This window comes from Vicia villosa, linkage group LG4, assembly GCF_029867415.1.
Source record: "Vicia villosa cultivar HV-30 ecotype Madison, WI linkage group LG4, Vvil1.0, whole genome shotgun sequence".
Lineage (NCBI taxonomy): Eukaryota > Viridiplantae > Streptophyta > Magnoliopsida > Fabales > Fabaceae > Vicia > Vicia villosa.
In genome coordinates this window covers 160,319,278-160,391,366 of record NC_081183.1, presented here as the reverse complement: position 1 = coordinate 160,391,366, position 72,089 = coordinate 160,319,278, and the positions used below count along the sequence as shown (strand labels likewise).

The window sequence follows — 72,089 nt, the reverse complement described above, 5'->3', positions numbered from 1 at the left end:
ATTTTAATTTAAAATAAACAAATAATTAAAATAAATTAGGTTTATTAAGGTTTTGGTTCAGTGTGGTTGTTAATAGAGCATATGGTATGGGGACTCAACCAAGGGCGTCAGATCTGAGGTTAGTGGAATCCTATGGCCAGATCTGGAAGGTGTATGGTGAGGTTTACAGCTGTAGACACATGGGATTACATGGAAACAAGGTTTTAAAAAAATATGACGGAGGGAGGGCTCGAACCTGCGACCCTCCACTCCCAAGCGCACCTCACAACCAACCCAACCAAACAACACATCTGTCTAATATATGCGCTCAAAACATTAAATAAAAGATATGCCCCCTAACGAAAACAAACGCGCGCGAATTTCAAATGGACGAGTCAGATGGAGACAGCTCATCATCGTCCCCATTATACCTGTTATTTTCTGCAGAAATAGCTGCGATTTAGCTACGATTCTGTTCGTAGCAAATGGACCTGGAAAATAGCGATTAAGGCATACTCATGCATAAACGTTTCGCGACCCCCCTATCTTGTTCGTATCAGCCTTGCGAACCTAGCTATGCCCTTGATATAACCCAATTTTACCCCTAAAGCAAAACCCTAAATTAAACCCTAAAAAACCTTCAACCGAACGTCAATGGCAACACGCGATTAAGACACATAAACTCCAAACAATTTATTCAGGAACGATCAGAGCAACAAGACAAACCTAAACATGCAATCAATTTCCAAAATAAATGCATGAATCATTCAGATCGACCAAGTTTTCAGAATCACCTACCTGAGTTAAACGGAGAAATTTCTGGGGGTGTTGATGCTATGCTAGTATCCAGACACGTTCAGAATCTTCCCAGGAATCTTTTGCAACCGCTGGTTCTTGTTGAAACCTCCTAGAACTCCAAAACCGAATTCAATTTTTGAAGCTCTTTTCTTGTTCTTGCTCGGGCCTCTTTTCTCCAGAAATTCGTCCCCTAACCCTATGGCTCGTGTTTAGTACTTATAGGAGAACAAAATTAGGTTAACAAATAATGCCCAAGGTCTTTGAATCAAATCTTGCCATATTTGAATATTTGATTTGGTTTCTTGAATCTTAAGCTACTATTTTGGTCCAAATATTGATTTTTTCTTCCTTAATCCAATTACCACGAAATTATCAATATATTTTGTCATTAACCTTGATTGGAAATCAACAAAATATATTTTGTAACAAAATATTTAATTTTCTTACTTATTTAATTCATAAAATCAACTTTTAATGAAATAAATACAAAAAAAATCAAATAATATGTTTAAATTTCGTGGCATCTTATTTTGAGCACACTAGTAACTTGTGGATCAAGTTTGCATAAGAAAACCATAAGCCCATTTGCAAAATTCCTTAATTTGAACCCTCCCTTTTCACATTTGGTCCCTCAAAATCTCCTAACTTTGATCAAGCATATCTCCTTCAATTTTTAAGCTATGAGGGGGTTCTAATACTTTTTAGAAACCTCAAGAGGTCCTCTACCAGCCACTTTGGAACATATTTCTCATTTGAAGCTTTTATCTTGATCATATCTTCTTTGGGAAAAAACTGCTTTTGAAGAATGCCTGGAAATGACCCGTAATCTTTTGCTTTGTATCTTTTAAATGAAGCATTTCTAGCTCTGGCTTGTGAGACACAAAGTTGTAGAGAATCCAATTTCCTTCAAAATAGGCTTTGAGTGGGGAATTTCTGATGTTCCATGTGAATGTTATGCCCAGTCAAAGTTGGGTTGACTTTCTCCTAAGAAACCCTAATTTGAACCTTTTTGCATTTGTTCATCTCTGAGTTTCTATTAATGGAATCATGATCAATCTTTGATCAAATGGTGGTTATGCATCCCTACACTTGATGTTTGCCCAATGATTATGGTTTGGATCATGCTTTGATTGCAGTTGACCTTTAAGTTTGCATCAGTTGACTGGATCATTTGAGTGAGCAAGGTTTTGGAGTTTGTTCTTAAACCTTGTTATGAGAGAAGTGTGGAAGGTAAATTTTGGGGTATGACACACAGGGCTAGTCCAAAGTCCAAATGACAATTAAAAGTACAATATAAGGTCTCTATAATAATAATGGTAACATCCCCCTTAATCTATGTGGTACGAGATTATGCAGATTAGACAAGTTAACATTATTCCGGAAAAAATCAAACTGCATGATTAAAACTGAATAAAATTCAAATAGCGACTCCTATAGAAAATATAATCAAACTTACGACCAAAATAGATATTTAAAGCAACTTTAAAATATTGCACTTACCAATTGTAGTGACAAAGTAGTATGCTAGAATTAACAGTTGCAACTCTACTGATGTCATCTTCTTGTCTTACATGGATATCGGAATCCTTCAAGATGGTAAAATTCTGCTGAAATCCAACCAGAGTAATCAGCCACAATAAAATTTGTATAATATTGCAGAAACAAATGCACAAACAACAATAATAAAGACATAATCTAACCATTGAAACCAACATCCTATCTCAATATATCAAAGCAATAATTACTGCAATAAACCTCATCCGACAAACATTAATCACTACAACAATTTTTTAAGGAAAAATAAAACAAGATTTTCGTTGGTTTCAGAAAACATTATCAGAAAATATGTTCCCAAATCAAAACTTTATCATTTTTATGTAAACTTCATATTTAATTTTAAAAGAAAATTTATTAAATAAAATACCAATTAAATAATACAAATGGCTCATTTTAATTGGTCCACTTCACTTGGATACTGGTACCCATTGAAACAAGCACTGTCGATCGCAGTTGCGAGGGATCAAACCGTGGTTCGACCTACCAAGTCCAGCGCCAATCACCACTGGACCAACTAACGATCAGTAGTGAAGACACATTTCGGTCCTTAAAATCATATTCTATGTCTTTATCATAGAGTAATATACATTAATGATAAATAATTTTCAATATTTATAGTAATATTAAATAATTCTAAATTTAAAACAAATAATACAAAATTTGTATTCATAGTCAAGTTCCTTCAAGTTAAATAGTCGCCACTTTACAATAAGACAAATTATTGTTAATATTTTTAAAATGGAATTACACTCACCTCCTCTTGGTCTATTAGAATGATACTGAAATCCTTTTAGTTTTAGAATAAGCAGTGACCTCTCGTAAGATTTATTTGAATGACACTGACACCCGCTATAGTTTTTAGTGACGACTAATAACGTAAGTATAAATAACATTTATCTATGATTTTTGGTTTGTCTTTAAAAAATTTCGTTGGTAAATGTTTGCTTAGGGGAAGTTAGTGTATATTTTAAATTTTGAAATGGTGTATGCGTCATTTTAATCAACCTTAGGTAGGTTAGTTTAATTTTCCCTATTTTTAATAATGGATACTCAACTTAATAATTCAGAATGAACATTTACTTATTTATTTTAAATAGACTTAATTACAATTTTGGTTCCTATTTTATTTGATTCACGAAATTGGCCCCTATTTTAAATTTAAATAGTTTTGGTCACTCTAACGATATTTTTGTTTTTTTAAATGACAAGTTATTTGTAAAACATGACAAATATATATATATATATATATATATATATATATATATATATATATATATATATATATATATATATATATATATATATACATGGAACCTATCCTAAATAAGGATGTTGATCAAATAATTCAATCTAGTGAAGGAGATCTAGAGATAAATTTTAACTCTAAAAGAATTATTAGAATACCTAGATCGATGTCTGGAAGACATTCAGTGAATTCTATAAATGAATTTTATCCTGCTCCTAGTCTATTAGCTAGACCCTCAACTTCTCAATTGAGAGAAGAAATTGAAGTCGTTGAAAACATAAGACTTAGCGAAAACAAAATTCCCCATGGTATATATCAAAAACCAAATCCTCCTAGAGTAGAATCACCTACTCCCTCAGATATGGATTTCCCGTTATAATGTTAGATTATTCTCCAGGTAGTAATCTAAGAAACCTTGTCAATGACGAGTTTCAACATGCAAGATACACCCAATTTAGAGAATGGTTTTTTAAAACTTTTTCGGCTCTTGTGTTAGCAAGTTTTAAAGAGGAGTACTATACTCAAATGTCTATGAACCAAGATTCCATTCCCTTTGTCAAATGGTTCATTAGTTACTTTATAAGTAAGCAAAAAGAAGAATTGGTTTCCATGAAACATGACGAGCTGTTAGTCCTACAAAAGCCTTGGGAAAGTATCCAAGGAGAAAAAATGGAATCTCCTTTTCCCCCAGAACAAACAATAAGTTTGGGTTCTCATACTGAAGCTACACCTTATCTTACTCTTCAATTACAAAAGATTGAACAGAATCAGATTACTCTAAAGGAGTTAAATTCCATAAGTAGATCAAACAATTATACTAATGCCTACCTTATCTGTCTAGGAGAACAGTTTATTTCTCTAGAAAATGAACTTTTATCCATTAAAGACCTTTTAAACAAACAAATAGCGCGTCAAAAAATTATTATTAACCTTATTAATAAACCTTATCCTTAGGAACAAGCTTCTACATCTAATGTATTAGATGTTCCTATAATTCAACCTCCTATTCCTATAGAAGGATTTAAAATGGAAGCCAATGGTGATGAATTTGTCCGTATTCTTGAGAAAAAGCTTAAAGATTTACATTTAACTGTTATGTCTAATCAAGACTCTTCCAATGAAGAAGACATTAATGATTTAGCAAATATGTTTGCTGATTTAGACATTAGTAATCAAAATACTAGTGAGATAAACCCTGTTTATAACTCTAAACCCTTAGAAAAATACTATTATAAGCGTCCCTCTCCTCAAGACGTACTTTTTGAGGAACCTGAACCCTACCAAAATTCATATTCTGAAAAAGCCATTTATGAATGGAATATTGATGGATTAAATGACAAGCAAATCGTTGATACAATACATAAAATAATTATGTATTCAACTGTTTGTAAACAACACGGAAATTCTGACAGTGATATTGCCTCATTCATATCAACTGGATTTGTTGGTCAATTAAGAGGCTGGTGGGACCATTATCTCACTAAAAGTCAGAAAAAAGATATTCTTCACCATAAGAAATTATTTAAGTTCGAAACTCCTGGAATCGGAGCAAGTGGTATTGCCACCACGGGTATTGCCACCACAGGTGAAGAATACGCGGTTTATACACTGTGTCTCTCTATCCTTCAACATTTTGTTGGAACCAATGTCCCTATTGGAGGAAAAACTTCAAACTCTACTTCAGAATCTAAGATGTCCTTCTCTTACACATTTTAGATGGTATAAAGATACCTTTTTGTCTAGAGTTTACCAATTAAAAACCCCTAATTCTATTCATTGGAAAGCCAAATTTATTGATGGTTTACCCCATTTCTTTTCTAAAAAGGTTAGAAATTCTTTAAGAAGTAAAAATGATGGGATAAATATTAATTACCATGATCTTACTTATGGTCAAATTATTAGCACTTGTGTTAATGAAGGATTAACCTTATGTAATGATATTAAGCTTAGAAATCAGCTTAAGAAACATAAACTTTTTGAAAAACACCAAATGGGTGAATTCTGTGATCAATTTGCCTTTGATCTTGGAAGATCTTCGGAGAATAAGAAAAAGAAAGGCAAAATATTCAGAAATAAACCTCATAAAAATAATAAGGATATTTATAAAAATTCTTATAGAAAGAATAAGAAAAGGAGTCACTTTAATAAAAGTTAACCAAAAGATAAGCCTTTTAATTATAAAGGCAAAAGAAAAGCTAAGATGCTTGATGTATCTTGCCACAAATGTGGTAAAGATGGTCATTATGCAAACCAATGTTGGACTAAAAAAGCTCTCAATGAAATTGAGGATGAACAATTGCGCTCTCAGCTTGAGAAAGTTTGTTTAATTAAGTCTGAATCAGAGATTAATTCTTCTAATGAAGATATTGATATGATCTATGAATCATCATCAGATTATTCCTCTGATAACTCTGACAATAATAATTGTCAATGTAATCAAATTGATTACTGGAAGTCTATTGTTGACATGAATGGTCTTAATGTCCTTACTATAGAACAAGATGAAGCCATAAAGGCTATTGAGTCTATCTCTGATAATAAGCTTAAAAGAAAAATGCTTGAAGTTTTAATTCAAGAAAATTCTAAAAAATAATCTCCTATTATTATTGAAGCCCCTTACCAATTAAGTGAGGTTTTATCCAGATTCCAACAATCCAATACTCGTGAAACTCCTGTTTCCCTCTATGATTTACATAGAGAAATTAATCTTTTGAAATCTGAAATTACTCAGATAAAAAATGATAATCAAAGATTATCTCAAAGGGTCTCCTTACTTGAAACAGGTAACCTTAAAGTTGAAGAAATATCTTCTACTAGCAGTCCTTCTACTAATGATAGATTTCTTACTCTTATTGATAGTGTAATTTCACAAAAATGGTTTGTTAAAATAACTTTAGTTAATAACAGAACATTTATTTTAGAAAATGAAGTTTCCCTTATTGATAGTGGCGCTGACCTTAATTGTCTTCAGGAAGAAATTGTTCCTACCAAGTATTATACCAAAACCACTCAAACCCTTGCTCAGACTAGTGGTGACAATTTAATGGTTAATTATAAATTACCTAATACATATGTTTGTAATCAAGATATTTGTTTACCTACCCATTTTATCTTAGTCAAAAATATGACTCATAGAGTTATTTTTGGAACTCCTTTTTTAAATAGCATTATTCCTTTAATTAATATTGACACCAAAGGCATCACTACCATGATTAATGGTAAAACGGTCACTTTTGAATTTATTACTGACCCCCATATTAAAATGCTTAATGAAGTTAAAAGTATTCTTTTAAATAAAGAAAAACAATTAAGTTTTCTTAAAGAAGAAATTAGTTTATTAAATATTAATGAACAAATTAATAAAAATGAGATAAAAGAACAAATCAAATTGATTGAGCAGCAGTTTAAAAAAGAAGTATGTAATGATTTACCAAATACTTTTTGGGATAGAAAGAAACATGTTATTTCTTTACCTTATCTTGATGAATTTAATGAAAGTCAGATTCCCACCAAAGTTAGGCCAGCTCAAATGAACCATGAGTATTTGGATCTATGCAAAAAGGAGATAGAATCTCTTTTAGAGAAAAAGTTAATAAGAAAATCCAAATCTCATTGGAGTTGCACAACTTTTTATGTCAATAATGCTGCTGAAAAGGAACGTGGGGTCCCTAGACTTGTTATTAATCACAAGCCTCTTAATAAGGTGTTAAGATGGATTAGGTATCCTATTCCTAATAAAAAAGACCTTTTAGATAGATTAAACAATACTTTAATCTTCTCTAAGTTTGATATGAAATCTGGTTATTGACAAATTCAGATTAATGAATCTGATAAGTATAAAATAGCCTTTACTGTATCCTTTGGACATTATGAATGGAATGTCCTTCCTTTGGCCTTAAAAATGCCCCTTTTGAATTTCAAAATACTATGAATGATATTTTTAATCCTTATACATAATTTATAATTGTTTATATTGATGATGTTTTAGTTTTTTCTAAAACTATAGATCAACATATTAAACATTTGAAAATATTTAAAGGATTAATTAAACATAATGGATTAGTTATATTTGCTCCTAAAATGAAATTTTTTTCAAACAAAGGTTAGATTTTTAGGTCATGAAATTGACCAAGGAACAATAATTCCTATACAAAGAAGTATTGCATTTGCTTCAAAATTCCCCAATATTATTACAGATAAAAAACAATTACAAAGATTTCTTGGTAGTCTTAATTATATAGCAGATTATTATGAAAATCTTGCTAAAGATACTGCCATATTACATGCTAGGCTTAGAAAAAATCATGGCCCTTGGACTAATGAACATTCTCAAGCAGTCCAAAGAATTAAAAATAAGGTTAAATGTTTGCCTTGTTTATCTCTTGCTAATCCTAAGTATTTCAAAATTGTTGAAACTGATGCTTTAGACTTAGGCTATGGAGGAATCCTTAAACAGGTTATACCTGAAACATCAAAAGAAGTTTTAGTTAGATTTACTTCTGGAAAATGGAATCCTACTTAATCTAAATATTCTACTATCAAGAAAGAAATGCTTTCTATTATAAAATGTATTTCAAAATTTCAAGATGATCCTCTTAATAAAAAATTCTTATTAAAAATTGATTGCAGCTCAGCTAAATCAATTATTGAAAAAGACGTTAAGAATCTTGTTGCTAAGAAAATTTTTGCTAGCCGGCAATCTCAATTATCTATGTTTGAATTTGATATTCAACATATTAAAGGTGAAAATAATTCGCTTGCTGACTACCTAACTCGTGAATTTTTGCAAGGAAAAAATGATGACCCCATATAGGGGAAGAGGCTGCGGCTATGATCGTGGTGGAAGAGGGAGTAACAATATGTTACCCCAACCTGAATCAAACATTCCTCTAATAGGGGATTGAACTACCATTTACAAAGGGAGAAAAATGCAGCAATTACCTGCATCTTCATCAAAAAGGAAGATATTGCTTCCTCCTCTAATAAAAATACATCCTACAAGGAAGTTGCGGTTAATAACCCATCTCAAGAACAACTGGATTATTTTGAAAATCCAGTAAATGAAAAAATCATGTATGTAGATGAAGAAGATATTAAGATAAATCCAAACGATAGATGGTCTATCAAAACGAGATACCTCGAATCACGAGGATATCCAGGTCTTCATGGAAAATCTAGGCCTCACCTAGAAATTCTTTTGACCGTTACCGAATCGGTAACAATTACTCACCACTACCAAAATAATAATCATGAAAGTTTTATAAACTTCAATAAATGCCACATTAATAAAATCTTGTTACCAAGAGAATGAGGTCTCAACCCAAATGGTGAAAAAGAAATAAGAATTGCTGAAGGAAAGTATATTTACTTTAATTATTGGGACTATGTCCAAGCTTTTACTCAAGCTTTTTATTATCAAAATCCTAAGAATAAGCATTCTTGGTTCTTCTCTATTAATTCAGAAATGATTAATAGACCCATACCAAATTGGTTTTACGAATGGTGAACTAAATTTGGTCCGTCTTTGGAAATTTTACCCAAAGAATCACTTGATTTGTACAATCCCTGGTGTGATAATAGTCCACTTATCATAAATATTTTATCTGATAATTTAATCACAGGACAATGTCCATTTTTGTTCTTTGCCAAATTTCAGATTCCTTGGATATGGAGATGATCTATCATCATATCTCAAGACAAATTCAACATTCCATTTTAGAAAGAAATTTCTTCTATAAATGGTGGAACAAGATGAGTTCTGAAGAAATCCAGAATAAAATTATTCTGATTCAAGCAGCTATAGCGGAAGATAAAAATAATAAAATCAAAGAACAAAGTTTCCAACAAATGTCTATGGGAAATTTGAAGAACTTCTTCCAGAAAAAATATCCAAATGAAATAGAAGAAGAAATTATGGTTAGAACCTTGGATTATATGAAGAATCAATTCTTCTCCACCTTTCCAACCAAGACATCAAAAGATGAAAGTTCATCTATGAAGACTAGCTCTTCTATGGGATCTATGGATTCCAACAATTTTGATTGCTTTGCACGAGAAGCTCAAGCAGAGGACCCTATTGCTGAAGATTTTTGGGATGCAATGATTCAATCTATGACCCAAAAAGTAAAAGACAAAGCAAAGAGATAAGAGAATCTCGAGACAAAGAGAAATGGACAAGAGAGAATCTTATCTTGTCTACCATTTCAAAAAACAATAAATAATTCCAAAGCTAAGAATTTTATCTTATGGAAAAAAAAGATTGCTAAAGACAAACGTATAGATAAGAAAGAATCTTATCTTGAAAGAATGCCCATGCAAGCATCTTTTCTTGGACCATGCAAACATCTTTTCTTGGACCATGCAAGCATCTTTTCTTGAATAGTGAAAGAATATTTTATGCTTTTTGTAAGAAAGTTTGTTTTTTATGAATTATTATTGTATCGATGAGGCCCACTGTGTACCCGACATTAATAATTCATCTGTGTTTGTTGTAACCGGCTATCATAGGAAGCTTTTACCGGCTTAAATAGTAAGCCTTTGTATCCCTATAAAAAGGGAATTTCTTCTCTTTTGTAAGCACGCAATTTTCAATAATATAACAAAGTTTTTATATAGTCTGTCTTTTATCTACCCAATTCCATTAAAATACAAAATACTTCAATCCTGCTTCCGCTGTATCTTTAATATATTAAAACAGAATACATGTTTAGGCGCCAACTTTAGACCAAAATCCCGCCTAAACACGTGCATCGCACGAGTAAAGTACTAGTTACACTTCTGGTATATATATATATATATATATATATATATATATATATATATATATATATATATATATATATATATATATATATATAAGGTACTGACTTTAATATTACTACAAATAATGAGAGTTATCTAACACTAAAGTATATTGGTCTAGTGGTAAAGACATATGATGTGGCTAAAAGATTTTGGATTCTATTTTTTAAGGAATCAATTTTGACTTTTTTTTTTATATTTTTAAATCTAAATTGTTTAAAAATAAAATTAAAATAAATATCAATTTAGTATTTAAAAAATAAAATCCAATGTGGCAGTCGAGTCGCGGTTTAAAAGTAGGAATAGAAAGATCCGTTGAAGGGTGAATATAGAATACCACAATTTTTTAAATGTATCCTTGCAAAATGGTCATCAGAAATTTGGAGACAAAATGGTACAATAATACTGTCATTTCTCCACAAAATCAGTGTAGTGGAAGGAGTATTTGATCTTGTACCATGTATTATTTTCTCAAGTAAAACCTTTTTGATTTTATCTTCTAATTTTCATAGTCTTCAGAATGTATGTTGATGAAGCATGTTTAGCTGAAAGAGAGTCTTCAGAATCTTGTTTTGAGAGTCTTCAAAATTTAATCTTTAGAATCTTTATAGCTTGTGCTGTGCAGAATGTCAGAGCTTGAAAATTTCATAAACTCCTTTATTAGAGTCAGAACATTAATTAAAAAAGATAAAAGTTACGTGGACAGTCAACACTAAAATCACTAAAATTTTACTAAATAAATCACCGACTCTCTCGATTTTTAATCTAATAATAATTTTTATATTTAATTGACTGCACTAGGAGTGTATTTGTTTAAATGATCTTAAGAATATTATTCTCAAAAATTCTTTTATAAGAAATTTTATTTTTAAGTGTTCGATAAATAATTTAATTTCACAAGAATATTAATATAACATATTTTATTTTAAAAATAAAATAACAATAAATAATTATAACTAAAAAGTTATTAGTGATTACCTCCCAATTAGGGGTGGCAAAACGGGCCGCCCGCCCCGCCTTATGCTCGCCAAAAAACGAGCGGGGCGGGCATGCCCGCCAAGTAAAATGGGCATAAAAGTCATGTCCGCCCCGCCAAGATGGCGGGTTTGCGGACGGCGTGCTTACCCGCCTATTTTTATTTATATTTTTTTAATAGATTAATAGGCTTTTTTTCACCTTTTAATTAAACTTTTTACTTATTTTTTAAAACAATTTTTTATAAAAGTAATTTTTTAACAAATTTACTCAAAAAATATTACATATATTTATAAATAAATGTATAAAATAAATCATCAAGAATTGCAATTACTAGAGTTAACTAAAAAAAGAATGAGTTTTGGAGGAGGAGCGGGCTTTGGCGAGCGGCGGACTTTGGCGGGGCAGGTATGGCGGGCGGCGGGTTTTGGCGGGGCGAGCTTTGGCGAGCGGCGGACTTTGGCGGGGCAGGTATGGCGGGTGGCGGGTTTTGGCGGGGCGAGCTTTGGCGAGCGGCGAGCCTAAAATCCCAACCCAACCCGCCATTTTTTTGACAGGTGCGCGGGCGTCCCGACGGACCCTGCCCCGTTTTACCACCCCTACTCTCAATCCTCTGCCAATACAAACTTCCTACATGAGAATGAAAATGTAAAGTGGAAAAAAAAATTAAACTTCCTAAACTTAAGATGAGTTTGGAGATCCTTTTGCAGCCTCTTTCTTGAGGTTGTATGAAATGCAACATTGATCTTTTTATAATTTGATTTTTGGATTTAAATTATACTCTCTCCTTCTCATAAAAAATAATAGTACTCTAGTTGTAATTTTTATGTATCTCAAAATAGTTGTACATTTACAATTTCAATCTTATTTAGAATTGTATTATTTTTTCACTATTATACTTCTATTCATTAACTTTTATTTTACTCAACTACTTCATTAACTACAATTAATAAACGTGTGCTAATAAATAATATTAATTTTTTTATTTAAATGAACATATTTAATCATATTTTTAATAACTACACCTTGTTAAAATAGAACAATTTTTATGAGATGGAGAAAGTATATGTTGTAAACCTACACCGTACGACATAAAACTCTTCAGTTTACCACTAGTTGTCCTAAAATAGAGTTCGAATAGAAATCGACCCTGTTTGTATTCATGTTTAGGGTGCGTTTGATTTGCAAAATATGAAGTACTGGACAAAACAATACTAGATAATACAGAATAGTACAAGACAACTTTTTGTATTGTACTGTGTTTGATGGTTACTGGACTGGACAACTATTTTCTCAATTTTGCTTGATATGTCTATGCACCAGACAAAATAATATAATTTCTAATATAATATAATTTATTGATATATAAAATATAATATTTATGAATCAAAATATTAAATAATGAGGAAAAAAGATGAGGAAATAGTTTTTTTTACTCTACTTTGTTTAATATGTTTATGCAGCAGACAAAATAATATAATTTCTTATATAATATTTTTTATTAATATTTTTGAATCAAAATATTAAATAATGAGAAGAGAAGAAAAATAATAAATTGAGTTTTTTTCTCTACTTGAATTGATATATCAATGAACCGAATAAAAACAGTATAATTTTTATTAAAATATTTTTTTGATATATAAAATATTAATATTATGTTTATGAATTAAAATATTAAATAATAAGAGAGAGGGTAAAAAAATAATGTTTTGATATTTTTTTTATAATTAGTGTTTGGGACAAAAAGTTGTGCCATAGTTTAGTGGGGGACAAGAAATGATAGTTTTGTCCACTTACCAATCAACTAGTACTTGTACCCGTGCGATGCACGAGACATCGCACGGGACAAAAAATTATAGATAGATATTGCTTTTTTATTAAACAAAATATATAAATATAAAAATAACAACATTTTTATTTAACAAATAGAAAAAATTAAAATTAATTAGTTAAATTAGTGAAAGATAAATTTTCCAAATACAAATTGTATGTTTAAAAGTCTATCTTTAACAATATATGTTTTTAAAAAAATAATATTTAAACTATGAAGTATAAAAATTATAAAATATTAACTTTAAGTATTTTTTACGTTGATAATATAATAAAATATTCAATAATAAATAATTTGAGAAGAGGAAAACTGACCATCAATTTTTACTTTTTTATATATTTAAATATATTATATGATATCAAATTTTAATTAGAGAGTAGAATTAAAAGTTTATTTGGTTAGACGATCCTATTGAGATTTAAAATTAAAATATAGGATTAAAATTTATATCTGGGATTATGAATGAAAATATAACATTAAAATATTTTGATTAGAATATCAATATGAAATGAAAATATTAAATATAACATTAGAAAATTCATAATATTTTTATAAAATTGTCTTGTATTGATGATATAAAAAAATTCATATTATTTTTTTATTTAAAAAAATAATATTTAAACTATGAAGTATAAAAATTATAAAATATTAACTTTAAGTATTTTCTACGTTGATAATATAATAAAATATTCAATAATAAATAATTTGAGAAGAGGAAAACTGACCATCAATTTTTACTTTTTTATATATTTAAATATATTATATGATATCAAATTTTAATTAGAGAGTAGAATTAAAAGTTTATTTGGTTAGACGATCCTATTGAGATTTAAAATTAAAATATAGGATTAAAATTTATATCTGGGATTATGAATGAAAATATAACATTAAAATATTTTGATTAGAATATCAATATGAAATGAAAATATTAAATATAACATTAGAAAATTCATAATATTTTTATAAAATTGTCTTGTATTGATGATATAAAAAAATAAATTTAAAAAATTGAAAGAATAGTGGATAATAAAAATTTGAGAATATAATAAAATTATTATAGCGACTAATTAGGCACACTCGAAGAGGCAAAATAAAATAAATTATATTTATTTTTATCTTTTTGTTCTTTTCTTTATTTTCGGAAGAGCATTTATTTTTTTATTTAAAGAATAAAAGAATTATTGCACAATTAGTAACATATCAGATAGTATAAGTGAAAAGTAGTTATATTTAACTTTTATTATTCTTTATTCACCGATCAATTCTTACTACTTATTAAATCACTGACAAAAACATATAAATTTTATTATTTGTTTCAAAAGTATATACTATTTACAATATCATGTGTCATTTCGGAAAAATATGAATGCGGAAATGTTATCAATGTTATTTAGATTTAGTAATTATTTGCATTTAATCCATTCCTTTTTAGTAGTAGTAGTTAAAAATCGTTTACATAAAATTAGTGGAAAATAATTTTAAGACAATTACACTAAATAAAAAATTATTCCAAAACACAAAATTAATAATATGGACCTATAAATTCTTTCCAAATTAAAAATGAATTTTTTAAAAATAAAAAATAAAGAATGAAAATAATATTTTATTAAAATTTATTAAAAATATGAGGGTCTACGGTAGGATAAGTCAATATTAAACGGCTATTATTAGTATAAAATATAAATTGTTTAATTTTTTAAAGAAAAAAATTGTTTAAAAATTCAAAAATAATGTTATAAATATAGAAAAATAATTATCTGTTAGACCAAAGTTTTGAATAAAATTATAAACAGACATATCAATATTAATGGAATGTATATAAGCAAATCAGTATTATTGTACATAAAAGGTAATTTATTTATAAAAAATTAAAAAAGGAAAACTTGCAAGTGATTGGTGGTGGTAATTGGGCAAATAATGAGTGGAATGAAATTAAAGACCAATTAATAATATGAACATTTTTTGTATGAAAAAAATTGAAGAATTTGAAGAATTAAATGCACTTGGGCGGGATATTAATGATGTTAATGAAAAATTGGGAGGGAAATCTTGTTAACATAGTATTTTATTTTAATATATTAAGGATTATTCCAAAACACAAAATTAATAATATGGACCTATAAATTCTTTCCAAATTAAAAATGAATTTTATAAAAATAAAAAATAAAGAATGAAAATAATATTTTATTAAAATTTATTAAAAATATGAGGGTCTACGGTAGGATAAGTCAATATTAAACGGCTATTATTAGTATAAAATATAAATTGTTTAATTTTTTAAAGAAAAAAATTGTTTAAAAATTCAAAAATAATGTTATAAATATAGAAAAATAATTATCTGTTAAACCAAAGTTTTGAATAAAATTATAAACAGACATATCAATATTAATGGAATGTATATAAGCAAATCAGTATTATTGTACATAAAAGGTAATTTATTTATAAAAAATTAAAAAAGGAAAACTTGCAAGTGATTGGTGGTGGTAATTGGGCAAATAATGAGTGGAATGAAATTAAAGACCAATTAATAATATGAACATTTTTTGTATGAAAAAAATTGAAGAATTTGAAGAATTAAATGCACTTGGGCGGAATATTAATGATGTTAATGAAAAATTGGGAGGGAAATTTTGTTAACATAGTATTTTGTTTTAATATATTAAGGATAAATATTAATCAAATTTTATTTATTTATTTCAATGAGTGAATTTAATCAAAAATAATTATTAATCTAATAAACATATCAGACTATAAAATCTGAAGAACATTATCCCCATCAGTAACCAAAAAAGCCTCTACTCTTCTTCTACTTACACCTCTCTCCCATTTCTTCCTCTGCAACTTCCTCTCTCACATGGAACCTCTCAACTGCATACTCCTCTTTCTCATCACCTTCATCTTCCTCAAATTCCTCCACTCCCTTGTCACAAAACAACACAACCTCCCACCAGGTCCACAAGGTCTCCCCATCATAGGCAACCTCCATCAACTAGGCCAAAAGCCTCATCAAACCCTAGCCACACTCTCCAAAACTCATGGTCCAATAATGACCCTAAAACTAGGCCAAATAACCACCATAGTTATGTCCTCGTCACAAACCGCTAAGTCAGTCCTTCAAATCAACGACCAACATCTCTCTAACAGAACTGTCCGTGATGCAATGAGAGGTGCTAACCACCATAACTACAGTTTACCGTTCCTCCCTCTAAGTCAACGCTGGAAAGACCTAAGAAAAATCTGTAACAACTTATTATTCTCTAACAAAAACCTTGACTCCAATCAAACACTCAGACACAACAAGCTTCTAGAACTATCAAACGATATATACGAAAGTGCAGCGAAATTCGAAGCTGTTAATATCGGAAGATTAGCTTTTAAAACTACCATAAACATGTTGTCGAATACGATTTACTCAGTTGATTTGATTCCGTCGAGTGATAAAGCTGGTGAGTTTAAGGAGATAGTTACTAATATTATGAAGGAAGTTGGAAGAGCTAATGTTGCTGATTGTTTTCCTGTGTTGAAGATTTTGGATCCTGTTGGTATTAGAAGAAGAACCGGTGAGTATTTTGGGAAGTTGTTGGATGATTTTAGAGGGTTGGTTGATGAAAGGTTGAAGATGAGAGAGTTGAAGGGCTATTATGGTAAAAGTGATATGTTGGATACTATGCTTAATGATGAGAATAAAAATGGTGATAAGTACGAAGATAAGATTGAACGTTTATCAGTGGTAAGTTTCATTTAAGAGTTTAATTTTCTTTTCATAAACTTCCACGGTAAATTCTACTAATATAATAGATATAGATAGATAAATAAAGTTCAAATACGAGTACAGTGTTAGTGTTCTATACTTTTGATATTATTTAGTGTTAGAGAGTATCTGTATATCTGTGTCGTAACGTGTCAGTGTTCTATATTTTTGATATTATTTAGTGTTAGAGAGTATCTGTATATCTGTGTCGTAACGTGTCAGTGTTCTATATTTTTGATATTATTTAGTGTTAGAGAGTATCTGTATATCTGTGTCGTAACGTGTCAGTGTTCTATATTTTTGATATTATTTAGTGTTAGAGAGTATCTTTATATCTGTGTCGTGTTTTAGTATCCGTGTCTGATAGAGCCGAAACAGATAAAATACGAAAATGACAGGTGACTGGTGTAGCTTTAACTAAATGACATCTAATAATTTGATTTTATTTCCATATTGTTTTTTTGGTAGGACTTATTTGTGGCAGGAACTGACACAGTGACTTCAACAGTAGAATGGGCAATGGCTGAATTACTTCACAACCCAAATGTTATGTCAAAAGCAAAATCAGAGATAAACCAACTTATTGGCAAAGGAAACTTAGTTCAAGAATCAGACATAGCAAATCTCCCTTACTTACAAGCAATAGTAAAAGAAACATTCAGATTACACCCAGCAGTTCCACTTTTACTACCAAGAAAAGCTGAAATTGATTTAGAGATAAATGGCTATAAAGTCCCAAAAGGTGCACAAGTGTTGGTGAATGTTTGGGCTATTGGGAGGGATCCAAGTTTATGGGACAATCCAAATGAGTTTTTACCTGAGAGATTTTTAGGGTCAGATATTGATTTTAAAGGTAGAAATTTTGAGTTGATACCTTTTGGTAGTGGGAGAAGAATTTGTCCTGGTTTACCTTTGGCTATAAGGGTGATGTTTTTGATGTTGGGTTTGTTTATTAATTGTTTTGATTGGGAACTTGAGGGTGGAATCAAACCTCAGGATATGAATATGGATGATAAATTTGGACTTACTTTGGAGAAAGCTCAACCTTTGCTAGCTGTTCCAATTAAAGTAAGCAATAGTTGAAAAATTCATGTGGTGAAATAATCTACAGTTTGAGTGAGTACTTCAATGATATCTTAAGGTGCTAAAGACTTTTTTGAATAAATATTGTATTTGAGTTTGTTTTGTTATGTAATGCATCATGTTTATTTTGTCAATGTTGATGTTGTAATGTAGTGAAAATGTCAATGCCATCATGGGCAGGCCAGTGAGGAAATCAATTTGAATATTTCATGTGACGATTGAAGCTAGCTTATTAATAAATTTTGTGACCTAAGCTGTGGCTAGTAATTTATTCATGCATTTAATAATATACTCCAATTTGTATTTATTTATATAACAAAAGTTAATTCACGTTTAAATATCACTTATACAAAAATCCATCACGGTGGTTACTTTATTTATTAAGGACTACTCTTTAGTAGGTAGTTTATGGAAGAAAAAAAACTAAAGGAGATTACTATAAGATGGGGTAATGGTACGAGCTACCCCTCTTATTATTATTTTTTTATTATGAATTTCACTTATGCGTTGCACCCATCAATTATGCATTAATAACAAAGGTGGAGCCCATGTTTTCAACAAATCCACCAAGAAAAGCAGCATGTTTTATTATCTAATGCATCACGTTTATTTTGTTAATATTATTGTTGTAATGTAGTGCAGTGAGAAACTCAATGCCATCTTGAAACAGAGGTAGTGTCAATCCTTAAAAAATGGATCGGAAGAAAGTTGCTTTCGAACTTCACTGAGAGTTTGTAAAAGTTTCATAAAATGAGTGAAGAAGGAGAAGAAGGTCTGTCTGCGTGTGTTATATATAAATTAAACGCGTTTTAAGATGCATTTTTGAAAAAACTCCATGGATTTGAAAATAAGGATTAATTTAAATATGCATATGCGAACACACGTAAAATACATACAGAGATGCATTTCTGAATTAAATGTTAGAAGAATGAGAGACGCTCACCCATTTGCGTTTATTTTGTGGGAAAATGATGCGTCCGCAAATAAATCTAAAAAAAGTGAAGACAATTTTTACTTTTTACCAAGGGTTAAGGAGAACCTATAGAGATGGAAAAATAAATTCCTGAATGCTTTAAGGACCTTAAAACCTCTAATTTATTTGAAGATGCGAGCTTTGTGTGATTACCCATTAAGGAGGTACTTGAAATGATTAATATTGAAAAAATAAGTGCAAATGGTTTTCACACAAGACTTTGATGCATGATCTTTCGATGATGACAACGATGATGACAATTGTAAAAGCATATATAAATGTCAATCTTAAAGTCAACCATTAATATAAGTGATGTTAAGTCAAACATAACGCTTAAACGATTAAGGATACAAACTCAAGATATATAATTTTGATGAATTTAAGATGGAAAACAAGTGCTCTATCTAAAGCCTCAAGAGATCTCAAGCAGCGTCAACATAGAAGATAATATCTAACAAAGGACTTGTAGAAGGAGTTAATCTCCTTAGTTAGTAAGTGAATGACCTTTTGTAAAAGCAAATGATTTTTTCGTAAAAGTATATGGCTATAAGCGCGCACACACACTAAAACCTTTTTTCAAATACCTTAACCAATAGAAAACATTTTCAAAAGTATCTTTAAGTTGTGCCAGATGACTTAGGAATAGTGGAAATAACTAATGGAAAATATTTGGTCAATCTAATCGATATATCAATTCAAACTTAAGCCCCGAGCTATTTAGACAGCGGCTTAATGATGTGCAACGGCTAGCAATATCTCCTTTCCTTATTGAATGACCAACAACGACTATTTTTATGATCTAATCGATTAGGCCAAAGTGATAATCAATTAGACAACTGTCAAAATAATTAAATCAGAATTTTGTTTTGGGCATTCCTCTTGGATATAAATAGAGGTCTCATTTCTCATTTCAAATCATCCATAAACGTGTTTTGACATTCCCTCTCTCACACTCTCTCACTCTCTCTAAAGTTTTATTTAACTTTCTCTCACTAGATGTTATATCCAAATCCTTTTGTGAAACAGTTATGTGATAAATGTATTTTTGGAAGGGTAGAATTTAAAAATTCACCAAGAAAATGTTGTTTATACACCTTGGTTAAATACAATCCATTTAGGGATAAAATATGTGGTTCGAAGCTAAACCCAATAAGAACTTTGGTTGGGGCCGAGTTGTGTGATCAGTTCCTATATAGGTTGAAGATTATCTAGTTTTATAATCTTCCTTTGGTTATTGGTTAGCTGGTAAAACCAAGATTGATTAAAGATTAGCTAATATTAAAAATCTTCCCAGGTTTGAGATCAACCTGGTTAAAATCTCAGAAGTTATTTAGTTATCCTGTTAAAAAAATTGAGCTCGGATATTTGAAACTTGAAGACTAACCGCTACAAGGTCCGTGTTCATGGAAAAGAGACTAACTGTTTTAATCTGTAGTTGGAGGGGAGAATGGTCACTTCACTCTCAGTAATTTATTAGAGAAAACAAGAAAACCCCCATATCCATTGTCTGATAATATTTGGTTAAAGATCATCCATCATTTCCTTGTATAAGGGGGTTTGTGAGCCTTTCCTATTAAAATCTCTCAAGTATTATTGGAAACTCTCAAGACCAACTCTAGGGGAGAGGAGTAGGTCCTTTAGATTTGGCTGAATCTCTTTAACTCTCTGTGTCCTCCTTCTTCCTTTATCTTTTACTTTATGCTATTTATTTTCTGCTGCTTAATATTTGAAAATGATTTTAAAACTCTGACGCTACTACCAAAAGTACCTTTTGTAACGCCACCAAATTTTATTTCACCATGACCAAAGAATCCACCGTGGTAGAATCTATTCGACTAGACCCTGTTCTTTATTTTCATTTTTAAGCCCACTTTTCACCACGGTTAGAATTTCCAATCGTGGTGAAAAGTGGCGCCAAGTCATGAATTTGAATCCTAGCACCTACAATTTGTTTTTTATTTATTTTAAGCCAATTTTCACCACGGTTGGAAGTTCCAACCGTGGTAAAAAGTGGCGCATGGTCATGAGTTCGAATCTTGCCGTTGTTGTTGTTGTTCAAGTGTTTCATTTTTTGTATTTTTTAAAAGACATACAACAATGGTTATTTAATACAATCGTCGTTGAATGTAACACGCTTACTGGGTTTCTTCACTGTTCTTTAACAAACCTTGGTCATCTATTTAATGTTTATCAACGCTCAAGACACTACTATTAGTGATCCGCGTGAAACTTAGAATTTAGACGAAATTCCAACTTAGAGGAACTTCATCTTCTACCTCCAAACCTAATCTTTCATTTACGACACTCTTTTTCTCCACTAAACCAAACTCAAAAACATCATTTATTTCATAAACAAAACTAAAAAACATCATTTCTTTCATTAACAAAATTTTTCAGAACTCTATCACCTCTTCTCCAACTTGAATGAGATAAAGAAAGTATGGATTCGAGTTAGCAATGTTAGTTATTGTTGTTCTTGTGTTCTTTTTTTGTTATTGGTTTCTCTTGTTGTTATTATTTTTGTTCTTGTTGTTGTTTTGTTGTTGTTCTTGTTCTTGTTCTTGTTCTTCTTCTTGTTATTGTTATTGTTGTTTTTGTGGTTACTCTTATTGTTCTTGCTGTTGTTGTTCTTGTTATTCTACTGCTGCATTTTTTATTTTATTTTATTAAAAGTGTTAGATCCATGGTTTTGTGTTTGATATTAATTTTTCTAAAACATGGTTCTTATCTGATGTTGAGCAAGATGTTGTAATATTTTGACCAACTGTCATGACAGGTTCTGCTGTCATGAGTTTTGACAGACGTTTTTCCAGATGTTGTGACAATTGCGTTTGGTTCTCTACTCAAACATGTGCTTAATCTCACTGCTGAAATCAGTCAATTTTTTTAGAGATATTTATGTGTCAACTTGAAGAATGGATGCCTAGAAAGCGTTGGAAACTTCTGGGCATCCATTCCAATAGGATAGACAAAGAAATATTTGGGTATCTTCTTAAATATTGAGAAACAGATAAATTTAAGGCTAAATATGAAAATGCAAAGAAGATGAGAGCATTTGAAAAAGGGGTTGTCTTAATGCTGTTGGAAAGTACTGTTGAGCATCTTCGACGCATAATAATTACTAGGGGTGTTCGCGGTGCGGTTTGGTTCGGTTTTGAGCATAAAAGTCATCCTAACCGCGAGATAAAAATGCCTGCGGTTCGGTTTGGTTCGGTTAATTTTTAAAAAGTCATCCAAACCAAACCAATGCGGTTAGGATCGGTTCGGTGGACTGCGGTTTACACCATAAAATAAAAATATACTGAAATTAAAAAAAAAAAAGAAAAATAATTCATTCTTCCATACATATATTACATATATTACAGTACCATAAAAAAGAAGTTTTTCATACTAATTACACCAAAATAATTCATTCTTCCATACATGTATTTTACACCAAAATTACTACCATATAAGTGTATCATGTATTTTACAGTACCATACCATGTATTTTACATATACAACATACTAAAGTACTAATATAACTTCAGTTTTTCATACTACATACTATTTACAATTTTTCATACTAATAAACTACATACTACATATTCAAGTATCAGATAACTTCATTTCTAAATATTATTACAACATTACAACTTTAGGACTAAATATTATCAGTACTACATATACACCAAATGCTTCTCTAGAATGAGTGAGAGAGATATCAGAGAATAAAGTTGAAATGTTGAATAGAAAGAAAGAATGAAAGAATAGTGAGTCACGTGACGTGAGTGTACAATATTGCAATTGGATTGGAAATATAATAAATTAATTATAGAAATTCAAAAGTTTAGTTAAATATGCGGTTTAGTTCGGTTTGGTTCGGTTTTGTGAAATGAAAACCGCAAACCAAACCGAACCGTGCGGTTCAGCCCAAAAATCATCCAAAACCATCCAAACCAAACGCGGTTTTTGCGGTTTTCGGTTTGCATTGGTTCGGTTTGCGGTTTTTCTTTTGGATTGGTTCGGATACGATCACCCTTAATAATTACTACCACTTTTTAAACTTATAATTTGATTTATAATATATATTATTAATTAAAGTTAATTTTATTATTTAGACTAAGCTTTTAAATAGACCACCACTGTTGATCCAGCTGGTATAAAGACTCGGACAAAGAAAACATGGGGTTTTATTGACGATCATACACAAAAACCTAAGGTAAGTTATTTAATTTACATTGTTCATTTTTTTTAATTTATTGGCAACTTTGTGGCGTAATTTTCATGTGGCAAGCGAGATGTTGTGGCGTGAAAATCATTTGGCAACTGAGAAGTTGTGGCGTGAAAATCATGTGGCAACTGATACGTTGTGGCGTGAAAATCATGTGGCTATATTTCATATATTATTTAATTTTATTTAATTTAATTTAAATTAATTTTTTTTAGTGAAGACCCATTTTGGTCCCTTACAAAATTTACACAATTCAAATCGAATTAACTAACAATCTAATAAATTGTTATTAAAAAATATGATGAATACTTAACTTAATAAATTGTTATTTATTTCTATATGATGAATACTTAACTTCATAATCACTTTACAACTAGACAATTCGTTTTCTATTTTTAATATCTTTAATGATGAATACTTAACTTAATAATTTAGGACAAACATTTACTTATTTCAAATAATACTCAAATAAATATTTACTAATTTAAAATAATGCACAAATTCAAATATAAAATTAATAAAATATAAATCCTCAATATATTTAATCAAATAGAAATAAATTAAATAATATTTAATTGAAATTAAATAACACAAAAATAAATATTTACTTAATTCAAACTAATTGAATTTAAATAATTATTAATTAATCAGTAGTAATTTAATTAATTGTTAAAATATTTAATCCATTTAAATTAAATAATCAATTAATTTTTAATAATATTTAATCCATTTAATTAATTGTTAAAATATTTAATCCATTTAAATTAAATAATCAATTATTATTTTAAACTAAATAATAATTAATTAGTTTAATAATAATTCAATTAAATATTAGTTTATTTATTTTAATTGATTGAATATATTTTATATTTATATTAACAATAGAAATTGTTCTATCTAGTTGTAAAGTGATTATTATTTAACAGACTTAGGTTCGAGATCTTATCAGTACAAATTTTATATTTTATATATTGAATTCAGAATTATTTGATACAACTAGAAATTAAGGGAATTATTTGTCATGAATATACATTATGCTAGTGATAAAGATTTAAGATGTTGTTTAAATATGTTGGGTTCGATTCCTTGTAAAAAATAGTTTTGTTTTTTTTTTATTTTACTAATTTAGAATTGTTTAAAAATGAAATTAAAATTAAAAATTTAATTTAGTATTTAAAAAATAAATAAAATAAAATAAAATAAAATCCAACGTGGCAGTTCAATTACGGTTTAAAATTAGAAAAAAATTGCTTTAAAAAAATATAACAAAAGAACTAATAATGTCCGATTAAATTTTATAAGGGATTAAATCGAGTTTTTTTTGTGAGGGACTAACTTTGGATTGTGTAATTTTTGTGAGGGAACAAAATGAGTCTTCACTCATTTTTTTTATTGTATGTGGATGATTATCTGACCTTGCTTGCAAAATTTCTGACTAATAATTCTCAATATACTCCGAGACCGAGAGAGCCGCTTCATCTATATGTGGATTTTTATATTTGGAGTCAAGTCAATGGCAAAAAGGATCTAACGAGTATTTTTTTTGTGGTGGAAATTTGGCATGCACCTTGAGAACTGAGGATAGAACTCTATATCAAAGAGTTATGGATGGGGACTGAGGGTCACGTCAACTAAATTTGACACCGAAACAACGAGAAACAATAAGACAATTGGTGTTAAATGAGACGAGACACAAGACGGCGCAACGTGATGCGGCTTTGAAGGACAAAATTTAGGCGACAATGAAGGCCCAAATGAATGCAATGATTAAAGATAGTTTGGAGATAGTTAATCTACAATATTTAGATGATGCCTTTAGTGCCTTCAGGTTTTTTAAATACAAGATACATTATTATTAATATAAAAATTACGATATCATCGAAGTACTCAATCAAACTATAGATTATTTTTAATAATAATAGATTAAAAATAGGGATAAAAAATTACCACAATACAACAAATATATAGTTACAAGACACTTGAAGAAAACCAACAAATTCAACCTGGATTTGTGCTTAAAAGGACTCAAACTACTGAAATCAGTTGATAGCATGTAAGATATCAAACCACCAAATTTAACATCAACAAGGAATAACTATCCCCTTGTTGATCCTGAGTTCGAATTCTGCTGTGGTGCAAACACGTGCATTTCGGGCCAGTACTCACGAAGCTTGCTTCGGAGTAAACCAGGGCTCTTACATGTAGACGGGTGGACCTCTATTGAATTAATCAGCCACTAAGTGGTTGGATACCAATACTTTAAAAAAAAAAAATTTACCACATACTTTTTTGAAAATTTCTTTGCCAACCTCCCAACCTTCTAGTTAACCTCTGGTGAAAAACCCAAACTACCCCTGACTTCGGAAATAAACTTCCGAAATGCATGAAAAAGGTGTTTTCGGAAGTTCATCTCCGAAAGCGCCTTTTTTTTAAAAAAAAATTGTCTTATTTCGGAAGTTCATTTCCGAAAACAGCATTTCGGAAATGAACTTCCGAAACAATGCGCGTTCTGCAGATTAAGCAGAACACTCCCCCTCCCCCATTCATTTACCCTAATCCAACATCAAACAACACCAAAGGCGAAATTTTGTTAAAAGACTTCCAAGGCAACATCAAAGGATCCAACAAGCTTCCTATACTACATTAAAAAGCACTCCAACCTCTTCAATCGGTAAGCATTATGAGTTTTAGATCTATGCTTAAAATTGATATTAGGGTGTTTACAAATAGGAAAATATGTATTAGGTTAGGTTGGTACTGGTATTTAGGATGTTTAGAATGTGTAGACATAGGTTTAAAGTTTGATTTTGGGGTCTGCCATTGTAGGTTGCAGAAAAGCTCTGCGCAGGGGTGTTTCGGAAGTTCATTTCCGAAAACACCTCCATCCCAGTTTCGGAAATGAACTTCCGAACTGTATCAGAAGTGCATTTTTTTTGTTTTTTCATTTGTCTCGCATATTAATCGATTTCGATTGTTTACAGGAACATGTCAGGCAACCAGCCAGCACGCACCAGACAGGGCAGGGAGTCCCAGACTGCGTCGGCTAGACGCGAGCGGGCGGCGGCGCAGCTGGCGTCGACACGCGGGCGGACCGGGGACGCCGTGTGCACGTTCCACAGGACTTGGTGGAGAGTTCATTTGCTTCAGGCTCTAGGAGTAGGCTGGCTCGGGTATCTTCTTCCCGCCAGCGAGAGGAGGAGGATGAGGAGGAGGAGGAGGTCATACCGGATGTTGACCCTCCAGTCGGGGAGGAGGAGGAGCAGGAGGAGCAGGAGGTGGATAGCTATCCGGGAGGGCCTTTTGACACTTCCCTGCTGATTCATTACCAGGATCACGTCGCTCGGCGGATCTGGGAGGGAGAGGTATTTTTTTAACTTAGCCGTTTATTTGTCACCATTTTTTATAATTTTACCGTTTATTTCTCGCTTATTTATTTTTTTTTGTAACAGGAGAGAGAGCCATTGAAAATGGTGAACCACTCCAGGAAGATTTTCGGTCTGTTTAAACCAGCAGCTCAGTGGTTTAACGACCATGTGCGAGGTTCAGGGCTTAGCGGGCTCTGCATGACCGGGTACACCACCATCAGCACCGGCATGCAGGGGGCATTTGTGGAGCGCTGGCACAAGGAGACGTCTTCTTTCCACTTGCCGGTGGGGGAGTTGACGATCACCTTGCATGACGTCCAGGGTCTTCTCCACCTGCCTATTAGGGGGCCGCTGTTGGACCACTCCAGGATCCAGAGGGTCGAGGCCATTGAGTGGATGACGCTCTATTTGGGCATGGAGCACGAGGTTGCTCACTATGAGTGTGTCACGACATCTGGGCCTCACATCCGGTTCACCACACTGAGCGCTTATTTTGAGCACCACCTGGACGCGGCGGCCGATGCCGAGCAGGAGGGTGACGAGCTATTCACACAGTACCACCGCGGCTGCGCTCTCCGGTGCTGGTACATGCATGTGGTAGGCGCTGCATGCTTTGTGGACAAGAGTGCAAGGTATGTCGACGTGGCCTACCTCCGCTATTTCATGGACCTGGATATCGTTCACCAGTGGAACTGGGGGTCAGCTACTCTGGCATATCTCTACCAGAAGCTGAATGAGGCCTCCAACTGGAGGACGAGGCAGTTGGTCGGATCCTGCACACTGCTTACGGTACGTTTTATTTTAATACATTATCGTATTTATTTATTTATATATGTTTCGTATTTAATTTTAATACATTATCTTGTTTCTGTTTCAGAGCTGGATCATCTCCTACTTCTCCCGCATCCACGGCTTTCACCTCGATCCCGCGTACGTGGACGCCATGCCCAGGGCCGCCAGATACGCTCTCTAGAGGGGGAACGATGCGGTGGGACCATACCGTCTGTACTTGGACCGCACGATGCACGACGTCGTCACCTAGAGGCCGTTCGTCGACTACGCTCAGATTGTACCCTTTGACGGTATTGCTCTATATTCAGGTTGGTTGGCATGCGGGACCGGCATCATGGTCCGGTATCTCCCTGAGCGGTGCATGCGTCAGTTCGGATTCGTGCAGCGGATACCCAGGTCACCCTTTGAGGCTGCTCCCGACACAGTGACCCGAGTGCAGCTCACTGCCATATGGGCGGAGTGGCAGCAGCATGTGGTACCACAGGAGTACCGTCTCACTCGGGTCACACAGGACTGGCACAGTGAGGAGGGATACGTCACATGGTTCTACCGGGTGTCACATCCTCTTCTGAGACCCGACATTCCCGACGCTCCTAGGCCAGCACACGAGGAGATCCTGGAGAACCAGCAGGCCGAGGATGATCACGCCATTGATCTCATGCCGATCTGCCAGCGGATATCGATGCTTGGGCGGGGCGCGTTGGGTCGAGGTATCGTGGAGCGGGGCGGTCCAGAGGCAGTCGCCATGATGGAGATGATCGTCACTGATGCGGACCGTGCGGCGACATACAGGCGGCAGAGGAGGTCTCAGGGGGAGAGGTTTAGGCACACCCAGTAGTGGTCGGGTTTATATATTTTTTGTTATCGGATTGTATCTTTAGCACACTATTTTTATTTTTTTCGGTTTGTATATATTATTTTCATCGGATTAGTATTTTTTTTTGTTTATTTATCATATTAGTATTTTCAGTTTATCTATTGCTTATTTTATTTGGCGTTTGCGTTTAATTAAAATGCGAGACTGTTATGAAAAACATAAAAAAAACACAGTTTCTGCATAATTCGGAAGTTCATTTCCGAAGACACCCCCATGAGGTGTTTTCGGAAGTTCATCTCCGAAGACACCCCCATGGGGTGTTTTCGGAGATACACTTCCGAATTAAGGAAATTTTTTAAAATAAAAAAGCGCTTCGGAAGTTTATTTCCGAAGCAGGGGTATTTTGGGATTTTCGCTGGGGGTGACCCCCATAGGGAGGTGGCCAAAGAAAAATTCTACTTTTTTTTTCAACTACTGCTTACTTTAATTGGCTGAAAATCAAAATGGACAAAAGGTTAAACATACTACGAACGGATTTCTTCCTCTTCTTAAAAAAATTAAATCAAACACTCTTCATTTAAATATTTCTTCTCATCTTCTCCCCCTCTTAAAAATTAAATCAAACACTATTCCATTAAATTATTCTCTCGTATTCCTTACTAACCTAACATACTCACAAGGGCAAAATTTCCATGTTGTTAAAGTTGTTCATCAAACAAATATCTTCAGTTATGCAACAGCAGTGGCATGTTTCACTTTTAATATACTACCAATTACATTCTTGTTTCAATCATTAAGTCGAAGTGTGAGGTAGTTGAGCTTTTTTGGTAAGATATACAATACAAAGCTTAGTTATAAATAGTCTCTTTCCAAACATCATAACAATATTGATACAATCATTATTAGAGAGCTACATCTTCATAAATTTAAGGACGAGGCTTACCTCATTTAGAATCTCAATTGTCAATTTATATGTTATTGCAAATAACCGAGTCAAATCTTTTGTGTGAGATAATTTTCCTCTACCATTGTTTCAAGTAAATTAAGCTAAAAATATTTACGTAAACCAATTCAAGAATTATGATTAAACCAATTCTAAAAATATTTTCTAGGCATTATATTTCTAGCAGGATTATGGTGACCCTTGTATTTACGAGTCTCGTAAATGATATTAAAATCACCAATAAAACACCATTGAATATCTTAATTTTGTTGTTTAATTTAAAAGTAATAATATTCCATAACATTGTTATATTTTGTTGAGGCAAAGAATAGAACATACCTGATTTAAAAGTATCTCCATTAAGTTTTCAGGTGAAATAAATGTTCTAGTTAGTGCTGATAATAAAAATATCATTTTACAGATAGCGTAATTAATCGTAGTTAATTGGTGATTCGGATATGAAATGGAGTATGTAACATCTTATTCTACTATAAATTAGTGTCTAAAATATGAATTTGTACTACTTAAAATATTTTTGTCTCCTTTTGTTTTGATGTTGTCTCTCAACATGTCACTAAACAATGTTTTCATTTTCATTCTTATTTGTTGTTTTTATATGATTCAAAATGCTACTTCTGCTGATTATGATTATGAAACAGCACTTACAAAAAGATTGTTAACATTAATAGTAATTATTACAATTTTATATTTGTGATAGAGAAGAAATAACGGAAATAACCGATTCTTAAAGTTGAAAAATTTATTTAATAATGATTGGGACTGGTTTTTCAATAAATAAATTTTATAAATTTGACTATAATTAAAGAAAATCATTCATACCAACCTCTATCATTTTTTATAATTAAATTATTATTTTTTAGATTCAATATAATTCTTTCTTACAAATTATATATATATATATATATATATATATATATATATATATATATATATATATATATATATATATATATATATATATATATATATATATATATATATATATATATATATATATATATATATATATATATCAATTAAATACTCTATCAAATTTTTTTGAATAATACACTGTTCTTAAAAATATGAATAATTTATATTACTCATGTAAAAAAAATTTTGTTTTTCTTTTAAAAATATGTCTTCTTTTTTTAAATAATAATTTTTTTTGGATAAAATACAAAAACATATTAAGATAAATAAATGATATTAAATTTTATTTATGATAAATAAAAGTGTACCAAAATAATATATTCATTTGAACGTATATACTATATATATATAGTGTGTTATTAATTGAAGTTTATATAACTAAATCAATAATCATAAAAACTTTTTTTTTTGGTATGAAATGATCATACAATATAAATGAATCAAATAACTTTGAGTATAAATACTAATAGAATGAGTCATATAATAAGACGGGTGAAATAAATTAAAAATTAAAGATTAGGAAAGAAAATGTAATATAATATAAAAAATTAGTAAGATTATAAAATATAGTATTGCATTATAAAATAGATACATAAGTAATGTATGAATTAAATAGTATCTAAATTGTATGATAGTATAAAATATTCTTAATTATTTTAAGATCACAAAAATAAAACTAATATACAATTATTGATTTAAACATAACAATTATATTTATTTAAAATTGCAATAAATTTTATTTTCTTCTAATATGAAAATTTTATGTAACTGGAAAAATGAAATTATTGATCAAAATATTAAATAATAACTGAAACAAGTTTATTATTGATTCAATTATTTTTATAAATAATTCCAAAATAAAAATAATATTTATATAGACCAGAATTCGTGCGAATCCACGAGTTATTATATTTATTATACATTCTTATTATATTTTAAAAACAAATATGCATAACATAGCAATACCCGTGCAAACACACGGATATCTAAACCAGAATTTGTGCTAACCTACGGGTTATTACATTTTTTTGTACACTTAAACAAAATAAAATTAATTATATTTAAAATAATGTATGAATTCAAATACAGGAAAAATATATTGTTTTATAATTATTTATTTTTACATTGATAATATTTTTGTTTTAAAAATATTTTTAATTTAATAAACAATATTTTTAAGATTATATATGAAAAATTGAGCTATATAATATTAATATAAACATTTCACTAATATATGTTGTTAATGGAAAATTTTATTTTTAAATTAATAAGTGAATCGTAATATTTTTTTTTAAATGAGAATAAATTGTCTTTTGATCCAAAGATTTTTATAAATAATATAGAAACAAAAATAATATTACATACAACAAAATATACTATTCATTCAAATATTGTATATATGAGAAATTTATATATATATATATATATATATATATATATATATATATATATATATATATATATATATATATATGTCTTTCTTTTAAAAATAATAAACTCTTTTTGCAAAGCAATTTAGCTTTTATTCTTATTATATTTTAAAAACAAATGTGCGTATCACACCAGTACCCGTCATGCGGACATATGGATATTGATATGGTATGCGCCTAAGGAACTGATATTAACTTATCGATTTAAATATCAAATAATAACAACAACACAGATACTGATATGGTTAAATATACTTGTGTCTTTCGGTTTTTTCATTCTTACTATATTTTAGAAACATATACAAGTAACACACCTGTACCCGTACGAACGCACGACTGTACAGATCAGAATTCGTACAAATCTACGGATTATTATATTTTTTTATACAATTAAAGAAAATAAATCTAAAATAATGTTTTTTTTATAAGCAAAGGGCTATATTAAAAAGCACTAGGGGTGCTTAACCCAAGAGTACAAAAAAAATAAACCAAACCCACATGGAAACAACCTCCCAAAACTCAAAGGACCAACAAGTCAATTAAGAAAAGGTCTCGGATCGACACACCAATCCGGCCAAGAACAACTAGCTTTTTCTTTAAAAAAAATCAAAAACCTTTCCCAAGAGATGAACTTGAATAATCCTACCCCATCAAAGGATGACAAAGAAATATCCTTAAAAATGATTGCATTCCTACACTTCCAAACAACCCAACAAAAAGAGAAAAATGTGTTGTATTTTAATTATTTATGTTACTAATATATTTATTTTAAAATTAATTTTAATTTAAGATACAATTTTTTTAGATAATATATTAAAAGTTTTTAGGCAAAACAATTTATTTTATTTTAAAAATATGTATTTCTTTTAAAAATAATAAATTACTTTGGTAAAAGAATTTTGTTTTTCTTATTTGTATTTTTATTAAATTTTAAAAACAACAATTTTATTTTTTTTATTTATATTTTTATTATATTTTGAAAACAACAGCCGTGTACCATGCCAAGACCCGTCCGAACGCTCAGGTATCCTATTAGTTTCAACAAAAGTATCTTCATTAAGTTTTCAGGTGAAATAAATGTTCTAGTTAGAGCTGATAAAAATCATTTGATCAATATGATTGACATAAAAGTCCCAAAGATTAGACAACCTAATAACTCTAATATTTGTGAATAAAATAACTTGTAATTCAAATTATTCAAAGTTCTCAAAAAATATCATAGACTCTATTCAAGAAAATTTGATTTTCAAAAAGGGTAAATCTTTTTATTTATATACACTCCAACATGTTTTCCAAAAGTTTATTATGAGGTGAAAATTATAACTAGACAAATAAATTAATGAGAGTTATTTAATAAGAATATAAATCATTATAGCAAGACAAACAAGTTAATGAGAGTTCTTTAATTAGAATACAAAGGGAAATCATAAATTCTAATTAAAGAAAAAAAAAAAGTAGTATTTGATCATCGACAAGAAATTTACTTTAATTTATTTTTGTTATAGACTTATCCTCGCTTCTTTTATTTAAGTATCATTTAGTAATAAAAAAATATCATTTTGCAGATAGCCTAATTAATCGTAGTTAATTGGTGATTCGGATATGAAATATGTAACATTTTATTCTATTATAAATTAGTGTCTAAAAAATGAATTTGTACTACTTAAAATATTTTTGTCTCCTTTTGTTTTGATGTTGTCTTTCAACATGTCACTAAACAATGTTTTCATTTTCATTCTAATGTGTTGTTTTTATATGATTCAAAATGCTGCTTCTGCTGATTATGATTATGAAACAGCACTTACAAAAAGTTTGTTGTTTTTTGAGGGTCAACGTTCAGGTGTATTGCCTAAGAATCAAAGACTGAATTGGAGAGGAAACTCTGCAGTTAAAGATGGTCAAGATGTTGGGGTAACATATATTTTATGACCGTTATGTTTTATATTGTCAGTTAATCATAACCTTTATATGGGTGTAAATATATATGCAGATGGACCTAACGGGAGGATACTATGATGCCGGAGACAACTTGAAACTTGGATTTCCAATGGCATATACCATAACAATGTTATCATGGAGTGTAATCGAGTTTAAGGACAAGCTTGCAAGTAAGAATGAGCTTGATAATGCATTATATGCCATAAAATGGGGAACAAACTATTTGATAAAAGCACATCCAGAACCAAATGTGTTGTATGGAGAAAATGGTGATCCTGATTCAGATCATCAATGTTGGGAAAGACCAGAGGATATGGGAACACCAAGGACTTCTTATAAGATTGATGAACAACATCCTGGTTCTGATCTTGCTGCTGAAACAGCTGCTGCTTTCGCTTCTGCTTCCATTGCTTTTCAATCTGCGGATTCAAAATATGCATCCACATTGCTTACTCATGCACAACAAGTATGGTTCTATTTTCTTTCATGTATCTATTATGTGCAGATTATTTACTTTTTATATAGCTTTTTTTCTTTGGTGAATATTTCTAACTACTATTTTTATTTCAGCTGTTTGATTTTGCAAACAGTCATCAAGGCATATACCATGATAGTATCCCACCGGCTGCAAAAATATATTCCAGCAGTGGATATAAGGTAATCATTTGAAATTCCAGTTCTTTGGAATATTCTACCTCTCATTTGCTTTGAGTAGTTGAAACTTTCCGCGTTGTATTTCGGGTGGAGTATTTCTTATGCTCCTTTGTTAATCTCATTGCTTATTAAAAAAAACCAAATATCTGATAATTAGTACAGTATTATTTATTTTAAAAAAAAATAAACTGGGGCACATATTGAGATTTCGGAATATATTTTTGTACAAACAGGATGAACTACTTTGGGCAGCAGCATGGCTTCACCGCGCCACAAACATGAAAAAATACCTTGATTACATTGGAAATTCTGGTGACAATGGCGGTGTGAGATCAATGTTTAGTTGGGATGACAAGTATGTTGGTGCACAAATTCTTATTGCAAAGGTATATAATATTATTCAATATCACTCATCAATATTGCTACTTAAATATTCTAATATATTGAACCATATATGCATGCAGCTTGTTTTAGAGGGAAAAGTAGAGTCTTCAGGAATTTGGGGTCAATACAAATCAAATGCAGAACAATTCATATGTTCATGTGCACAAAAATCAGACAAAAACATACAGAAAACACCAGGGGGTCTATTATGGTTTCTACAATGGGCTAATGTCCAATATGTTACTTCTGCTACATTTGCAATGTCCACTTACTCTCAATATTTATCTTCAAAAAAAGCATCCCTGCAATGTAGCGGCGGTGCTGTTCCTCCTTCTGATCTCGCATCTTTTGTTAAATCTCAAGTGGACTACATATTGGGTTCTAATCCACAAAAAATGAGTTACATGGTAGGTTATGGATCAAAATATCCACAACAAGTTCATCATAGAGGAGCGTCAATTGTGTCGATTAAAACAGATAGTTCACCAGTTGGATGCAAAGACGGGCTTGACAAATGGTTAAATAGAAACGCACCGAATCCTAATGTATTAGAAGGTGCTGTTGTGAGTCCAGATCAGAATGACGGTTTTAGTGATAATAGGAATAATTATCAACTAGGAGAACCAACTACCACTTCTGTTGCACCTTTAGTTGGTGTTCTTGCTTTTCTAGCTTAAATTTTTTATTCCTGTCCTGCATAATGTTAACTGTAGTATAACTGATATCATCACTATCTAGTTGATCCAATAATAAAATCATTGCAATTAGAAAAAATAACGATTTTATTTTCTGTTATTTTACTTACATGTGTGTTGTTTTTTATTTTTAAAAATATTTTAAAATTGATTCATGTCAACCAAGAAATTACCGACTGAGTTGCATACTAGGTTGTTCTCTTTAAGACATTTTGTGTCACTATTATGAAGTCTCCAATCCAATTGTACAATATCCTCGCAACATTATACATCATTCTAGAATTTACTCTCAAATAATGGTCGCTTGACAAAATTCTAGAAATACCCTAAAAAAAGACGGGCAGCACCTTAGTCTAGAATTTTATCTCTGACATCAGACCCGGGTTCCAGCTTTGATTTAGGGTTATAAATTAAAACTAAAGGCCTAGATTATTATTGATTTAGATGAGTTTCCTATTCCGAACCCTAAACTCAGTCAAATGACGGAAGGTAACAGGCATATAACATGACAACAATTGTAACAGACAGATCAAATTTAATTTTTCTTTTTAAAAATTAAACTTTTTAGTGCCAAAAAATAGAATTAATTTTGAGACAAGAGCTCGCGCCCGAGTTGGATTGATGATAGACTGCGTGTGGTACTTTGCAAAAATTTTGTTTTTCTTGGAACATACCCCAAGTAATCATCCTCTACTATATATAAACCCTTAAAGGAAGTGAAAATTGTCTAATGCGGACTAAAAGAGTTTTTTTTAACTCATCTCATATTGAAACTTTTTGACACTTGTTTAGGAAAAGTTTCAAACATTAATACGTTGCCATTAACTAGTTTAACAATTCTCCACCTGAGTTTAGAAAATGATTTCACAAATAGTCACATCTATAAAGTCAGGGCCGCTTTTGAAGGGGAGTTATACTACAAGAAAAAATCGAATTTGTCAGGGGCTTAACCCCTCACTAGTGGCAAAAACCCCTCAAAAATACAAATTTTGCGAGGGGAACGTTCCCCTTGGAAAACAGGGGGTCGCAAATTATTTTCCGAGTGGCTTTAAAGATCGCCAAATTGCCAGGGGACATTCCCCACACTAAATATTGTCCACAATTGGTCAGGGGCCTATCCCCTCGCTAAATTTTGTCCCTTATTTCAAGCCTGCAACATGCAGATGTAGCCTCTGCCTAGTGGGCAGCTAGGATTTTAGAGTGCGTCAGATATTTTGCTTGTTACCACACAAAGTCTAAATTTGTCATGTTTAAACTGTTTCTAAGTAGGGCCTTGTATGATGTTTGTTAGTTAAAACGTAGTTAGATAGAGTCTTTATTTGTTGTGTCATGGATAAACTGCGACTAATATACACAGGTCTTCCAAAAACTTAAGACGACATTGTACAACAAAGGTGTTCAAAGACAAAAAATTCCCCAGAGCTTTTCAGATAGCTTCCAACTCATTGGCATGAGTTCATGACATTTTTGAAAATATTTTCTTGAGAAAAATCAAATTAAAAAATTGTTTACGTGTGTGATTAGTCATATACTTTTTAAGAAAACCCTAAAGCTTTTACAATATATTCACTCAGATGTTCAAACCGTTCTTTCACATACTTTGATATCTTGTGGACACTTGCTTGAGTTCACTTGAAATTAAGCTTGACTTATATTCCATAGTCAAGTCCATGATCAAACTCTAAATAGTATTCTGCTTTGCTGCCCATCCACCTTCCAAACTTCATTGATTGCTTCTCATACTAATATTCTATTCAGTCTTCTCATTCACTTGTCATCTAACCAAGTTTCCACCTAGAGACTATCAATGATCCCCGTATTGTCTATAAACTCATTGAATTCAGTCATCTTTGTTCTCAGGATCGAATAACATAATCCTGTTCTTTCTTGTCTTGATAATAATCATTCCTCTTTAAATTTGTGGTTATTGAACACAATTTTCCCTTATTATTTCCGTTTCTCCTACGAGTAAACCTTAATCCACCATAGGTGGCTCTAGGAATTTGTGGTTTGAATATATTTATTTTATCTACTAGAGTAAGTGAACCACAATTAAGTAGGCTCTACTAGAATTTGAAATGTTTTCTTTAGAATGAAAACTAGTAATGATCTCATGCAAAATTACACACATATAAATAAAATAACAGAAAATAAAAGTGTGATATTTTTCTACCTGTGACAATTATAGAGAAAGAGTTCTATTATTGGATGAACTAGATATAGTAGTTATTTTTGTTGAAATATAAACTTGATTTGGGCCTAAATTAGTTATTTGATATTTTGGGCTTTGTTATTTTGGGCTTAAGTAATTTTGGGTAAAGTTTCTAGAGAATTCTTGTATTATTTGGAGAGTCTAGATATTTCTTAATATTGTAATATTCTCTAGAATACTCTTTGAATTTCTAGGATAGAGAACTCTCTAGAATTAGTGAGTCTAGAGTTCTCCTTAGAGTACTATAAATAGAGATGTAATCTCACACATTTGAATCAAGCAAAATACAAAGTTCTCTCTTCCATAAAGAATTCTCCTACCTATCAAGTTTTATTCAAGCCTCCAATATTTCTAAACACTTGTCCTACACATAAAAACAACCTTAATTCCAACAAATTGGTACCAGAGCTTCAAGGTCCTCAAAAGATGGCGAATGGAGGTTTCCCTTTTCAAATGCCGATGCTCACAAAGAACAACTATGATAATTGGAGTATCAAGATGAAGGCGCTACTAGGATCTCAAGATGTGTGGGATGTCGTTGAGAAAGGCTTCAAGGAGCAAGACGAAGCCTCGTTAAGCCAAAGTGCGAAAGATACATTGAAGGAGTCAAGAAAGAGAGACAAGAAAGCTCTCTTTCTCATTTATCAATCGGTGGATGAAGATACTTTTGAGAAGATATCCAACGCAACGACAGCCAAAGAAGCATGGGACAAGCTTCAAACTTGCAACAAAGGAGTTGAGCAGGTAAAAAAGATTCGTCTTCAAACTCTTAGAGGTGATTTTGAACGTTTGTTTATGGAGGAGTCCGGGTCAATTTCTGATTATTTTTCTCGAGTATTGGCCGTAGTCAATCAACTTAAAAGAAATGGTGAAGATGTTGATGATGTGAAAGTCATGGAGAAAATACTTCGCACTTTAAATCCAAGTTTTGACTTCATTGTTACCAACATTGAAGAAAATAAGGATTTAAAGACCATGACCATTGAGCAACTCATGGGTTCCTTACAAGCATATGAAGAAAAACAAAAGAGAAAAACTAAACAAAATGAGGCTATAGAGCAACTACTACAACTCAACATAAAGGAAGAAAACTATGTAAACTACAAGAGCCAAAGAGGACGAGGACGTGGCCAAGATCGTGGACGTGGACGCGGACGTGGAGGAGAAAGAAGAGGAGGTTACAACAACTACTCTAACAACTTCAACAATGGAGAAAGAAGTTGGAATCCACAAGCGACAAGAGGTCGTGGAAGAGGAAATTCATGGTCGAGGTACGAAAAATCACAAATCAAGTGCTTCAACTGCAACAAGATTGGTCATTATGCATCCGAGTGTAGATTCTCGAAGAAGGTTGAAGAGAAAGCTAACTTCGTAGAAGAAAAAGGTGGAGAAGAAGAAACTTTGTTACTCGCATGTCAAAACCAAGTTGAAGAGAAAAGAAACAAGTGGTACCTCGACACTGGTGCAAGCAATCACATGTGCGGCGATCGAAGCATGTTTGTAGAGATCAATGAAGCGGCAACTGGCGATGTCTCATTTGGAGATAACTCGAAGATACCGGTCAAAGGAAAAGGTAAAATTCTCATACGCTTGAAGAATGGTAGTCATCAGTTCATATCCAATGTCTACTATGTCCCTAACATGAAGAATAATATTTTGAGCTTGGGACAATTATTAGAGAAAGGCTATGACATCCACTTGAAAGAACATAGTCTTTTCTTAAGAGATTGTAGACATAACTTGATTGCTAAGGTGCCTATGTCAAAGAATAGAATGTTCCTCTTGAACATTCAAAATGATGTGGCAAAGTGTCTCAAGGCGTGCTATACCGATTCCTCGTGGCTATGGCATCTACGATTTGGGCATCTCAACTTCGATGGTCTAGAACGTTTGGCAAAGAAGGGGATGGTGAGAGGCTTGCCTAACATCAACCACCCAGACCAACTCTGCGAAGGATGTCTAATTGGGAAGCAATTCCGAAAAAGCTTTCCAAAGGAATCAACATCAAGAGCCACAAAGCCGCTAGAGCTCATACACACAGATGTTTGTGGACCAATCAAACCCAACTCATTTGGAAAGAGTAAGTACTTTCTCCTATTTATTGATGATTATTCCAGAAAAACATGGGTTTACTTCTTGAAGGAGAAGTCAGAAGTGTTTGAAAACTTTAAGAAGTTCAAAGCCCTTGTGGAGAAAGAAAGTGGTCTTTCCATTAAGGCCATGAGATCTGATCGAGGAGGAGAGTTCACTTCAAATGAATTCAACAAATATTGTGAAGACCATGGAATACGTCGTCCACTAACTGTGCCAAGATCGCCACAACAAAATGGAGTAGCAGAAAGAAAGAATCGAACCATACTTAACATGGTGCGAAGCATGCTCAAAAGCAAGAAGATGCCGAAGGAGTTTTGGGCCGAAGCTGTGGCATGTGCGGTTTACTTGACAAATCGCTCCCCAACAAGAAGTGTGCACGAGAAGACACCACAAGAAGCATGGAGTGGAAGGAAGCCTGGGATCTCTCACCTTAAAGTGTTTGGAAGTATTGCTTACACCCATGTTCCAGACGAAAGAAGAACAAAGCTCGATGATAAAAGTGAGAAATACGTGTTTGTAGGTTACGACTCAAGTTCCAAAGGTTACAAGCTTTACAATCCAAATAGTGGAAAGATCGTCATAAGCCGCGACGTGGAGTTCGATGAAGAAGATTGTTGGGATTGGAGTGTTCAAGAAGAAAGGTATGATTTTCTTCCTTACTTTGAAGAAGAAGAAGAAGAAATTGAACAACCAATGATAGAGGAACATATTACACCACCGACCTCACCGACACCAAGGTTGGAAGAAACAAGCTCAAGTGAGAGGACACCGCGACTAAGAAGCATTGAAGAGCTTTATGAGGTAACCGAAAACCTAAACGACATTAACCTCTTTTGTCTTTTTGGTGATTGTGAGCCTCTAAGCTACCAAGAAGCGGCGGAAAACATAAAGTGGAGAGATGCCATGGATGAAGAAATTAAGTCAATCACGAAGAACGATACGTGGGAACTTACTACGCTTCCACGAGGACACAAAGCAATCGGAGTAAGATGGGTGTACAAGGCGAAGAAGAATGCAAAAGGAGACGTGGAGAGATATAAAGCAAGATTGGTGGCGAAAGGATATAGTCAAAGACAAGGAATTGACTATGATGAGGTATTTGCTCCCGTTGCTCGTCTTGAAACTATTAGACTGATCATTTCTTTGGCAGCTCAAAATAAATGGAAGATCTATCAAATGGATGTGAAGTCGGCCTTCTTGAATGGTTTCCTCGAAGAAGAAATTTATATCGAGCAACCATTGGGTTATGAAGTAAAAGGGCAAGAAGAAAAAGTCTTGAAGTTGAAGAAGGCATTGTACGGTCTCAAGCAAGCACCAAGAGCTTGGAATGTTCGAATCGACAAGTACTTTCAAGACAAGAACTTCATCAAGTGTCCATATGAGCATGCACTTTATATCAAAGCGCAAAGTGGAGATATTTTGATTGTGTGCTTGTATGTAGATGACTTGATTTTCACAGGGAACAATCCGAGCATGTTTGAAGAGTTCAAGAAAGACATGGCAAATGAATTTGAGATGACAGATTTGGGGCTCATGGCATATTATCTTGGCATCGAAGTAAAGCAAGGAGACAAAGGAATTTTCATCACCCAAGAAGGTTATGCCAAAGAAGTACTCAAGAAATTCAAGATGGATGACGCCAATCCAGTTGGCACCCCGATGGAATGTGGAAGCAAGCTGAGCAAGCATGAAAATGGAGACATCGTGGATCCAACTCTTTACAAAAGTTTGGTTGGAAGTTTACGTTACTTGACATGTACAAGGTCGGATATTCTCTATGCCGTAGGAGTCGTAAGTCGCTACATGGAAGCTCCAACAACAACTCACTTCAAGGCGGCAAAGAGAATTCTTCGATACATCAAAGGTACAACAAACTTTGGCTTGCACTATTACTCTTCTAACAATTATGACATTGTTGGTTATAGTGATAGTGATTGGAGTGGAGACTTGGATGATAGAAAGAGCACTACTGGTTTTGTGTTCTTTATGGGAGATACTGCTTTCACTTGGATGTCAAAGAAGCAACCTATAGTCACATTATCAACTTGTGAAGCCGAGTATGTCGCTGCCACATCATGTGTTTGTCATGCAGTTTGGCTAAGGAACTTGTTGAAGGAGTTAAAGATGCCACAAAAGGATCCTATGGAAATATGTGTTGACAATAAATCAGCACTTGCTTTAGCAAAGAATCCCGTCTTTCATGAAAGAAGTAAGCACATCGACACACGTTACCACTTCATAAGAGAATGCATTGAGAGAAAGGAGGTGAAGTTAAAGTATGTGATGTCTCAAGATCAAGCTGCTGACATTTTCACCAAGCCACTCAAGTTGGAAACTTTCGTGAAGCTAAGGAGTATGCTTGGAGTCACAAATCAAGTTTAAGGGGGGATGTTGAAATATAAACTTGATTTGGGCCTAAATTAGTTATTTGATATTTTGGGCTTTGTTATTTTGGGCTTAAGTAATTTTGGGTAAAGTTTCTAGAGAATTCTTGTATTATTTGGAGAGTCTAGATATTTCTTAATATTGTAATATTCTCTAGAATACTCTTTGAATTTCTAGGATAGAGAACTCTCTAGAATTAGTGAGTCTAGAGTTCTCCTTAGAGTACTATAAATAGAGATGTAATCTCACACATTTGAATCAAGCAAAATACAAAGTTCTCTCTTCCATAAAGAATTCTCCTACCTATCAAGTTTTATTCAAGCCTCCAATATTTCTAAACACTTGTCCTACACATAAAAACAACCTTAATTCCAACAATTTTCTGCTATAGATATGAAGATTATGTGTGACAAGGAATAAAAAACTTAAGCTAGAAAAGCAAGAACACCAACTAAAGGTGCAACAGCAGTAGTAGCTGGTTCTCCTTGTTGATAATTATTCCTATTATCACTAAAACCGTCATTCTGATCTGGACTCACAACAGCACCTTCCAATACATTAGGATTTGGTGCATTTTTATTTAACCATTTGTCAATCCCATCTTTGCATGAAACCGGTGACCTATCTCTTTTAATCGACACAATTGATGCTCCTCTATGATGAACTTGTTGTGGGTAATTCGAGCCATAACCCACCATGTAACTCATTTTTTGTGGATTAGAACCCAATATGTAGTCCACTTGAGATTTAACAAAAGATGCGAGATCAGAAGGAGAAACAGCACCGCCATTACATTGGAGAGATGCTTTATTTGAAGACAAATATTGAGAGTAAGTGGATATTGCAAGTGTAGCAGAAGCAACATATTGATTATTAGCCCATGGTAGAAACCATAATAACCCTCCTGGTGTTTTCTGTATGTTTTGGTTCGATTTTTGCGCACATGAACATATGAATTGTTCTGCATTTGATTTGTATTGACCCCAAATTCCTGAAGACTCTACTTTTCCCTCTAAAACAAGCTGCAAGCATATATGTTCCAATATATTAGAATATTTAAATAGCAATATTGATATGTTATATGGAATGATATTATATACCTTTGCAATAAGAACTTGTGCACCAACATACTTGTCATCCCAACTGAACATTGATCTCACACCACCATTGTCACCTGAATTTCCAATGTAATCAAGGTATTTTTTCATGTTTGTCGCGCGGTGAAGCCATGCTGCTGCCCAAAGTAATTCATCCTGTTTGTATAAAATAAGGTCCAAATCTCAGTATTTGTCCTAGTTTCTTTTTAAAAATAATATTACACTTTATTTTGACAAAAATAGAATTTTAAATGATTAAGTTGATGATCTCACCTTATATCCACTGCTGGAATATATTTTTCCTGCGGGTGGGATGCTATTTTGGTAGAGGCCTTGATGATTATTTGCAAAATCAAACAGCTAAAATAAAAATAGTAAATTATAAATATTTGCCAAATAAAAAGCAATATACAAAATAAATAATTTGCACATAAGATAACATAATAAAACCATACTTGCTGTGCATGAGTAAGCAGTGTGGATACATATTTTGAGTCGACAGACCAAAAAGCAATTGAAGCAGAAGCCAAAGCAGCAGCAGTTTCAGCAGCTAGATCAGAACCAGGATGCTGTTCATCAATCTTATAAGAAGTCCTTGGTGTTGCCATATCCTCGGGTCTTTCCCAACATTCATGATCTGAATCAGGATCACCATTTTCTCCATACAATACATTTGGTTCTGGATGTGCTTTTATCAAATAGTTTGTTCCCCATTTTATAGCATATAATGCATTATTAAGCTCCTTCTTACTTTCAAGTTTGTCCTTAAACTCGATTACACTCCATGATAACATTGTTATGGTATATGCCATTGGAAATCCAAGTTTCAAGTTGTCTCCAGCGTCATAGTATCCTCCCACCAGGTCCATCTGCATATATACACATGTAACGATTATGTAACGATTATGATTGACTGACAGTATAAAATATCGGTATTTAAATATATCTTACCCCAACATCTTGACCATCTTTAAGTGCAGAATCTCCTCTCCATTTCAGTCTTTGTTTCTTAGGCAACACACCTGAACGTTGACCCTCAAAAAACAACAAACTTTTTGTAAGTGCTGTTCCATAATCATCAGAAGCAACATTTTGAACCATATAAGAGCAACAAACAAGAATGAAAATGAAAATATTTCTTAGTGACATCAACACACTGTTTTGTGACATTTTGAGAGACAACATCAAAAACAAAAGGAGAATATATGTTTTAGTGCAACAACTTCATATTTTAGATGTTAATTTATAGGGGATGCTTGTAAAAAAGTTTATAAAAAGATATTCAAAAGAATTTAGTAGAAATATGATATTGAATAAATAATTGCATGTAATTATCCCTACTCAGTGAGATATTGTTGCTGCTGTAGGGTCAAAATCACATGATATTTTTAAAAAGATATATAACAATAAAAGTTTTTATGAAAAATAATTCAAAATAACTTTAAATTTAAATTTTTTTTAATATTTAAAAGTTCAAAAAAAATGATGAAATATCTAAAATTGAAAAAAATATGTAGACTAATTTTTCATTTGATGCTTTTTTAAATAAAAAAGTTATTTTTTAAACAAAAATATGTAATACTATAAAACTTTTTTTTAAAAAAAAGCTGCTTAGCCTGTTTATTAAAAATTTTCAAAAATATTTAAAAAGTGCAAGAATTTGTTGGTTTTTTCAATTTTCTTTTTTTAAAGAGTAGAAAAATCACTTGATATATGCAGATCTCTTTTAGGAGTTATTGGGGATGTTTGCAATAAATTTAATAAAACCCAGTCTAACTTACATAATTTTTAAAAGGCATTCCCTCCGTCTCAAAATAAGTGTCATACTTGACACTTTCACATAGATTAAAAAAAATGTGATAAATGAAAGAGAGAAAATAATAATTTTATCAAACTATCTTTATTGGTGTATTCAAATTACATTAATGCAAAATGAGAGAAATGGTAAATTAAGAGTTTTTTTTGTGTAAGCAAGATATTATATAAGGGAGAACTAAGGGTTATCCAACCTGTTTACACGAAGAAACGGGATTACCCGACAAAAAGAAAAATTATAATCCAATAATAAAGTTACGAAAGATATAACAAAGGCTACTAAACTCGTAAAATGAACAATTTGAATGATTTTTAAATAATGATTTTTATGAAAAATTATTTAAAATAAATTTAAATTTTGAGATTTTTTAAAGTTTTAATATTTAAAAAATTCATAAAAAGTATGAAGTGCCTAAAATAGAAAAACTATTTAGATACTTAAAAAAAATCCTTATAGTCTTTTTTTAACAAGCTATTTAGACGGTTAGAAAGTCTCTGTTTGATTTATAAGTTTTGCCTGGAAGAAAAACCTCTCTTTTAGTTCGTGAAGATCAACTATTAAAATCTCAACAATAATTCTTGAGCTCAGTCTAGTTAAAAGCTATATTAGTTCAAGATTAACCCAGTTAAAATTTCTTTTGGTTCCTGAATTCGGCTTGGTATAAAAGCTCAATAGATTCAAGATCAACCTGATTAAAATCTCATCTCGGTTCTTGGTCAACCTATTTAATACCCTGGTTTAGTTTGGAGGATAGTCAACTCAAAACTTTGTCTTGGTTCGAGATCAGCCCGTGGAAAATCTTTGTTCTATTTCGAGACTAACCGCTCTAAGCCTTGTTCGTTGTTTGGTTAAAAGTTAGCTTGAAAGATTCATTTCCTTATATTAGGAGGTTCATCGCCAAATCCATCTAAAACCTCTCACGTTTTTTTATAATACACTCAAAAATAATTCTTGGAGAAAGGAGTAAGTCATTGAAAGTTGAACCAGTATATATAATTATTTGGTGTTCTTCTCTTTCGTCAAAATTAAAAATGACTCCTTTGAAAAGAACGACGTTACGCATCAACCAAGTGCACCAAACTATAGCTAACCAAATGACACCAATCGTTAAACTAAGAGACTTATTCTTCACCTTCTTACACTGGGAGAAAAAAATCCACAAACTCACCCAAAGACAAAACCAGATTTACGCTTATCCAAACAAAGACATTTCTCCAAGTTCTAGTTGTGAACTCACAAACCCCAAAGAGGCTTATCCGGAGCTTTTCCTTGCTGCCAGGAACTATTTGATGGCCGTTGCGGATGCAGGAGTGTACACAGCGGAGGGCTGGGCGTGGAACTTCCAGCAGCTTTCCTCTCCTGACAGGAACAACACTGTTCCGATTCATTTAATGCAAGATTTTTCTATTATGTTGCAGCAGCATCGCCTTCAACAAGGATTGACGAATGCGTTTGTTTGGAGGGCGAACCAGGAAGGTGTGTTCTCAGTCAAAACCTATTATGACAGATTCAGAGCCAAATTATCTGGGCCTCCTCTGGATCCAGCATTGGTCAAAGTCTTGAACAATTTGTGGAAGGTAAAAATCCCTTCTAAAATTCTGTTTTACGGTTGGCGCTTCTTTCATAACAGAATAGCTTCTAAAGATCAATTGTTCAAGATGGGTATATTGGTGGATAATAGTGATTTGCTTTGTGTCATGTGCTTGTCGGAGTTAGAATCCTTATCGCATTTATTTGGGGGTTGCGAGGTAACTACGCATATTTGGAGGAAGGTATTTGATTAGATTGGGCATATTCCAGGGTTGTCTTTCGCAGAGTTTGTTGGGTTCTTCTTTTTATGCGACAAAAGAGTGTGCCTAAGAGGACAATAATGGAGGTGATTTGATTAGTCACGGTTTGGTGCTCATGGTTTAAGCGGAATGCTATTATCTTCAAGAGCGAGATATTTAGTTTTTCGGAGTATATATCGGAGATAATTCTTGTTTCTTGGAATTAGCTTTTTTCTTTTCACAAATTAGGAGAGTTATGTAATTTTCATACTTGGAATATCTGCCGTTCATTTATTTCGAGTAGTAGGAGCTTTCCGTTTTGTTTTCGGGCGGAATACCCCTTATACTACTCTTTTTAATTCCATTACCTATTAAAATAAAACGATTTCAACAGGTGCTGTCCTATTTTTTTTCAACCTCACTACGTAATCCATACATATATAGTTTCTGTGATCCACTGTCACCTCTATAGCACATAAGCAATCTCTAGTGGCCAGCTTATTAGTCAAAACTTTCCAACAGAATACATGAACATTAGATGGCACCCTCGCTACTCCTAAAACTATAATTGCCTTATCTTTCTTATTAGGTACAAGTTGTAAGACGCTACGTCTTGAGATCAAATTATAGCAAGACTTTACCGTGAATCCATAAAAACTATATTTAGAACTAAAACACATGTGTTGAAACTTAATCTTAATAGATTTTTTAATTCTTTGGAACAAGTTTCCAATTATTTAGATAGTTCTTCACTCCACTTAAAGCTCCATTTTCACGTCACTTGATCCCAACACCCCATGTTAGCCCCACAATATTTTTTATTAGTGAAAATACAAAATAATATGGAAAACGAATCTTTTAGAGCTTCAAAATCTATCCAAAATTTTGTACTCTCCCCATTTTCAAATTTTTATACAATTTTATTAGAAAAACAAAATATTTGTTCATTTATCTCACCACCACAAATAGTCTTTTTTGCTAACAGATACTTTGTCTCTATTTATATTTTATTAAGATAAAGGGTGATATGTGTCGCACGCAGGTCAAAAACAATTAAATAAAATGTAGTATAAGAAAGTGACACTCAAGTTGTATTGTATGGACTCTAAATTAAGAGGACAACTTCTCTACCCATCACAAAAAGATAGGTAGTGTACATTTAGCCAATCATATAACACCATTTAACTTTTACATATTTAATTATTTATTAAATAATATAATTATTTGTTGTTTTCAAGAAACTTTACACTAAAAATAACCTTACCCAACTTTTTGAGTTGGGTAAATAAGAATCCACCCTAAATTAATTTAATCAAAGAAAAGAAATGAAAAGGGGAGTTAGGTTTTCGACAATTGAAAATAAAGAAATCGATTACATTATGGTTAAGGGGTTAATCTACGGGTTCGGTAATTTCAAACTTATCATCGGTTAAAATAAAAGCAAATTTAAACTTAACTTTAAAAATACACAAAAATAATATAAATAATGCAAGAAGTTATAAACTTGTTGTAGCACTAGGTAAAAGATAAGATAGTCAATTAAAATTAAAATACAGAGTCCTTCTCATACTGAACCAAGTTTTTTTCCACCTATAATAGACTATCAGTGATCCTCATATTGTCTATAAACTCTCTGAATTTGGTCATCTATGTTCTCTTCTCATGCTATAAGCTTGAATTGTATAATCCTTTTCTTTCCTGTTTTGGTAATATTATTTCCTCTTTAAATTTATGGTTATTGAACACAGTTTTCTCTTCTTACTTCCATTTCTCCAATCAGTAACCCATAATCCACCATAATGAGCTTGCTTCTTTGAATTGATTTATTTTATCTACTTCAATAATTGAATCAAAATTAAGTAGGCCCTACTAGAACTAGAATTGTTTTCTTTAGAACCAAAAACTAGTAAAGATTCCATGCAAAATTTCACACATACAAGGAAAACAACAGAAAATAAAACTGTAATACTTTTCTACCTGCTTAAGTATAATTAAAGAGTTTTCTCATTGGATGAACTAGATAGTTCTTATTTTTTGCTATACATTTGAAGATTATATGTGTGACAAGGTATACAAAATTTAAGCTAGAAAAGCAAGAACACCAACTAAAGGTGCAACAGAAGTGGTAGTTGGTTCTCCTAGTTGATAATTATTCCTATTATCACTAAAACCATCATTTTGATCTGGACTCACAACGGCACCTTCCAATACATTAGGATTCGGTGCGTTTCTATTTAACCATTTGTCAAGCCCGTCTTTGCATCCAACTGGTGAACTATCATTTTTAAACGACACAATTGACGCTCCTCTATGATGAACTTGTTGTGGATAATTCGAGCCATATCCCACCATGTAACTCATTTTTTGTGGATTAGAACCCAATATGTAGTCCACTTGTGATTTAACAAAAGACGCGAGATCAGAAGGAGAAACAGCACCACCACTACATTGAAGGGATGCTTTACTTGAAGATAAATATTGAGAGTAAGTGGACATTGCAAATGTAGCAGAAGTAACATATTGATTATTAGCCCATGGTAGAAACCATAATAAACCTCCGGGTGTTTTCTGTATGTTTTGGTTCGATTTTTGCAGACATGAACATATGAATTGTTCTGCATTTGCTTTGTACTGAGCCCAAATTCCTGAAGACTCTACTTTTCCCTCTAAAACAAGCTGCATGCATATTTGTTCCAATATATTAGAATATTTAAGTAGCAATATAGATGAATATTGATGAGTGATATTGAATAATATATACGTATTATATACCTTTGCAATAAGAACTTGTGCACCAACATACTTGTCATCCCAACTGAACATTGATCTCACACCACCATTGTCACCGGAATTTCCAATGTAATCAAGGTATTGTTTCAAGTTTGTCGCACGATGAAGCCATGCTGCTGCCCAAAGTAATTCATCCTGTTGGTACAAAATAAATTACAAATCTCATTATGTGCCCTAGTTTCTTCTTTTTTAAAAATAATATTGTACAATATTTTGTAATAAATAGAATTTCAAATGATTACCTTATATCCACTGCTGGAATATATTTTTGCAGCCGGTGGGATACTTTCATGGTATATGCCTTGATGACTGTTTGCAAAATCAAACAACTGAAATAAAAATAGTAGTTAGAAATATTCACCAAACAAAAAATGTATATAAAAAGTAAATAATCTGCACATAATAGATACATGAAAGAAAATAGAACAATACTTGTTGTGCATGAGTAAGCAATGTGGATGCATATTTTGAGTCCGCAGATTGAAAAACAATGGAAGCAGAAGCGAAAGCAGCAGCAGTTTCAGCAGCAAGATCAGAACCAGGATGTTGTTCATCAATCTTATAAGAAGTTCTAGGTGTTCCCATATCCTCTGGTCTTTGCCAACATTGATGATCTGAATCAGGATCACCATTTTCTCCATACAGCACATTTGGTTGTGGATGCGCTTTTATCAAAAAATCGGTTCCCCATTTTATGGCATATAATGCATTATCAAGCTCATTCTTACTTGCAAGCTTGTCCTTAAACTCGATTACACTCCATGATAACATTGTTATGGTATATGCCATTGGAAATCCAAGTTTCAAATTGTCTCCGGCGTCATAGTATCCTCCCACCAGATCCATCTGCATATATACACATATAACGATTATGATTGAGTGACAGTATAAAATATCGGTAATTAAAGATATTTTACCCCAACATCTTGACCATCTTTAACTGCAGAATCTCCTCTCCAATTCAGTCTTTGATTCTTAGGCAACACACCAGAACGTTGACCCTCAAAAAACAATAAACTTTTTGTAAGTGCTGTTCCATAATCATCAGAAGCAACATTTTGAACCATATAAGAGCAACAAACAAGAATGAAAATGAAAACATTGCTCAGTGACATCAGCACATTGTTTAATGACATCTTGAGAGACAACATCAAAAACAAAAGTAGACTATATGTTTTAGTACAACAAATTCATATTTTAGATGTTAATTTATACCCCTATTTTTCTTTTTTTACAATGAACAAGTTCATAAAATATTTGTTGTATTTGGACTAAAAAAATTTAACTTTTTAAATTGCTTGAATAATCATATTTTAAGTCTTTAACTTCATTGAATAATTGTTTATCTAAACTACCTAATGAACATATACTACAACAAAAATGGGAAAAGTTTGGTCTGAAGTTACTTTTTAAATTTTGAAGGAATATATTTTTGAGAAATTATATTTGGAGGGATTTTAATTATTTTTTTGATAAAAATAGATGAAATAAGGAAATTTTTTATTTAATTATTTTTTATAATTTGGAGAAATTTTTTTGGGATATTATATATATAGAAGGATTCTAATTTCTTTTTTAGGAAATGTCGTAAATAAGATTTTGAGATTTAAAATAAGAAAATTTTGGTTTTACGTATTTTTTAAGATTTAGAGTTTTTTTTTTTTTGAGATATTAATATTATATGTTAAGAGATTTGAATTTTTTTTTTGTGAAATACCTAAAATAAGTTTTTGAGAGCTAAAGAATGAGTTTATTTTGAATATTCAAAAACTTATTTTTTTTATAAATTTTAATATTTTTACAAAAACCGTAAAACATATGAAACCAATTTCCATTTTTATAATATTATAAAATCATATTGTTCTAAATAAATTTATTGAAAAATTATTTTATTTATATTTCAAAAATAATTAGTATAAGCACTTTTTCAAATATAGTATGGATTATTTTTAATTCATTTTTATAAATTAAAATAGTAATCTAATATTTAATTACTTAAAAAATAATTATTATTAAAAATGTTAACATAATAAAAATCATATAATTTATAAAGAGACATATTTATAAAAAATCACACTATTCTGACATTCAAAAACTTAAATAATTTTTTAAAAAATTTATATATTTAGAAAACATTATAGAAAAATAATAAAATATAAATAATATTTTCTTATGACAAACTTTTTAAACTAACTTTTTATTTGAAACTTTATTTTTAAATAAATTCTCAAAAAAAATTATTTAAGACTTAAAAAACCATATTTCAAACAAAGCTCAAACATTAATAAAATTATTTAATTTAAGCTTTTATTTAGAGACAAAATATTTTGGTCTCATATGAAATGTGTAGTTGGAGAGGAAACTAGAGACATAAGTTATTCGATACAGACATATGGTATTGTTTGGCCCAATTTTTTATCTATTTTTCTTCTCTTTATAAAGAGATGGAGGGTCAAACACATTTTTTATAAAGCTCTTAAGGAAAAAAAGCTTTTTTTAAAGACAAAAAATCAAATAAAATGAACTTGTAAAAAAGGAGTTGAAACCCACTTTTTTAGAGCTTAAAACATGTGGTCGCGGTTCGAATCCCATTGAAAACACGTTTCTTAATGGCACTAGTACAATAGACCATAAGTTTTTCAATTTTTTCTATTGTTCATAACATCTAGAGTTATATTTTTTTTATTCTTTTTTTTTTCTTCTTCTGTTTAAATTATCATTTTTGTAGATACTAGTATTGTCCAACTTTTTATTCATTTTGTATATTATATCTTGTTTTATTGTATAATGATTTTCAATTTTCAATAATATTATTAATTTTTTATATTATACGCTGAATTATATATGTTAATACAATAATTAATTAATACGATTTATATATATATATATATATATGGGGTCAGAATCAAATGACACCAAGATATCAAACTTAGTAAAATGACATCTTCGATAACTCTTTACTGCATATCCATTTAACAAAATTCACCGTTGGACTGAAATCTAACATCATATATCATGTCCATAAAATTTAACATCAATCGAAAATCATTTGATATGTTAAAGAGAATGATCAATATTAACGATTTTGTATGACGTTAGTTTTTATGTATCTCGTATACATATCAAACGATCTCCGATTGATGTTAAATTCTATACACATGATCTATATCATAATAATTTTCAATCTAATGGTGAATTTTGTTATAAAGATATGTGGTAAAGAGTTATCAGAGGTGTCAAGTTACTAAATTTGACGTATTGGTGTCATTTGATCACACACACACACACACAACTTTTAAATTAAAAATAATTTTAAAGTTTAACAAATAATCATAACCAAACAACTCTAACTTTATTTTAATAGCTCTTATTTTTAACTTTAACTTTAAAGTAACTTTTAAGACTTAAAATATGTCTCAAATTATCTTCACTAAATAAATGTTATTTTTAAATATACTGAATTCAACCTAGTATAGATAGAGTCATATAATGGGTTTGTTTATTTCAGCTTTAAGAAAATTGATTTTTTCTTTGTATTTTTAAAATGAATTTTACTAAATTGTTTTTAAAAATATTACAATATTTATATTAGTTTTTTCTAAAATGAAATACTAATTTTGACATCATATGACATAAATATATTATTGGAGACCAAAATCTAGTTAAAATCGCAATTTTTTTAAAAAGTTGTATTTCAAAAATGATTTTTATGAAAATCTATTTGAAATAGCTTCAAAATTAAGTTATTTTTTGAAATTTTGATATCAAAGAGAAATTTCAATAAAAAGATGAAATACCTAAAATAACATTTTAAGAATAACTATTCAGACCAAATTTTCATTTGAAACTTTTATGAAAAGTTTCGTTGTATATTTTTTTTACACAAATTATGTAACACTATAAAAATCATTTTTTTTTTAAAAAAGCCAAAACAAACAGACCCAATATTATTTTTATTGAATCAAGTGTCTCTAATTTTCGCCTCTATTGTTGAAAATAAATTCTCTTCTCAACTTACTATTTTTTTGTCTCTATTTTTCGTTTGTAATATCCCAAGTTACACGTTTGGAATAATAACGTGTGGCATTAAAAATTTGTTATGGGATACATTGGATATATTCAAGTTTGAAATAACTAGATAAAAATCTAAATACATCAAATTCTAAATACATCAAAGTCTAACAAAAGACAACAACGCAACAAAAACATTATCTAATGGGTCTTCAGCATCAAGCCTTCAGCTATGAATCCAACTCGAGCACCTGCTTATTTGAAAAGAATAAAAGCAACATGGAATGAGATAGTAATCTCAATGGATCCCTGATCTAAACCATTGAAAATTATACTATTCTTCTACTCGGGACAAGGCACAGTTTGAAATTGCCTATCAGGATGATCACATGTACAAAATTGACTATAGGGATAATCACTCATACCAAGGTCTATGGAGATGTCATGCCACTAAATCATCTAGATTCACTCACACTTAAATTAATCCTACATATTGACAATCTAGCACATCTAAATTTGACTTAATTGAAGGATAACTCATGTATCATCCAATAGAATTGTCGAAATAAATCAAATATTCCTTTGCTAAGTGGTCGGGATAAATCACATATTCCCCTAACTCGGTCACTTTGCAAATCACATATCTATAGTCAGATTTCTAGGTTAAATCAATTATCCTATAACTAAATCACTATGTAAATCACATACCTATAGTGTCATATAGCTAAGACAAATCGCATATCTTATAACTGAATCATTGGGATAAGCCACATATCTTACACTTGCACCATTAGGATAAATCATATATCCTCTAATTAATCTATAGGGATAATCATGTATCCTCCAATTAAGCCACCAGGATAAATCACATATCCCTCACCAAAAGACTAAGATAAATCACATATCCCCCTAATTGGATCATTGTGTATAACACATACCTACAATGTCTGATTGCTAGGACAACCACATATCATGTAACTAAATCATTGCGTAAATCACATACCTACATTGTCGGATCGCTAAGATAAATTATATATAACTGAATTATTGGGATAAAGCACATATCTTACAGTTACGCCTCAAGAAAAAAACCACATATCCTCTAATTACATCACTGGATATACTACAAGAAAAAAGGAATGTTGCACGGTGTTTTTTACAATTACTGCGGTTCAAATCACCGCAATACTTGCGTCAAGACATTCATTTTTTGCCTCAAAAGCGTGTGTCGCTAGTATGAACTGCGACGGTTATAGGTTTGCCTTAAATAGCTATTTACAGTGGTTTCTAATTATTGCGAACTTGTTTTCAATGCTAATTGCAACAATTTGAAATTGTGCTAGTTCTAAACTGTCGCATATTGTTTTATAAATACTTAACAATTTATCTGGTAACAACTTATAGTGACACTAATTATTTAACTCAATACTTTTAGCAACGCGGTTAAACTGTTATTAATTAACATTTCTCTCTCTCTCTCTCTTTTATTTTGTATTAATATTTTTTTTATTTTACTAATAGATTTATATCTTTATTTCTTTAAATTATTATTTTTGTTTTCATAATTTTTTTTTTTACTTTTTATATTTTTCTATAACTTTCTAACAAAATGAAATTGCAATCATAAATTTCTAATATAATTAATAATATGCCAAGAAAAAAAGTGAGTTCCTTAATCATAATGTCATATAATACAACCAAAAGTTTATTAAATCCTAATCTTATAATTAGCATCATAATGTCAAAAAAGTGCAAGATCCATACTGATAACATTGGAAAGTTCATAATATAATTAGTTCATAGAAAATTCTAATTAGCTGTAAGCAAAGTCTAATTAGTCCTTCTTGATATTCCATTATCTTCGATCCAGTAGCTAGACTCAGAAGAACATCTGTCATCTTCGGGTGATTCTAAGTATGATCCTTGAAATAAAATATTAAAATAATACTCATTTCTTTAACTTTTTAAGCATGATTTACACTATTTAAAAATTTACTAAAATTAGATGCAAAAATAATAATATTCTTGTTTTCCACTAAAATTCTGCATTTGCATTTTTTTTTATAAGCAATGGATTCATTATTAAAAAAACATACAAAGGATACTTGCCGGATTACAAAAAGCATCAATCAATTTAAGAGAGTCCAAAGGACTTTCGCACCACGAATAAAAGCTAAAACCTATACTTTGAATCTTGATTCAATTATATTCCATAGCCATAAAAGCACTTTTGCCTTATCCACTACTTCCCCACTGTTGTGAAAAACGATGTCAAGAACAAAGTATAATGCAAGGGAAGAATAAAGGACAAGGAAGAAGAACACAAGAATTGGTTATAATTGCTATTCTTTTACTTTCTCTTAAAATAAGATTACAAGTTTACAAGAATAACAAATAATCTCTCTCACCCTAAATTAGGATTTGCAGCTTAGCAATGATGAGAGACTAGTATGTTATTTATAATAAAACCTAACATACTAACTAATGGGCTTTTTCCACAAGGCCCATTATACAAGCCAACTTAATAAACAAGCTAACTTAATAAATTATGGTTTAAACACTAAAACCTAATTTAACATGCTAACAACCCTAGCATCTTCGACACCAGCATGTGAACAACCTTCGACTTCATGCTTAATCCTGTCGAACCAAGAAGCTACCCTTCGACCATACTAGAGTTCGATCCAATATCTCACAAATCTCCACCTTGGATCTAACTCTACAACATCAAGGGAACAAACTAGCTTTCTTCATGCAGCTTTATCAACTGCATACAGTGGAAAAACTTGCAACTCGATAATGTCTTGGTGATCATATCAGATATTTTGTCTTCAGTCGAAACCTTTAGCACTTGGACTTCTCCACGCTCGATTACTCCTCTGAAAAAATGCAGCCTCACATCAATGTGCTTAGTTTGCTCATGATAGGCTGAATTCTTCGACAGGTGTATTGCACTCTGACTATAACATTTAACAGTGATACCTCGACCTTGAAGTTTCAGCTCCTTCGCAAAACCTTTAAGCCACAATGCTTCTTTCACAGCTTCAGTTAGGGCAATATACTCCGCTTCAGTGGTTGATAGAGCAACAACCTTTTGAAGTGTTGCTTTCCAACTAATTGCAGTGCCAAACATAATGAAAACATATCCGGAAATAGATTTTCTGGAATCCATACAACCTGCATAATCAGAGTCGACATATCCTTCAATTTCTGCTTTACTATCTTCACCCAAGGCTCCACCATAAATTAGGACTCTGTTCAGAGACCCATTTATGTACCTTAAAATCCACTTCAATGCTTGTCAGTGAGCTTTTCTAGGATTCACCATGTACCTGCTTACAAGACTTACTGCATATGCTATGTCGGGTCTTGTGCAGACCATAGCATGCATCAAAGAACCAACTATATTAGCATATAGGATGCTATTTATATAGGCTCCTTCGGCATCAGTACTGGGACACTGATCAATACTCAGCTTGAATTGAGGGTTTGTTGGAGTCACAACTGGCTTCGAATTCGACATACCAAACTTTTCGAGAATCTTTCATAGATATGCCTCTTGAGATAAGCATAACTTCGACTTCTTTCTATCTCTTCGAATGTCAATTCCAAGAATCCTGGAAGCAGCTCCCAGATCTTTTATATCAAACTCCTTATTGAGTTCAGCCTTCACCCTCATCACATCTTCAACATTGTTGCTTGCTATGAGAATATCATCCACATAAAGCAACAAAATAATAAATGAATTACCAGGTCGAAATCTGAAGTAAACGCAGTGGTCGAACTGACTTCTAATGAAACTTATGCGTGCCATGAACTTGTCGAATCTCCTATTCCATTGTCGAGGAGATTGTTTCAGTCCATATAAAGATCTCTTTAGCTTGCACACATATTCTTCCTTCCCCTTCTCGACATACCCTTCAGGTTGCCTCATCAGGATCGTTTCATCTAGATCACCAAACAAGAATGCAGTCTTCACATCCATTTGTTCCAGTTTAAGGTCGAACGGTGCCACCATGGCAAGCAACATTCGAATGGACCTATGCTTCACAACAAGAGAAAACACATCATTAAAGTCGACACCTTCTTTCTAAGTGAAACCCCTTGCAACTAACCTTGCCTTGTATCTTTTCGACGTCACTCCTTCAATTCCTTCCTTAACTTTGAAAATCCATTTACAGCTGACTAACCTTTCCCCAGCAGGTTTCTTGATCAGTTCCCAAGTATGATTATCATGAAGAGATTTCATCTCACCATCCATGGCCTTCAGCCATTCAGTCTTATTTCGACTCCTCATAACTTCCTTGTAGTCTCTAGGTTCTTCGTCTAGAACCTCACTTGCAGAGATTAAGGAATAAGCTATAAGATCTGCATATCCAAGTCTTTGAGGTGGCTTGATGGCTCTTCTCGACCTATCTCTTGACAATAGGTAGTCATCGACAGTTTCCTCAATTTCCTCAGCATCTTCTGCTTCTTCTTCGACTTCATCATGAATATGCAATTCAGCATCAACATGCTCCACCTCAACAGGAATCTCTACCTGTTTCAGCTCTTCGTCATATGTTTCTGTACTTCGACCAACATCATTAGTTTTCTTAAAAGCCATTTCAGCTTCATTGAAAACTACATCTCGACTGGTGATACACCTCATGTGACCTGGCTCTAGGTGTCGCACGCTCGCGAAAAATGAACAGAGTCGCCACCAATATATTTATCCCATAAGGGAAAGGAATACCGGATAACCTACAAAGGAAGGAACAGGGTCTTGCGACCAGAGAATCAAGGTACGGGAGTCGGTTACGCGAGGGGAAGGTATCAGCACCCCTCGCGCCCATCGTACTCGATGGTATCCACCTATGTTTGTTTCTATCTAAAGGGTGTGTACTATGTCTATGTCTAAATGCGAAATGAATGCAGAATGTAGGGAAAAGAAGAATTATACTCGCACGGGCCCTACCCCGCTGCCTACGTATCCTTTTCAGGAATCAGAGTTACCGTAGCTCGGCTAAAGATTTTCTGTTTGTTTTTGTGTTTTTTAGTTGGGCGGAGTTAACGCTCGCGCTCTTGCATAAGGGATCGCCTAGGATGCAATGGAGCGGAGATAACGGCGCCCTTAGGAAGAAGAAAGAGATTGGTTTGTGTCTTTTAGGGTAGATGAGTGATGAACAGTACCCAATACCGGGCCACTCACCACTTTCTCTACTTTGCTTTAGTCTGAACCATTGTTAGATGCTTTAAGTGTTTTTGGTTGTGTATTTTTTAAGGGGATTTACTCTGCGAGTTGAATCACATAACAGTGTATAATGATCGAGAAGCAGATTAGGGAATGAATCCCACTCGCTTCCACCCCATTATGTAATACTTGAGAAACAGATTAGAGAATGAATCTCACTCATTTCTCTCCCATTAATTAATGTTTGAGAAACAGATTAGGGAAGGAATCCCACTCGTTTCTCTCCCATTAAGTAGTGACCGAGAAACAGATTAGGGAATGAATCCCACTCGTTTCTATGCCACTAAGTGATTGAGAAATAGATTAGGGAATGAATCCCACTCATTTCTCTATCACTTGCTTAATGTGATTCGCATCTTCCGTTTATTAATGTTTTAAAGAGTTGAAAAGAAAAAGAATGCAATAGGGAACTAATCCTAAATTCTAATCTAAGTTGTTCTAATCTGCTAATGGCCCTAAGGTCAAGGATACCTATCCTATCTCAATTCCTCTTAACAAAGAAGGAAGAGTCTAAGGGAACATGGCAAGCAAATAGCAAGATGTAATCAAAATCAAAGTAAGAAATGAGAGGCTAAGCATGGAAACAAGAGAAAGAAGCTCCAAGTCAGTAGCAAAACATGGGATTGAATGTCCCAAATCAAATACAAAAGCATCACGGTACCCTACAAAAACATCCACAAGAAGTCGTCAAAGCATCGCATGCATCGTTACTTACCAATTAGCGGGCAAACATCAATTAATCAAAACAAAAGCAAGTGAACACATGGTCTAAGCTTGAAGTCAGTAGCAAACTCATTCATTTAGTTTTAATATCCTATGTTAATCTATATTAGTCAATTAGCATGAAGCAATACAAAACTCTAACCAAAACTAAACAACACTAGGTTAATACTAGCTAAACGGTTTCAAATTGTCAATGAAGTTAGAAACATGCAATCAAATGGTACAAGTCAGTAGCAAATAGCCTATACTAGATGCCTAAACAACCACAAAATCATGCCAAGGGGTTTCACACAAAATTACGGGTCATTTGTACAAGTTACGATGCAATCGTCAACCAAAAACAAGGTGTTTACATGTGAGAAAGAAAAATCAAGTAAAATAAGAAAACATGATTTAAAACTCTCAATTTCAGGTCTTAGGACCTCTAAACATCCCTAATTATATGTACAAAAGAAACCAAGGCTATTGCATAAATGCATTTCAATTTGAGAGCACAAACGTCACAATTGTCTATTAGAAACGCATGTAAATCGAGTTAAAGGAAAACTAACCAAATACCAACCAAAACAAAGAATTAGGAAATTATTTTTTGTACACAACATCATGGGTTAGTCTACAGCAATCATACAAAAATTAGTGATTAAATTCTGATCCTAAAGTGTTAAACGAAATTACTTTGTAAAACCTAGCGAAACATGAAGAAATATGAACACATCTAAGAAAAAGATTTATTAGAAATAGCAAAACAATTCTAAAAAAAATCCTAAAGAAAATATTACAATTATGTACACACAAAATCCTACTTAAAATCTATTTTTATTTATTTTTTATTCGAAGGGAAACTGGATTATGAATCAAAATTAGAGACAAAAACAATTTCTAAATAAAACCAAAATCTGTCTAGAAAGGGGGTGTGTTAGTAATGTTAGCATGAACTGGATTTATGTGTTAGCGCGTATGGGCCTATTATTGGGGTGTGAACAGGAATTCGGACCCAGAATTTTTGTTACAGATCCAGTTTATATCCAATTTGCTTTATCTCAGATTTTCTCTAATCAATGTTAATTTTAACAATTAATCCATAATTAAAACCAATTGATTATTATTAATGTTGATATTAACAAAAAATAATGAAATAGAAAAGAGGGATTTAGGGTAAAAATGTGACCTTCGAGCTTCTACGCTCTTCTTCCTCTCACTCGCGAATGAACGGCGCGGCGGTGATCGGAAAGCTCCCTCACCTCCGAGCAAGATCTTCAATCGCAATCGGAGAAACGGTGTTTTCGCTCAGCTCACTTCTCTGCTCTTGATGTCGTTGTTGAGAATCCAGCAAAAGTGACGGTAGCAGGTGATGAAGACGATGATTGATAACGGTTTGCGAGGAAGGTGGAGTGCGATGGTGATTGGAGTGGTTGGCGAGTCAGATGAAGATGATTGAAGTTTGAATTATTGTAATGGTGATTCTTGATGGAGAATTCGATTCAAGAAGAGTATGGCGTGAAGCACTGATGGAGACGGAGGTTGCTATGAGTATGAAGAGCAAGGTTCTCTGTTCAGAGTGAGGGTTGAAGGCGGTTAGAGGTGAGTTCTGTGTTACGATTTTCTTCTGATTTCTGTTAGTTTTCTAATCCTTTTCTTCTGAATTTTTCTTTGGTGATTGAATCAGCGAGCCGAGTGGTGAAGATTTTCTTTGGTGAGTGAAGATGAGAATTGAAGAATGTGGTGATTATGGAGTGAGTGTGTTGGTGGTGAAGATGATGATAATCGTGAAGAAGGTTGCTGAGGAAGGTGATTCGGAAGATGATGAAGAAGGTGATGTTGTGGTGAGTTACGTGAGATTATTTGGTTCTGAGATTTGGAGATGGTGAAGATGAAGAGAGTGAGGAATGATGAAGATGGAGGAGTTTCTCTGATGATGAACGAAGCGTCAATTCCCAGAGAGGTAAAAGTTTGTTACCAGTTTGTTATGAGGATTGGAATTCTGTTACATATTGTTAGAAGTTGGTTAGTAATAGAAAGTTAGTTATGGTTCGGAAAAGTTTGTTAATTCTGTTAGTTGTTAAGAGCTTGGTTAGGTGATACACGTGCTGAAATTGAACTGAATGTTTTTCTTTTTTATACAGGGTTTTGATGGTGACACAAGGCTGATGTGTGTAGAGGTTCTGAACTCATGGACCCTTGCCGTTGGTTAAAGCTATTGGTGATAGTTAGTGTAGTTAGGCTTTTCTGAACAATCCCATCTTTTGTTTTTGTTTATGACTCTTTACATGAACTGCTATGGGTTCCTTGATGGGCTGCAATGTACAAGATAGGGACTGGTTTTTTTGAATGGTAGGTTATGTTGTGAAATGTGACTTTACCTGTGTATGGTTTGGACTTGTTAATTGCTGCAAATCTGATTATCATGGCATGGTAGCAGCAGATTTGGTTTTATTTAATGTATGGTTTTGTTTTGAATTGTATGATTAGAATTGAGTTAGGTTCTGTTGGAGTTAGGATGAGTTGGTTTGAAAATGTTGTGCGATATGGTTTGGATGTGTTGGTGCATAGGCTGAACTGGTTTTGTTTATTGATGTAGGTCTTTGGGCATGATTTTGAGGCCTGAAGATACACGGGAACACATAGCGTTGATGGTGATGGTGTACACTCCTTCAATTCCTTGCAGCAGCAATGAGCCAAAGCCGTGTCGGAACTCTTTTTATGGAATGTACTGGATTTTGGACTTGCAATCGGTGAACTTTGTTGAATTGGAAATGTAATAGCATGATGATGATTTTTTTGTAATGACTTTTGTATTAATGGTTTGTACTTTTGCAAAGAGACCTTGAATATTGTGATGATGTTGTATGGATACTTAAACGTTTGATCTGATGAATGGTGAACTGGACTTGATGAATGAAATTGGTGAGAGACCTTGGATGACTTTGATTTGTTGTCTTAGTTCTCAAATGTGAATTCAATTCCCAAACAATTCCATGCATTGCAATCAACAAATCAATGAGAAAAGGACTTATAAAGCTTTGATCACGAGCAATCCGCGACCTTATTTCTTGCATCCTGCATCTAGTATCTCAATGAACAAAATGCCTTGAACAAAGTTTGAATAATAAGGCCGATTAAACTATCAAATTCATCCTCAAATCAACGCGGCCTTAATTCAATTTCAATCCCTCAATTCAAACCAGCCCAACAACCAACTATGCACAGCTGCGCCTTGAACACAATGGACCCATAAGTCTAACTCTCACATGATGACATGTATTGCACTTCAATCGGACATAAGAACAATTCTTTGAGGAATTCTTGAGGAAGATGAGAATTGGAGCACACAAGAACACCTCAACCTGAAAACCACTGAATCTCAGTTGAACTAACGATTGTAGACACTGCGCATAAGAACCATATTCTTCTTGCCTTTGATGAATCTTCATAGAGAAAAACCTCGTAGCTTTAGGAGAAAGAAGTTCATCATGAATGACCATGCAAAAACCCTAGCTTCCAAGATCCTCGATCTTTTGTTGGATTTTATGGTTAATGATGAATGAGTTATGTTAATGACCTAGTGGAGATATGCACATGGGTGTGAAACTTTAAGCCAGTTAGGAATTAAGGGTAGGACAAATTTGGGGTATGACACTAGGCACCATAGCCTATAAGCTTTGACTCCTTCAGGGTATCCCATGAACATTCATTTCAGAGCTCTAGGTTCGACCTTGTCTTGCCTAATGTGAGCATAGGCTACGCAGCCAAATACTCTCAATTTGTCGAGATCTGGTGGATGTCCCGACCAAACTTCTTCAGGTGTCTTCATATCTAACGCTGTCGAAGGACATCTATTTATCAGATATGTTGTCGAAACATCCTCAGCCCAGAACACCTTCTTTAACCCCGCACTAGTCAACATGAATCTGACTCTCTCCAAAATAGTTCGATTAAACGTTTCAGCCAAACCATTTTGCTGTGGAGTACCTGCAGTAGTTATGTGCCTTGCAATACCAGAGTCAGCACAAAAGTTGTCGAACGCTTCATTGCAAAATTCAAGGCCATTATCGGTTCTCAACCTCTTGACCTTCCTGCCAGTCTGATTTTCTACCAGAGTCTTCCAGCTTTTGAAATTCTCAAAAGTTTCATCCTTAGTCTTCTGGATGAATACCCATAACTTTCTGGAATAGTCATCAACTATGGATAGAAAATACCTTGCTCCTGAATATGATGGACACCTTGCAGGCCCCCAAAGATCAGCATGGATGTAATCAAGGGATCCATGTGTTCTTTGTTTGCCTTTGTTGAACTTCACTCTGCAAAATTTTCCAAGTACACAGGATTCACAAAACTTCAGCTTTTCGACTTTGTCTCCACCAAGCAGATTTTGTTTCCCTAATTCGACCAGACCCCTTTCACTGACATGGCCCAATCTCATGTGCCAGATTTCTGTCTTCGACAAAGGTTTCGTGGATGCAACATTTGCTGAACCACTTACAACTTCAGCCTCAAGGGTATACAAGCCTTGTTTCTTCATGCCTCTCAAGACTTCCTTCGACCCCTTCATGACTCTTAGGATATTTTTCTCTCCTTGGAAAACATATCCTTTCTTGCCGAATTCACCAAGAGAAAGAAGATTTCTCTTCAAATCAGGAACATACCTGACTTCATTCAACAACCTTATTGACTCGTCATGGAGTTTGAACCTCACAGATCCAACACCTGCAATCTTGCAAGCCTTGTTGTTTCCCAGCAATACTGATCCACCATCTTGATCACATAATTCCTCGAACAAGTCTTTGTTTGGAGTCATGTGCTAAGTGCAACCTGAATCCATAATCCACTCTCTTCTCGAGTCACTGCTTGAAACCACAAGAACATTAGATGATTCAAAATCTTCTTGAACAATGGCTGCATTGCCATTATCCTTTCCTCCATGATCTTTCAGGCGTTCAGGGCACACCTTTCTTGTGTGACCCTCCTTCTTACAATGATAGCATTGAATGCCAGATGCTTCGCCACTGTAAGACTTCGACTGGCTTTTGCCCTTCTTCTTGTCAAAATTACCATCCTTTCGTAAGAGTTTTCCTTTAACGGCCAAACCTTTGCCAACAGTCGAAGGTTTATGCTCCTTTCGTTCGTTCAGGTCCTTTGAATATAGGGCTGATTGAACTTCTTCAAAGGTCAGGGACTCCCTTCCATACAGGAGAGTTTCTTTGAAGTGAGCATGTGATCGAGGCAAAGCGTACAATAGTAACAACACTTGATCTTCATCATCGATCTTTACATCAATATTTTCAAGATCAAGAATCAGCTTGTTGAACATATCCAACTGCTCAGCCAACACTTTGTCTTCAACCATCTTGAATGAATACAAAGCCTGCTTCAGGTAGAGTCGATTTACCAGCAATTTGGTCATATGCAAACTTTCAAGTTTCGCCCATAACCCTGATGTCGTCGTCTCCTTTGATACCTGTCTGAGAACCTTATCACCAAGGCTCAACAAAATTGCACTGTGTGCCTTCTCGATCATCGTCGTCTTCTCCGCCGCCGTTAATTCAGCATTAATGGCTGCCTCTCCCTTCAACGCTTCCAAACAAACCTGCTGGACCAGTAGGGCTTTCATCTTCAAGCGCCACAGACCGAAATCATTCACTCTGGTGAACTTTCCAATCTCATACTTTGTTGAAGGCATCTTCTCCATGCTCACCGCACCAATTTGTTGTAAAAAACGATGTCAAGAACAAAGTATAATGCAAGGGAAGAATAAAGGACAAGGAAGAAGAACACAAGAGTTGGTTATAACTGCTATTCTTTTACTTTCTCTTAAAACAAGATTACAAGTTTACAAGAATAACAAATAACCTCTCTCACCCTAAATTAGGATTTGAAACTTAACAATGATGAGAGACTAGTATGCTATTTATAATAAAACCTAACATACTAACTAATGAGCTTTTTCCACAAGGCCCATTATACAAGCCAACTTAATAAACAAGCTAACTTAACAAATTATGGTTTAAACACTAAAACCTAATTTAACATGCTAACAACCCTAGCATCTTCGACACCAGCATGTGAACAACCTTCGACTTCATGCTTAATCCTGTCGAACCAAGAAGCTACCCTTCGACCATACTAGAGTTCGATCCAATATCTCACACCCACCGTTAAACACTGCCGACTTGAATAATATCGCATTTCTCATAAGCTATAGTGCCCAACAGGTTGCCAACCAAAAAAGAAATTTCTTCCTAGAGGAAACTTTCCCAACCAAAGAGTTTCTAAACCAAAACAAATGATCCAACACTTTCATTACATTACCCAGAAGACTCCTAGACACAACAACACTTTATGCGACATTATTTTTGAAAATAGACATTGCACTAACAGATGATCCAAAAATTCATTCTCAAAAAAACAAAAGACAGATACCTTGTCTCTGCTATCTGAAAGGATTCTTCTTTTGGACAATTCCTCCCTTGTCTCTACATTTGTATTAAGAGTGCAATATCCTCCTTCCTAGCATTGCCCTTTTGCTTTAATAATGTGATTTTCTCCGTCAACTCATCAATTTGTGAATTTTTTTATTTAATTGCAACAATTTCTTCTTGTATTTCCTTTATTTTTTTCATTTGCTTCAAAAGAAGACGTCGATCTTGTAGATCTATTAATTTGAGAAAGCATTACTCCAGGTCTTATACAACGAACGTATCTAGAAAGTTCTTTTCCAAAGACTTTCTCAAATGCTTCATTTTTAGAAAGAGAGTCTTGAATTACAATTTGTAAATTTTTCTGCACATGTAAAAGAGCAAGGGACCAAATTTAAAGAGAAAAATTTAATATCTAGTACAACTTATTTTAATTTTTAACTATAGTAAAATTGGCACATTTTACTCTTCACTTCATTCAACTATCATACCTAAGCTTTCTTAAATTCGATGAAAAAAAGAAACCAAGAAACAATAAACACTTTTCCATGTTTTTGCAAAAGCAATACAGAATACTTAATACCTAAATTTAATAAGAAAATTTCTTTAGCCACCTCCCTATGGGGGTCACCCCCAGCGAAAAACCCAAATTACCCCTGCTTCGGAAATGAACTTCCGAAGCTTTAATTTTTTTAAAAAAATTTCCACAATTCGGAAGTGCATCTCCGAAAACACCTCATGGGGGGTGTCTTCGGAGATGAACTTCCGAAAACACCTTTGTTCAGATTTTGAGGGGTTTCGGAAATGCACTTCCGAATTATGCAGAAACAGAGATTTTTTTTTTATGTTTTTCTTAACAGTTTCGTATTTTTAATTAAAAGAAACCGGGAAATAAAATAAACGACATATAAAGGTGAAAATACTAATATGATAAAAAAAGTAATATATACAACCGATCTGAATCCAAATAATAATAATAATGTGCTAAAGATACAATCCGAAAACAAAAAATAAATAAACCCGACCACTACTGGGTGTGCCTAACCCTCTCTCCTTGGGACCTCCTCTACCGCCTGTATGCCGCCGCACGGCCCGCATCAGTGACGATCATCTCCATCACGGCCACAGCCTCTGGACCGCCCTGCTGAACGACACCTCGATCCAACGCGTCCCGCCCAAGCATCTCTATACGCTGGCAGATCGGCATGAGATCAATGGCGTGGTCATCCTCGGCCTACTGGTTCTCCAGGATCTCCTCGTGTGCTGGCCTAGGAGCGCTGGGAACGTCGGGTCTCAGTAGAGGATGTGACACCCAATAGAACCATGTGACGTATCCCTCCTCATTGTGCCAGTCCTGTGTGACCCGAGTGAGACGGTACTCCTGCGGTACCACATGATGCTGTCAGTCCTCCCATATGGCAGTGAGCTGCACTCGGGTCACTGTGTCGGGAGCAGCCTCAAAGGGTGACTTGGGTATCCGCTGCACGAATCCGAACTGACGCATGCACCGCTCAGGGAGATACCGGACCATGATGGTAGTCCCGCATGCCAGCCAGCCTGAATATAGAGCAATGCCGTCAAAGGGGACAATCTGAGCGTAGTCGCTGAACGGCCTCCAGGTGACGTCGTCGTGCATCGTGCGGTCCAGGTATCCACGGTATGGTCCCATCGCATCGTTCCCCCTCTGGAGAACGTATCTGGCGGCCCTGGGCATGGCGTCCACGTACGCAGGATCGATGTGAAAGTCGTGGATGCGGGAGAAGTAGGAGATGATCCAGCTCTGAAACAGAAACACGATAATGTATTAAAAATAAATACAAAACATAAATAAATAAATACGATAATGTATTAAAATAAAACGTACCGTAAGTAGTATGCAGGATCCGACCAACTGCCTCGTCCTCTAGTTGGAGGCCTCATTCAGCTTCTGGTAGAGGTATGCCAGAGTAGATGCCCCCTGTAGCGGGGAAAATCTGATATCGAAGCCATTAGATTGACTCGAATCAATATTCCGTTTGAAATCGCCACCGCGCTTTATTTTTTCAAAGGAAAAGGGAAAAGAACGTAAAACCCAAAGTTTTATTTTTTTAAAACAAGAAAGAGAACTCAGGTTCGGGTGTTGATTATATGAGGGGAAGGTTTTAAGCACCCCTCATATCTGTGGTACTCCACAGGAACCTTTTTGAAAATCTGTGTGTGTGTGCTAAAAACGGTTTGTTTTATTTTTAAAATAAGCTCGGCAAGACATTAAGTCTTGTGCCTACATACCTCCTCGGTGCAATGGAGAAGTCAGAGCTAATGTAGTTCCGCTTTTGGGAAAAACGTTTTTAAAACGAATAAACACTTTGTTGTCGTTAGAGAGAAATACTTAGCCATTGATCTTGAGCATGAGAACAAACAAGTTCTTTGCATCGCAAATGAAAGAAGGGCTTCAACTCGGATAAAATCAACGAGTATGCCACTAGCTCTCTCACGCGGAAAAGATCTCGTTATTATCAATCAATTTCAAAAATCGTGGGGTATAACCACTCGTTTCGACAATTAACGGTGTCTAAACTTTTGAAGAAAAGCCACTAAGGGCGAAAGATATTTTTAAGAAAAAGGTTTTGAAAAGATTGCAAACATAAGAATATTTTTGAAAAAGGGAGAAGATTTTGAAAATTTAAGAAGTGGGAGGAGATGAAGAGGCTATCCTATTGCGTAAAATAAAAGCTAAGGAAAGAAACGGTCTAACCAAATAAGAAGCCAACACTTGACATTAAGAGCCAAGGTAGTTTTCCCATCCTTTGGATTTATCAATACCAACACATTAACACTTGGGGATCCACATGAACTTATTGTCTTAGAACCCTTTTTCATTAAGCACATTAAGATTCTGACGAAAATTGGGCAGAGTAACGGCTGTTTTTCGGGTAAAATCCTTATATCAATGCCTTGGAATTAACCATCAAGGGCTTTCAAGGAAATACCTGCACACATAAACATACAACAGAACAATGCCAGACAGACAGAACAATCACAGGATAGTAATAGAATGAGTCCAGAGGTACTAGGTCCATAAGTCCGAATCTCCAAAGTGCTAGGGATAGTAACCGATAGTCCAAAGAGAACCTTATGTATTTTTTAGATTTTGGTTATTTATTAGTGTTTTAGCGAAAAAAATAAAGTATGGTCCAAGTGGACAAAAGAAAAATAACAGAAGCATAAACATATGTCCAAGTGGACAAAGAGAAAATGACGGAAAGTAAATATGATGAAATGATAAAGTAAAGCGATAAAGCGAGAAATATAAAGCGAGAAATATAAAGAGCGGTAATATAAAGAGCGGTATAGTAAAGGTGCGGAAATTAAAGTTAGTTGTTAAGTGTTAAAGATAACCATCTTGAAACTTGTCAAGTATGTTATCAAAGTTAGTAGGAAGATCTATGGTGAGTGAATGATGTACTCGGATTTAAATTCAATGGGGTTTATCAGAAGCTTGATAGAATCATAGCGACTACACGATAAAAACCTCCACAAGTCTTAAATCAACCGCATACAATTCTCTTCCATGTTTGATCTTTTTTTATTCGGGACACGAAATATTGCGCTATGTTAAGCAGATCGCCAAGTGATTTATGTAGAAATCACCCTACAACGAGGCCGGTCAAAACTTTATGTGCTAATGCATGCGAGAAGAACGATATGTAGATCGCCTTCCGAAAGCAATACCGCACGAAAAGAAAATAGGTAACGATCTAGTCTTTACTAAGAATCCATGAGAATTCTCAAAGTATTAAGACTTTCATCGATCAAAAGAAAAAAAGGAGAAGGAGAAGATAAAATGCATAAAGATAATCAACTCACACTATCATTAATATCATTCATCTAATATTATGGATTTGGTTCTTTCAAACCTATCAACATCCTAGATCCAATGATATTAATGAAATGGAGGAAGAAGAATAAAATTCACAAAAAGATAATCAACTCACACTATCATTAATATCGTTCATCTAATATTATGGATTAGGTCATTTCAAATCTATCAACATCCTAGATCCAATGATATTAATGAAGTGGAGGAAGTAGGAAGCCAAAACAAGCATAAAAAAGGCAAAAAACACATTCTGCCTTACTGGAAATCGATTTACCTCTGTAGGAAATCGATTTCCTGAGTGCAGAGTTCAGTTTTGGGCGCAAAAAACAGAGTGGAAATCGATTTCCCTCTGTAGGAAATCGATTTCCTGCGCACAGTTTTCAAAAAAACAGCATTATGAACTTTGAAACTTGATTTAGGCAAACATACAAACACCTTATGATCACATATCCATAGGAGCACGAATTTTCCATCAAATCACCATCAAATAGCACCAATATAGCATCAAAGATGCATTGAACACAAGCAACAAAGATCTACATCTTAGAATTGAGAAATTTACCAATTCTTGAATTAAAGTGTTGAAGTAGCTTCAAGAACAAGCACAAAGTGTAGATCCTTCAAGTATGGAGATGAACAATCAAAGAAAAGAGTGAAATGTAGGAGGCTTAGTTCAAAATTAGCAAGATTCAATGTGAACCTTACTAATCTTATGAAAATGAACTTTGGGTGAGGGTTTTGGAAAGGGTGAGAAATGAATTTGCAAGCAATTTTTTGGCTCTCCAAGCTTGAGAAATGAATTTGCAAGAACTTTTTTGGCTATCAAAAGCTTGAGAAATGAATTTGCAAGAACTTTTTTGGCTATCAAAAGCTTGAGAGATGAATTTGCAAGAACTTTTTTGGCTATCAAAAGCTTGAGAAATGAGAGAGTAGAGGGCTCTATTTATAGAATTGGAGCAAGAGTAGTGGCAAATTGGTCTTTTTGTGTTTGGTGATTAACTTGTGTTTAATTGGTGATTAAAGTGGCAATTAAATGGTAAAAATGGTAAAATGAGGTTAAAGAGGGTTTAATGAATGAGTTAATTTTGATGAGGTGGAAAATTGATAAAATGATTAAATAAAAAGGTGCCAAAATGATGTCAAGCTTCCCTCCTTATATTTTTTTGAATTTTGCGCACAGGAAATCGATTTCCCACAGGGGTAAATCGATTTCCATATTGAAATTTTCAAAAATTGTTTTCTTGCACTTTTTGATTTTTGCCCGATCTTTCACCTGTAAAATATAAACAAAAGAGACAAAACATATATTTTTGATTTTTTTTTTTGGTTAGTATAAACAAATAAAAAGGCTATAAATGCTCGATAATTCCCCTCAGAGATAATCACAGTATCAAAGATAAAGCTTCACAATGGTGTTCTTGATTGATGATTGAATGCAATTGATGTATGATCTTAGGGTCAAAAATTGGGGTATGACACCCCCCAGTTCCACTGGTGAACGGTATCCAGGTCCATGAAGTAGCGGAGGTAGGTCACGTCGACGTACCTTGCACTCTTGTCCACAAAGCATGCAGCGCCTACCACATGCATGTACCAGCACCGGAGAGCGCAGCCGCGGTGATACTGTGTGAATAGCTCGTCACCCTCCTGCTCGGCATCGGCCGCCGCGTCCAGGTGGTGCTCAAAATAAGCGCTCAGTGTGGTGAACCGGATATGAGGCCCAGATGTCGTGACGCACTCAAAGTGAGCAACCTCGTGCCCCATGCCCAAATAGAGCGTCATCCACTCAATGGCCTCGACCCTCTGGATCCGGGAGTGGTGCAACAGCGGCCCCCTAATCGGCAGGTGGAGAAGACACTGCACGTCATGCAAGGTGATCGCCATCTCCCCAACCGGCAAGTGGAAAGAGGACGTCTCCTTGTGCCAGCGCTCCACAAATGCCCCCTGCATGCCGGTGCTGATGGTGGTGTACCCCGTCATGCAGAGCCCGCTAAGCCCTAAACCTCGCACATGGTCGTTAAACCACTCAGCTGCTGGTTTAAACAGACTGAAAATCTTCTGGGCGTGGTTCACCATTTTCAACGGTTCTCTCTCCTGTTACAAAAAAAAACAAATAAGCGACATATATTAAATAAGCGACAAATAAACGGTTAAATTATAAAAAATGGTGACAAATAAACGGTTAATTTATAAAAAATACCTCTCCCTCCCAGATACGCCGAGCGACGTGATCGTGGTAGTGAATCAGCACGGAAGTGTCAAAGGGCCCTCCCGGATAGCTGTCCTCCTGCTCATCCTCCTCCCCGGCTGGAGGGTCAACATCCGGTACCCCCTCCGGCTCGTGGTAGGGCACTGCCGCCACCTCCTCCCCATCCTCCTCCTCCTCCTCCTCTCGCTGGCGGGAAGAAGATACCCGAGCCAGCCGACTCCTAGATCTTGAAGCAGATGTACCCTCTCCCTCGCCCACGGGAACTCGCACACGTCGTCCCCGGCCCTGCCCCCGTCCCTGTGTCGACGCCAGCTGCGCCG

At 33.2% G+C, this 72,089-nt stretch overlaps 4 protein-coding genes across 4 annotated transcripts; 2 read left to right on the top strand and 2 right to left on the bottom strand.

The window, feature by feature from the left end:
* The first annotated feature begins 15,943 nt into the window (after positions 1–15,943).
* Positions 15,944–18,312, top strand: LOC131595714 (geraniol 8-hydroxylase-like). Its single transcript, XM_058868161.1, has 2 exons — positions 15,944–16,917; positions 17,407–18,312. Exons 1-2 carry the CDS (start codon positions 16,042–16,044, stop codon positions 18,019–18,021), a joined length of 1,491 nt encoding a protein of 496 aa, XP_058724144.1. The 5' UTR covers positions 15,944–16,041; the 3' UTR covers positions 18,022–18,312.
* A 14,930-nt stretch (positions 18,313–33,242) lies between these two features.
* LOC131598201 (endoglucanase 13-like) lies at positions 33,243–35,143 on the top strand. The gene is made up of 5 exons (XM_058870827.1): positions 33,243–33,398; positions 33,478–33,891; positions 33,996–34,082; positions 34,313–34,465; positions 34,544–35,143. The coding sequence occupies exons 1-5, from the start codon at positions 33,243–33,245 to the stop codon at positions 35,138–35,140; spliced, it is 1,407 nt and encodes a 468-aa protein (XP_058726810.1). The 3' UTR covers positions 35,141–35,143.
* A 7,089-nt stretch (positions 35,144–42,232) lies between these two features.
* Positions 42,233–44,145, bottom strand: LOC131595713 (endoglucanase 13-like). The gene is made up of 5 exons (XM_058868160.1): positions 43,898–44,145; positions 43,402–43,815; positions 43,220–43,306; positions 42,950–43,102; positions 42,233–42,871 (listed from the first exon to the last, which is right to left on the bottom strand). Exons 1-5 carry the CDS (start codon positions 44,129–44,131, stop codon positions 42,275–42,277), a joined length of 1,485 nt encoding a protein of 494 aa, XP_058724143.1. The 5' UTR covers positions 44,132–44,145; the 3' UTR covers positions 42,233–42,274.
* A 4,368-nt stretch (positions 44,146–48,513) lies between these two features.
* LOC131600120 (endoglucanase 13-like) lies at positions 48,514–50,477 on the bottom strand. The gene is made up of 5 exons (XM_058872340.1): positions 50,239–50,477; positions 49,754–50,167; positions 49,564–49,650; positions 49,304–49,456; positions 48,514–49,207 (listed from the first exon to the last, which is right to left on the bottom strand). The coding sequence occupies exons 1-5, from the start codon at positions 50,470–50,472 to the stop codon at positions 48,611–48,613; spliced, it is 1,485 nt and encodes a 494-aa protein (XP_058728323.1). The 5' UTR covers positions 50,473–50,477; the 3' UTR covers positions 48,514–48,610.
* Between the last annotated feature and the right edge of the window lie 21,612 nt (positions 50,478–72,089).

Coding starts and splice junctions, on each gene's coding strand:
- LOC131595714 (XM_058868161.1), top strand. CDS start 16,042: ATGGAACCTCTCAACTGCATACTCCTCTTTCTCATCACCTTCATCTTC. Junction 16,918..17,406: donor AGATTGAACGTTTATCAGTG/GTAAGTTTCATT, acceptor TTTTTTTGGTAG/GACTTATTTGTGGCAGGAAC.
- LOC131598201 (XM_058870827.1), top strand. CDS start 33,243: ATGATTCAAAATGCTGCTTCTGCTGATTATGATTATGAAACAGCACTT. Junction 33,399..33,477: donor AAGATGGTCAAGATGTTGGG/GTAACATATATT, acceptor ATATATATGCAG/ATGGACCTAACGGGAGGATA. Junction 34,083..34,312: donor ATTCCAGCAGTGGATATAAG/GTAATCATTTGA, acceptor TTGTACAAACAG/GATGAACTACTTTGGGCAGC.
- LOC131595713 (XM_058868160.1), bottom strand. CDS start 44,131: ATGTTGTCTCTCAAAATGTCACAAAACAGTGTGTTGATGTCACTAAGA. Junction 43,307..43,401: donor TGCTTACTCATGCACAGCAA/GTATGGTTTTAT, acceptor TTTTTATTTTAG/CTGTTTGATTTTGCAAATAA. Junction 42,872..42,949: donor CACAAGTTCTTATTGCAAAG/GTATATAATATC, acceptor ATATGCTTGCAG/CTTGTTTTAGAGGGAAAAGT.
- LOC131600120 (XM_058872340.1), bottom strand. CDS start 50,472: ATGTTGTCTCTCAAGATGTCATTAAACAATGTGCTGATGTCACTGAGC. Junction 49,651..49,753: donor TGCTTACTCATGCACAACAA/GTATTGTTCTAT, acceptor TTTTTATTTCAG/TTGTTTGATTTTGCAAACAG. Junction 49,457..49,563: donor ATTCCAGCAGTGGATATAAG/GTAATCATTTGA, acceptor TTGTACCAACAG/GATGAATTACTTTGGGCAGC.